Here is a 71877-nt window from a genome sequence, read left to right on the forward strand (position 1 = left end):
ATCTATCCTTGGGTGCAGCAAGTATCAAATCACAACAACGAGTTAGTTCTATATGTGCTTCACTGTTATGCTCTTGTTGTTGTTCAGGAGTAATTATATAAATAAAATGTCACACATACACTTTTGATAAAGCACTGGTAGATGTGGATGCAGGATCAGTAGACGTGACGAATTTCACATGAACTGATGTCATGTGTTGACTCATACTGGAGCTTTTAACCTTAACATAATTTACCAGAGACATGGTTTCCAAAAAAAATGGTTTGTGAAGGTTGTAAACAGATGTGATGCATGTTGTCATTTTTTAAAATGTTTACTGATTTGTTCAGGCTTCCGCAGAGTTCTGAGCATTTATTTAAAGCATGTTGGACCATTTTCTGCTTTACTGTGATGCAGGAAACACCCGGAACAATTCATCCTAGACAGTCAAATACCAAATCGCTTACGACATTTTTCTCAGTGCAAACAAGGACGTTTCTGCTCTTTACTAGCTATTTTCCTCACTGATAATTAAAAGGCAGCCTCAATCTTTCTTCCACCAGTCCTCCTTGATGACGCAATGTTGCTCATACGGAGTTTAACTGGATCAAAACTGAGGAGAATTTCCGTTGTAGGAGTTTATATGTACACGTTTTTTATGAAATTCACTCCAGAAATTGTCAATTAGGTTTTTCACAGGGACTCCCCGGCTCAACGGACTCTGTGAATGATGCACTGCTGACATCCCTGGTGCTGACAGAGAGGGACGACTGCGGGAGGCCGAGGTGCCGTTGAGCCGCGGACGGATAACACAGGGTGAAACGGGGGAGCGGGGAAATGGCTGCCTGCCAGAGCCCGGCGCCAGGTGCAGAATGTAGGGTAGAGAAGTGTCCTTCCTCTGCTCCCCCGTGGAGGGCACCAGCCCATACTGAACCTCCACTGTCCCAGTACCCTCTACCGCTGCTGGTGCCACTTCTCCTCCCCAACCTCAGCTGTTTCTCGATCTCGCCCTCAATTGCTCCCTGTCCCTCTCCCAGTAGAAAACAACTCTGCGCCAAACAGAAGAAGGAGATTGTGTCAAATAAATGGTATGTGCTGCATGCCGCAAATCACACACACATGTTCTGCACTCGCAAGCAAACCCCCTTCTCTCTCTCCTCTTTCCTCTTTCCTCTCTCTCTCTCTCTCTCTCTCTCTCTCTCTCTGTCTCTTTCTCTCTCTATACATTGGACAGAGCCGCAGAGTTTTATGGCTCATGTGTGTTGTGACAGTGTGAAAGGCACAGGAAGGAAAGGCCGTGCTTCCTCTGATGCTCCTGCTGCTGTGGACCAGAGGAGATAAGAACACAGGCACACACATGCACACACACACACACACACACACACACACACACACACACACACACACACACACACACACACACACACACACACACACACACACACAGCCATGAACAAACAAATCACAAAACAGATCCATGCTGCCTGCACTAACACCCCCTCCCTCTCCACCTCCCCTGCAGATCAGCCTCCACGTGGTTTGGCCTTAATCAACCCTCCCCACCCCCTCCACCTCACACATTTTAGTTTGTTCTCGTCGCAACAATTTGCTCTCCCCAGTCCAACTCAAACTATCTGAATTGGTCAGCGCTGGATGAACACTGGAGGCTGTTATTTTCAAATAAGCAAATAATCCATGCTCAAATTAACACTGAACTATTCGGGTTAGTGATAGACAAAGCAATCATCCTGAATGCTCCCTCATTAGAAGCGTCCTCTCTGTCCTGATCGTTTTTTATGCGCATGTTTGGAAATAAAAGCACCTCTTTGACAAATAAGAGCAGAACTTCCTGGAAAGTGTGTATGCTGTGCTTTCTAGGGTGAGACCGCTGCTGAGAGTGTGTGCAAATGTGTATTTTGTGTGTGTGTGTGTGTGTGTGTGTGTGTGCGTGTGTGCCCGCTGACGTAAGCCCCCTCTATCTGATGATGCCCTTCTAATCCCCACAGTGATGTGTCATGAATATGGAGTTTAAGACTCAAATCCCCAGGGATACTCAGGCTATAGATAGCTTGCTCCTTTTCACACATACACATGCACACGGAAAGGCGCACACCTTCAGCAGCGGTCCTGCTCGTGCACACACACACGGCTGACACACCGCCGCTGACCCTCGTGACGTCGGAGGGGCAGAACAGGGAGAAAGCAGAGAGAGGTGATTAAGAGGAAAAGTAACAGAGTCAGAAGAATTTCAGTGCACGGGGGGAAATAACTGAGGAATGCAGAAAATAAAGACTTATGGGGCTGCTGATTGTCTGCGAAACGTCAGTCTTATTTCGTATCTCTGACCATCATTCCTATTGGGAAAAATAACAATTTAGTCGCCATCTTAATAGCTGACAACATATAACACCGATCCAGCTGTGTCCCGAGTTAAGTTGTGACTATTAGAAATGTAATCGCCAAGTGGATTATGTTCTGGAGCAATGTTTTATTGAATGAGTTAAGTGCCATATATCACACTGGAGTCGCAGGGAGGTGAATTGTACAAAGCACTAAGGATTGTGACACCAGATACCAGAGCTTGAATCCAGACTTCCTTCAAGCAAAAATAAAGCACATTGGTTAATGTTTGGGGAAGATCATGGGTTTGGTTAAACCTTAATAAAAAGCATGAACATCATGAACAAATCACTGTGGACTGTTTTGCATCACACTAAGGAATCAATCTTTCCCTAACAAGCAAAAGCAGCAGTTATACTGAAATGAGTTGATCTGATATTTTGGCGTAAAACATACAAAATGAGTAAAGGAACATTTAGCTGATACATCAGTGCGCTCCATGTGTTATGTTAGTGTACACTTAATTTAAAAAAACCTTATCCAGTTTGCATGTGCTTTCTTCAAATGTATCGGTTGTCGTATACATTTTATATTGTCAGACTAGGATATGGAATCAGACAACATTGCCGTCCCATGGGGCAACAAGCATGGGCAGTTGGATAATCATAACACATAACACAAGGCTTTCAAAAAAATCTAAAAGTTTGTAGACACAATGAGCATTCTGCAAAATGTACAGACTGCATTCCATTGTTCTTTGAACAAGGACAGAAGGCCCACAAAAAGTGCAAAGGAATGGTCATCCGAGTAGGAGTTCTGGGTCAGAAACTCAAGGTCCACCAAGCCGGAATTTACCAACATGACCACGCACATCAAAGCAGTGTGGCGGCCACACAGTGAACAATTACCTTTTAACCTTTGCATCACTTTTTACTTCATGTAGTGTTTATTCGCTGCGGGTGTCCATGTTTTCCTGAGCGGACACACTGGGAAGCATTTAGATTGGACATTGGGAATCGACTCCTGACTTGCAGTGGATTGCTTTAGCTTTAGCGACATGTTGGTAGCCAGCAACGTGTCATCGTGGATTTTTTTTAAGGCTGTTGCCACGATTTTGGCATCTGGCATCTACAGCTTACTGAAAGATGAAAATGGGTCTGGATGAAGAGGAAGCTTCCATTCGTCCCCGAATGATGACGAGGCCCCTCTGATGTCACCACAACCCACTTGGAGGCGGTCATACGTGCTTCGACGCGACTCTGGAGATGTTCCATCTTGGGTGCGACTTGGCACGACTTACTGCGTTTAAAGCAGTAATTGAAATACAAATCAACACGGCATGGTCTAAGCCAATGGAAATGCAGGGAACAAATTTTACAGGACAATCCGGATACTTTGTTTATGCTCCCAGAACCCAGCGATTACGTTTGTGACTACAGTCTCACCATAATTGATATAAATTATCGCCGCAACTATGAAAATCAGACTCAAGCTGCAGTAAACCTGAATTACCCTTGAATATCAGCTAGCGTGGCTGCAATGTACCGTCACATCATGTGATTATGCTGCAATCGATTACGTTTGCCTTTAAGTAACAAATGGCTGAAATTACCGGCTTGTGTAAATTTGCTTGTGCGTGCATGTGCATAAATATGTGGCGTGAAATGGTTGGAAGGCTAAGAGGTGTACTGGAAGCTCTTCATGTTTTATTGAAGGCGGTAATCTTGAAGTGTGGTTCCTCAGGTTATTGTGGCCTGGAACACCCACGGATGCGTACCATAGGTGATAAAAGTCATGGTGTCAAGTATAATGACACACTCCTGCCTTATCCTAACACACACACACACACAGACACACACACAGACACAGAAACACACAAATGTATTTCACCACGCCCCAAAAGCTTGCCAACCCATATGGCTTGGGGATAATAAACTGAACAGCCAGCAACACGTCTCCTGCACTCCCGAGCCAGGCAAGCCAAAGGAATGCACATCTCCCCAGTTAACTCCCTCCCTTTATCTGCCTCTTTCCTTTTTCTCTCCCCCCACCCCTCCTCTGTCTGTTTGTCATTCTCTGTCTTTTCCTGCACGACTCGGAGGCATTGAGTGAAGGACCCTCTTTTTAAAGCGTCGGAGTGTATGTTGGCATCCGAGGGGGTGTTTGTGTGTTCGAGGTGTGCCAAAGAAACCAGTCCGACGAGTCTGTGAAGAGTGTGCCCTTGGGATGGAGAGAAGAGGGGAAGAGAGGGGAAGTGGGATGGAAAAAGGGAGGGGGTGTAAGGATGAAATGAAAGGGAATATAAACAGCCATGTGAAGGAGTGAGGGGAAAGGGGGGAGATGATCGGCGAGGAACTTTTGCTTGGTGGAGCAGCATCTTTCTGTGTCCCAAACGCCAACTACGCATGTGACCGAAAACACCCCGCACCTCTCATGTTTCTTCCTCTGTCAGTCCCCCCCCCTTCCCCTTGCTCCTCTCTTCCCAGGCCTCCCACCTCTCTGTCTCTCTGTGGTGCAGTGGGACAGCCAGCGAGGCCTGCGGCAGGAGCGCTAAGCCCGGGCCTGGATTTGGAGCACGGCTGCTCTCGGTTGAGCAGGATCCAGGCCCCCTGAGGGCTGAGGGGTGGGAGCGGAGGGTAGAGGGAGGTGAGGGGGTGGAGGGCGGGAGGTAGGGAGGAGAGGGAGGAGAGCAGAGGCAGCGAGCAGTACAGTTCTGGATCACCTTCAAAGAGCTTCAATCCCAACGGAGAGGCTGGATTCCTCTGCGGAGAGAGGGGGAGAGAAAAGGGGGAGTGTACGAAGGGAGAGAGAGAGAGGGAAAGACATGGGAGACGTGAGACAAGGGGAAAGTGTGAAAAGAGAAAGGAAAGAAGTGGTTTGGGTGATAACTTCTTTCCCACTCTTCCACTGTCTTTCCCCCCTCCCTCTTTTTTCTCTCCCTGCACGGCGTGCATACACTTGCCCTTCATGCAGCAGGCTATACTGAGATGATCTATCTGTGTGCTGGAGCAGGGAGACATGGGAAATCTGGCCCGCACAAAGGCGTCGTTGTGCCTCCCTGGAGCTTCCTTTAGGGCCTGGCATGTGTGTATGTACGCCTGTGTTTGTGTGTGACAAGGATGAGTAGGAGTTTACCTTCTCCGGCCCCCCACCCTTCAGAAGGTTCTCCTAACACAGGCGAACACACACACACACACACACACACACACACCCACACACACACACACACACACACACACACTACCAAATGCACCTCCAAAAAAGCCAAGGACATTGCAGATTGCCACCTAGGTGTCTCGTTCTTGCGCGTGAGGTGGATGACTTTCAAGCTCTGCACCTATAAGCCTCTTATAGAACACACATTAAGTGTTTGACAACTGAGGAAACCTTGGATTTGTTCAGCTGGAGTTGTGTATGTTCGCGTTTTGTGAATTTGGGGCAAATAGTACATTTTATGGTTTGTGTACCAGTGTGTGTTTCTGCGTGTGCATCAGTGACAGACCTTCATCCTGAGTCTGGGTCAGCAGTTTGTTTAGCATCAATTAGAGGCTCTGTGTTCCTCAACGCAAGCGTGAAGGGAGAATTAACGTGCAGTGGCACATTCCCACCAGCGTATTATTACAAACAGCACCTCAGCTGGAACAGTCCTAGAGCATATTTGTGCGTGTGCATGTCTTAATGCGTGTGTGCACGCACAAATGTGTGCATGTGTACATAGGTAAATGGTTCAAATTTTAAAAAGTGCTCAGCTTTTCCAGTTTTTATGCCCCTCTGTCTTCTTCATGCGTTCCTCTCCTCTCTTTCAAGGACTATGGTCTGACCACAGCCATTTCCCCTAGCCTCTCCTTTGCCTAGCAACACATGGCACATAGTTTCCATAGAACATGCATTTAATGGGAGAGAAGATATATAGATACTGGGGAAAGTCTCATGTAAAGGCAACTGGGTCTAAAGATTTCCTGCTCTGCTCACAAACAAAGTCTGAAAAACACATGTTCAGTGACTTTAGCGTAGACTTTCGTCTTAAAGGCAGGTAGTAGAGGACTATACGTGAAATGGAGGCTGAATCGTGGCTAATACTATCCTGACAGCAGCATTGAAGACAGGGTATGGCTGTGATCAATGAAACACCAATGTAATTACTTTGCCTTGTGGCAGTGGGTCATGGTTTTATTGTTATGGTTTTGGTCCGGCCTTTACACAAAGAGTCATCATCGTTCAATAAAATGATTTAGAGTGATCATAATGTGAACCCTCCGCCCTTAAAACACAATTCATGTCAGACACTGCATTGGCTTGAAAGTTTGGCCATAGTCTGACCTGGTCTAATTCAGGCCAGAGCTGAGCCTCGGCCGACAACTACAAAACCTCAGCCGTAAGCTCGAAGCCAAAATTTGAATGTGAAAACTGTTTCTTTCTCTTCTAATGTCAATCGGAAAGTCAGTTCGCTCGTGAGAAACACATGATGAAAAAAACAAAGTTCAGATGTGTTTTCAAGCTCTGCCTTACCCATTAGATTTTTTTTACTATCTTTCCAAAACAGTCGAACTTAGCAAGCGAGTCACAACGTGTTGACTTTCCATGATTCGTAATGCAGAAAGAGAGAAAAAAAGAGAGAGAGAGAGAGAAATGACAAGGACAAAATGATTGTGTTATTAACAACACTGTTAAGAAACAAAGTCGGTGTCCTTCTCCTCAAATCATTTTGAAACATCAACACATCCCGACACGTTAAAGGAGCCTTTGTTTTCTCCGAAAACCGCATCTAAGAAAGATATGCATCATTCATGATCATTCAACATTATTGTGTTAGAAGTGATTAGAACATGCCTAACCCTCTTAGGGATTATTGGATTGAAATCATGCCAGGAAGTGTACCACACGCAGCCAGAATCCTTCAGTTTGGCACCAATTATGTTGCTTTTTTCCTTACTTTGATTACACCCTCTGCATAAATATGGCATATAGTTTCATTTCTTTTGTGTCCTTTTGTGTGGCGGGGGATGGGATGTCAGTGGGCCTCTGCCAGGAGAAAGGTTTCCTTGCTTTGCCAAGGTATGCCCTCCTCCCTCTCTCTCATGTGGAGCGAGGCTCTATACTCGCTTGTAAATAGTGAGATAAGTGTGGTTTACCCGTAGCTAGGGTGTAAGGTGCACTCAGCACCGCCCTGACATGTCTGTGCCAAAGCCCAACAGGGGTGTAATTACCTGAGACTGGGTCAGCACTTTATTCTGGGTAAAAATACCTGCCTAGTTATAGAAGGGGAACGGAGAGGGCAGCGCCATGTAAAGGGAAGCCTGTCTTCACACATCCAGCCAACTGCGACACACTCGTAGTTTCTCCACCGCTCCTTCAGGAGACTCATATTGCATTACTTAACAGTCTGTCGTGGGGACTCCCAGACAAAACCTTTCCATCGCCTTCCTCCTCTTTACATGGCAGCGACTGACTGACCTACAAAACACTTATACACACGTCCAATGTTCCACTCTCCACCTCCGACTGCAGCCGACTTTCAGTCCAGTACCTTTCCACACACTCTGTGTTCCCCTACTCCGCCCCTTTCACACCACATCTGTCTCTCTGCCCTCCGAGTCAAGGACAGAGTGGGCCAAGCAGACGTGCAGAGGACAGCTCCGCACCAATCAGGAGACAGAGAGAGCTTGTGTCAATTAAATGGTATGTGCTTATGCCGCAAATCACAGACACATGTTCTCCTCTCCCCTCCCACCCTGTGGCTGTTGCCTCTCTTCTCCACCACCTAATGCAGCGTAATCATCCTCATTACCTAATGAGACCCTACAGTACACACAAACTCCCTTACACATGCGTATAAAGAACAGCCACATGCAGCTCGCGCTAAACGGTATAGTGATACGCGGCCCACCTGAACCTCCGCGGCGCTGTCAACAGAGTGGCTCTCACTGCCACAACACCGTAAAGCCTCTAATGCCACAGTAATACTATTGTAGTGTGTATTATCAACAGGACAGTGAGCACTGAATTAGGCTGGCAGCTGGGGAGGGGAGAAACCCCTCATTAGCTCCCTTCAATGTATCTACTTCCCCTAATCTGTTACAATAACATAATCTCTTTAAAAGTGCTGCAGCTTAAATCCAATCTGGCTAAAAACCTGACACGTGATTGAGGTCAATCCACAGTAAACCTCCGAACTGTGGGGTCCAAGGAACTCCACACACCACCCCCAACCATTTAAGCTGCAGTACAGTACGTGCTGGTATTGCATTAATATATATATATATATATTCTATTTTTTTCACAGGATACATGAATGTCTTTCCCCGATTGAGACACTTACTTCAGTCAGACGGAGCCCAGGCCTGCCGCCTGCTCGTGCTTCTGATCCCAGTGCAGTTTGTATCCTTTTTCACAGCCTCTGTTCTGTCTTACCCTGGTAGCAGAGCGCTGTTTCTGCTCTTTCTTATTTTTTGATGTTTTTCCATAGTGTCTCTTGCCTCCAAACCACTTACAGATGTTGGCAGCGGAGAACGTTGTGGCAACTCCAAACGAGGAAATCTAAATAGAGATCAGGCAGTAAAATAAAAAAGAAGGCCCGGAGAAAGAGAAAACAAGGGGGGAAAGCGAGAGAGCAAATGCGAGAATGGGGTGAATGGATGAGAGAGCAGTGACTGGGCATTAGTGTAGAATTAGTAGAGAGGGAAAAAAAAACTATGCTTTCTGGGCATGTAAGAGCGGTGATGTGACCTGAGGGCAGCTTTTTTTGATTTGTCGGGAGAACTTGGAGTCAGACGCTGGTGTTTCGCCCCACAATTACATCTTCTGATTTGTTTCCCAAAGAAAAGACGAATATAGGCAGAAATAAATACCGAAAGCTGTCAAGTGTTCTCGAGAAGGAAGATAAAGTTAGCACGAGATTAACATCAGGAACCATACATTTTCATTAAACCTCTGCAGCTTTTCAATGGCTGATAATGAATCCTCGTAAAACTCTATATGGTTCTAAACCACAACTTCGTAGTCGCTCCTGCCGTTACAGCTCCCTTGGCAGGATTTTATATTAAACAGCAGCCTGTAACATACAGGAATAACACCCGCCAACTGGAATTCACCAAGACCTACTGGAAAACAGTTTGGCTGGGTCGAAAAGGTAGACTTGGCCCGGCTCTGTGGCGGTAGCTCCCTGTTGCCTCCCTCCACCTGTTTTACAGGAAGTAGCCCTGTCCCGGTGGATCATAGAGGAAATGTGTTGAAATGCCACATCCTGCTCCGAGCTCAGAGTCAGAGTTCACTACAGCTAAAGCTTATTATGTCCAGACACCTCCTGGGGAGAAAGAGAGCACAGCGAGGGGGAGAGAGAGAGAGAGAGGGAGAGAGGGAGGGAGAGAAGAGGCAGGCGGTGTTTGCAGTCGCGCCACTCCCTGCGCATTGATTGTAAAGATGAGTGACCTGTCCCTCCCATCTCTCCTCTCCCTCCCTCCTCTTCCTCTCTCTCCCCCCCCCCTGCACTTTATTTATTAATGGATCCATTCAATTATTTACTTCACATCTCAGGGCGACAACAGGCCAGAGCGCAGTACACAGGGTGGAGATGATACAGCACACGGACAGCGCTCGTTTAAGGCAGTCCAGGTACTCGGTAGAGCTAACCGACTGTTAGAATATGTGCCGGTGGATAGAAAATGATCTTTAGAGACAATTTAACCAAGATGACTGGATTTGGAATTCACTAATTTGATGGAGGGATTATTATTTTGAATAATCGTTTAGTTTATTAAATGTCAGAAATATTGAAGAGGCTTGTCACAAGCTGTCCGAGCTCAAGGTGATGTCTTCTAATCGTGTCTTTTGTCGGATTAACAGTTTAATGACACAAAGATCTCTGATGTAAAACAGTGAATTGCACTGAAAATCCTCATGTTTGTGGGGCAGGAACAAAGAAAATGAATTGATTATGAAGTCAATTATCTATAAAATGACTAATTGTACCAGCACTAACTGGATCGTACTTTTACTCTGTAGTCCCGAGACGATTCTGCATCATTTCATTTCCTTTGACAGAGGTGGGAAATAACCAAGTACAAATTCTTTGTTAATTCACTTTGTAGATTTACATGTATCAGTACTTTACCTGACTATTTATTTTTCTTTACTTGTCCTCATTTTTTACCTTTACTCCTTACATTTCAACACACAGATCTGTAGTTTCTACTCCTTACATTTTTCCAAACAGAGGCGTTACTTTAGTTTTATTGCATTTGAGGAAAATTATTGATTCTTTTTATTTTGCGTCACTGAATGCTTTATTTCAAACACCGCAATGCTGTTTTCAACCTATCAGCACATGTCACACACGGGAGATGTGGCAGGATGAAAAGGTATTAAAAAAAGACGTAAAGGAAGTGACAGACGGACAAAGACGGAGACTCGAATGGGGAGAAAAGGCATTTTAGTGTGTCGTATTGCCAGAGAACCTGCAGCCCTCTGCCTGGATTTTCTAATTTTCTTAAATTTTGGCTTTTACCAACTCAAAATGTTGGATTTTTACATCCTGGGGAATGCAACTCCATCTATCCATCTCCAACTATCCCTCTGGTGCATCTACGGATAGCTCATGGATTCTACCTTAAAGTTGAATAGTCTTTTACATAAGTAGTACATTGTACATATGAAAGTACATTGAGTACTTTCATATTGTAGTATTGCTGCTCTGAATATAAGATCTGAATGTGTCTTTAACCACAAAATTTAAAAATCAAAAAGAAAGTGAGCCGTACTTAAATAGCAGAAAGTGCTCGACACATGTCCAGATGAAAAACTGTCTGTACACCTTTAAAAGTCTGGCGAGGAGGAGGTGGAGGGGGTCATCATAGTGTCCTGTTTGCATTAGAGGTTGATGGTTCAAACGTATCATTGACCGCTCGGTGTCTGCTCTTATCTTCTCCCCGTGGCCTTATCCCCGCAGCGGCCAGACATGGATCAATCCCACCCGGAATTGGGTTTCACAGCCCGGAAGCGGAGATGTACACATGGGTCACTTTCATCGACTCACTGCGGCCACGGCCATAGGTATCCATCATATAGACCATTGACTGGTTGTGACCATGAAGGTACAAATTCATCACAAAGAGGAGGCTGCGGTGGACGAGGTCAGCGGAAAGCGCCGGCTACTTCTCGTCTGCAACCATGTGGAAATGGAGCCCTTTGAGATATTATCGTTAACGTTGATGTAATTTCAGCGTAGCATGAACGGGCAAGCAGAAAAAGTTTACGGTAAAGCACTGAGCGAGCATTTATTGTAAAGAAAAGAAATATTTCTGCTGGCTAAGATTTACAACACCCAAACACAGCATGCGAGACAAGACTATTAAACCACAAACTTAATTTTTTTTAGTAAAGATCAGTGTGTGTTTTTGTATGCTTGTTTGAGTATGCATCTGTGTGTGTGTGTGTGTGTGTGTGTGTGTGTGTGTGTGTGGTGTAACAGGCAGAAGATAAATAACAGACTCAGCGATGCCGCCTCGATCTGAGCTGCAGACAGCTGCAGCTGAGGACTGAAGGAGCGGAGATGAAGGGAAGGATGAAGAGCGAGATGAGGGAGAGACGAGGAGAAGAAGGTGGTGAGGACTGATTGCCATTGACTCAGGTCCAGTGCACTTAAAAACTGAGGTTTCAACAGCCGGCCTGAAACACAAACACACACACAGACCAATAAGATATGGTGTAGTTTGAAAACATAAGCAGTTATTATCAACACCAAAAGAGTCTAACACTAGAGTAAAACAGACAAAGACTAATAAGAGCAACATATTTCTTTCACATCCTCTGCTCGTTGTGTTTACACTGGGAAGTGAACGCTTACAGGCAAACACACACACACACTCAGTAACTGGTTAATGTTCTCGAGAGTGTGTGTGCATCTCTTGGGAAAGCCTGCTTTAATTCCCTGGGAAATCATTGTGATTTAGAGTAGCAGGGAAGTCACTTCCAATGAAAGTCAATGGACTGCTGGTGTAGCAGTGGGCTGGACCGCTTGTGTGTGTGTGTTTGCGTGTCCATTTGGGTGCGTATATCTCAGCAAAAGTGTGTGTGTGTGTGTGTGTGTGCGCGCGTAATATACCTACGTTGAATTTTATCTAAATTGTAATTAAATCAACATGATAACACAGATGGAGATGAAACCACATAGAAGCTGGTGGTAATTAAAATAACCATATGTGGCACCCTGGATGGAGCAGATACAGTAGAATTAGCACACACACATACACACACACACCTTTGCTGAGATATACGCACACAAAGGGACACCTAAACACACACACACACACACACACAGACACACACACAATTTTATACAAATTACACAATATGCAAATGAATTCATGGTGTTTCAGGCCTGCATGTATGGAGGAGGGAGGGATGAGAGCTTTGAAATACCTGCAGCGGGGCTCAGACTAACACTTGGAGAGGCTCCGGCCTGCTGTAGCCTCCTCCTTAAAAAACCACTGTGGGGTCCAGAGTGATGAACAGAAGCAGGCCGGGGTTTGGGCTCTTCAAAGCTGCCGCTGCTGCTGCTGATGCTGATGCTGATGCAAGGGGCTGGAGGTGGAGGCTGGCAGAGCAGGCTGAATGCAGATAGGATCTCTGTGGGGGGGGCGTGAATGTGTGATCGGAGACTAAAATCATTACAGTACGCCTGGTCACTGTGTCCTTGGCTCTTCCGCTGAGCTGAGCCTGATGCTTTTCTCCCCTCTCTGTCTTTTTCTCCCCTTCCTTCTTTTACCCTCTATTGTAAAAAAACAAACAAACAAACAAAAAACAATTTTCTCACCATCTGTGAAGTTTTGTACGCCATTGTCTCGCAACAAAAAACACATGCAATTCTTCAGAAGAGTTAAAAAAAAAAAAAAAAAAAGCTTCTTGCAGGTAGGGATCTGAGAGGTTGTCCTCGCCCTGTCATCCCGGCAGCGTTTTGACTCAGTAAAAGCAATCAGCGCTAATGCAACAAAACATCACACCAGTGCTCATCAGTGGACCAATTTGTGTGCATTGATTTAAAAATCAGGATTCACTCCCCCCTCCTCAAACGCTCCATCGCGAACCGATTGATTCCAGAGATTTATCATAAAGGAGGTGTAAATATAACCTGAGCGTCCGGCGTGAAACAGTGAACAGCCCGACAGCTTCTGTACGCTTAATCGAAACAACTCACTGCGCGTGTTTGATCGCGTTTCTTGCCCCCTTTTCACTTCTGCGGAGTCCGGCGTGTGTGCTGTCCGGCGCGCGCGCGCACACACACACACACACACACACACACACACACACACACACACACACACACACACACACACACAGCAGCAGCAGCAGCAGCTCCTGTGCACACTCTGGAGAAGAAGAAGAAGAAGGAGAAGAAGGTGAAAAGATCCTCTAGACACCTAAAAAGAGTTGTTTTTGTGAGATTATCATAACTGTAAATATAGGTCTCTCTCTCTCTCTTTCTCTCTCTCTCGGTTCACCACAGCTGCACTCCTGCCCGTCCAGAGAGAGAGAGAGAGAGAGAGAGAGAGAGAGAGAGAGAGAGAGAGAGAGAGAATGTAAACTAGACTGGCCTTCCTTGGGTCTCATTGGTTGATTCTCTGTCTAGCGGTTTTGTCCTTGAGAATGTGCAGACATGGGGCAGATAATGTTCGGACACCAGAAACTCTAGACCGGGACCAGATCAACACTTACTCTCTTCTTCTTCTTCTTCTTCTTCTTCTTCTTCTTCTTCTTCTTCTTCTTCTTCTTCTTCTTCTTCTCCTCCTATTATCACACCATCCAGATGCACCAGATTGCTGACATGGCGCGCGCAAAAGCAAAGATTAGAGGGAATGCGCTCCTCTTTTTTTAAATGATAAAAAAAAAAGATATTGCAAGTGTGTTGACATATGGCAATCATAAAATCTATTAATGGCAGGCCATAAAAATATCACACCCGTAGGCGTTCAAGAGGGATTATTTTGAAGCTGAGGTCTCGCAATGCAGACCCTGCAGAGGATATCATGAATGGATGGATGGATGGATGGTCTGACGCAGCGCATTGGACTTTTTTTTCTTTGCTCAAATCGTCTAACAACCAGTCAGATTGAGCCTTTGAGCGTATTCAAAACCACGGCACGCCGGAAAAAAAAAAAACAACAACCCGCAAACTACTCCTGTACCACTCAATGTAAATGTGAGGTTTTTCATCTCCTTCTCCTCCGGCGTGTTGCAAGGTCAAAGATCTCCTTTTACCGCGCGCTCTGGTGACGGCGGGGTTTCTGCACAAGTCAGCATGCCAGCAGAGGCCAGCAGCACGTATAGGGATCTCCCTGCAGCGCCACATAAACGGCCAGACCCGGTGATCTAATCACAGCAGGTCCAGTGGGCTTTGATCCAACACATCATTCTTAAAGAACATTTAAAAAAAGAGTCTGCAAATACAACAAGAGACCAAGGACGAGTGAGATGGAGGCGGTGGAAATGAGTTCTTTGAAAGATATCAAATAATTCTGCACGAAATGCTGAGTGCTGTGGCGACAATAACGATATTAAAAAAAACATTTTCCTTTCGAGTGTTCTCTGGCGCTTCTGACACTGCAGTGTGTGTGGGATTATTAATTACTGTGCGTGTGTGCGTGTGTTTTATTATTATGACTCAGTCAGCTCACACACATTTTCCTATCAAAGCAGAAAAAAACGTCTGAGAGGGTAATTATTGCCATTTCAATGACTTTAATAAGCAAAATAGGAAACAATTTCTTCCAAAAACAACCAAAAAATAAGACAAAACAGAAACCAGCCTGAATGGAACAGTTCAAATTTAAGTGTTTCTTTTTTTTTTCAACTATTATTTATATAAACAGGATTGAAAATTGATCCCCATCATCGCAAAGTACATGGTATAGGTGAAAACAAAACAACAACCCGCTGCTGCAGTTTCATTTAAGATTTCAACACAGTTGAATCAGTAACAAACCAAACAACAAAACAAAAAAAAGAGAAAAGATTGTTAAATGCATGACTTTTCAACAATAGTTTCAAATGCAAGCACCATGCTTATTCGATATGATCTGACAGTTTGTTAATTTAAATCATTAAAATAAAAACTTTTTTTTAACTATGCATCTGGCCAGCAGAACCAGAATCATCAAATAATAATAAAACAAGACATTAAAAAAATCGTATTACATAACATACACTTGGTTTTCATTTTGAGAAATTTGCACAACCTGAGTCCCCCTTTTTTACTGACCGGCAGGAAAAAAAATCAGGATAAACATAGAAAAATGAAGTGATCAATATTTTATCTAAATATTAACTCTACATGAACCTCCCCCGAGTAAGTAGTTGCACTTCTATTGAAACTTTGTTTACAAAATATATAAATCATTAACATCAGGGCCCAGTGATGATGTGCTACAGGTGGCCGCCAATCGGGAATAAGAGGATCGAGCTTCGAGTTTTGCTTAAGACATCTGAATTGATCTCTAACACACACTGTATGTTAGAAGACACAAAGAAAAGAAAAAAACACTTCCTCGCCTCGGTGCGCAATAACGTCTCCTCTGTGCAAATCTGGGTCCAATAATATCGTGGCCACATGTTTGTCTCTCTCTCCTCCACAGCCCTCTCACACAAACACGTGTCCAAAATATTACACTCACACATTTTTGCACTCCAGGCCCCTCTGCTGCTCGAGAATATCACAATATAGTATAATAGTATGTCTTCCTGGAGGGAGGTGTGCACAAATTTCAAAATGAAAACTTGGAGAGAAGAAAAAAAAATCATCATCCAAAAAAGAAAAAAAAAAAAAGTGCACTTGACACACAGAGTTTGTTGTATTTTTAAATGCAACTGAGAAAAATAAAAATGCACTCCTCTTTCAATCAATAACTCCCCCCCCCCAAAAAAAATGATACAAAAACAAAAATCATACAAAAGAACTGAAATAAACACAACACATAAGAAAGAAAGAAGTTCAAACCAGCCTCCTCGATCTTGTTGTGCAGTTTTTGCGCGTTGCATAATATTTACAAGCCCAGAATAAAACCCCCCACACCCCCCCACCCCACACCATGATGACACCGCACCGGCAGTCCTGCTGTTCTGTCCCCGCTGCATATCTCTTAACCACCCACCCAGCACCCACCCTCCAACAAAAAAAAAAAAAAAAGGAAACCATGGAGAAGCGCAGATCAACAACATGCTCTTAATATACACGAGAAGATGAAAGTACAAAATAGAAATTATTACCGTACATGTCCAGCATGCAGGATTAATATTAATGCAGATTTTTTCGTTTTTTTTTTTCCTTTTTTTTTTTTTTTAAGTTTGTTTCAATATATATTCGAATATAACCAAGCAGGCAATAAATCAATGAGATGTTGCATAAAAATCCCCCCCTTTCCCCCCTCACCTCCCCTCCCGTGCCTCCCCCCCTCCCAGCCTGACGGGGGGGGGGGGGGGGGGGGGGGGGTAAAAGTAGACAGAAGTTCTGAAATTTTGCATAAAAGTTGGAGTCTTTCTGCTTTTTGTGGTGGTGGTGGTGGTGGTGGGGGGAACATGTCTTTTCAGATTATTTTGTTTTTACGAGGCCAGGCCCGCTCGTTGCGTTCGTAAACAGAATTACAAAGACAACACGCCTCGACGCCAATCGACACCCCCCCCCCCCCCCCAAACACCTGCTTTACAGATTATTTCCCAAAAAAAGCTGTAGCCTCAAATGAGAGAGAGAGACAGAGGAAACAAACTAACAAACAAACAAAAAAACAATAAAGAAAAAGTTCATCAGCCGATCCTCTTCTTTGAAGAAGGAGAATAAAAAGAAAAACAGTCTCTTCACTACAAGCAACTAGTCTACAAAGACGCTGCGACTGATCAGACACTCTACTGTTGCTCTTTGTATCTCAAGTTGACACGTGGATGGAGAGATGGTTATATATGAGGATACTATTCGATGGATTATTCTTCTAATATGAATATAGTTGTTACCGTTATTAGTATAATCATAAACAGTATGGGAGGTGTGGGGTTGTTGTCAGCCAGTCTGTCGCTTTTGTGTGGAGAAAAAGGCAAGGTTGGGGATGTGTGTGTTTTGTGTGTGTTGGTGTGTGTCGTGTGTGAGTGTGTGTGTGTGTGTGTGTGTGTGTGTGTGTTGGGTGGGGGTAAAAGTTTTGTTGTGAAAAAGGCTCTTGACAACTCACATGAAAAACTCTGGTGATGAGGGGTTGTCACTGGTCGAGCCAGCCTCGCGGAACCCGTTATTGGCCCCCGACCCCGTCAGTTTCTCGCACTTGAGTTTGTAGGCGTCCCGCTCCCGCGCCAGCCGGCTGATCTCCGCCTTCAGCTGCTCCACCTGGTTGATCAGCTGCGTCTTCTCGTTCTCCAGCACGTGCTTCTGCTGCACCCGCTTGAACCGGCAGGACTGCGCGTAGCCCCGGTTCTTCAGGGTCCGCCTCTTCTGCTTCAGGCGGATGACCTCGTCCTTGGTGAAGCCCCGTAGGTGTCTGTTGAGCTCCCGCACCGACATGGACACCAGCTGGTCGTCGGAGAAGCGGTCCTCCACGTTGAGTCCGCCCCCGGAGCCGTGGGACTGGCTCAGGTGGCCGTGCGGATGGTGGTGGTGATGGTGGCGGTGGTGATGGAGCGGCTGGTGGGACTCCGGGGAGACCGGGGACGGGCTGTCAGGGTCCTGGCTGTGGTGGTGGTGGTGCTGGCTGTGTGGGTGGCTGTGTCCGCCCGGGTGCCCGGACAGCTCCTCGGCGTGGTGCGGGATGCCCCCAGCGTACGGGTGATGGTGCTGCTGGCCGTGGCCGTGGTGGCTGTGGTGGTGGTGCGGGCCCCTGTAGCCCTCGAAAGCGCCCTGCTGCTGCAGCTGCTGCTGGACGTGCGGAGGCGGAGGGTGGCCGTGAGCTGTGGCGCCAATCAGGGCCTCCACCGCGTCCTCTGGGGTCAGGCTTAGCGTCTGCGGGTCTAGCTGCTGGTGGTACCCGCTGTTCGGCATCCAGTACAGCTCCTCTAGGTGGTTTTTCTGCTCTGTGGGGCTGAAGCTGGGCGATGAGGGCACAGAGCTGCACGGTGTGCTGATGGGGGTGGAGGACACGGAGCCCTGGGGTTGGAGACGGTTACACTGGCGCACCCCGTTGCGCTCCAGCCCGGCCAGGCCTTCCTTCTTCACGTCAAACTTCATCAGGTCAAAATCATTGACATATTCCAGAGCCAGAGGGCTGCTGGGTAGCTCCGGGCCCATGCTCAGCTCTGTGCTCATGTTGCTGTCGCGACTCTTTTGCAGATATGCGAGCGTCGCGAAAACTGACTTATTAATCAGCGTCTCTTCTCTCCGTTCTTGTTTCATGCAATAGTTCTTTTGGCTCCTCCACCGCTGTGCACTGACTTGCTGTAGCATGAAACACCGTGTGATTGGTGAGGGGTGAAAAAAAAGAAGAAAAAAAAAGGAAAATGAAAAAAAAAAAAAAAAAGTAGCGGAGGAAAACTTTCAGCAGACTAATGCTCTGCACACGGTTTGCGTCATAGCCTACTTCTGCTGGGATAATCTGGCAGAGAGACCAGACAGGAGGTAGAAAAAGCAATGCGTCTCAGTGCAAAAAGTTAAAAAAAAAAAAAAAACCTCAGTCCCTTCAGTAGAAGTGTTCACAACAAAATAAAAAAAATGAAACAAAAATCTTTTTAAAAATCAGCATAAATTACAATAATAAAGGAAATACCACGACTGTTCGCTGAGACGGGCACCAGTCCTCGTAGCGACTTCTTGGTTGTAAGTCCCTTTTTTTTCTCCAGGAAAATAACAGGAGCGAATAAAGCGAAGAGTAAATAGGGCGTCTGATTTTTCGCTGAGAAGCCGCTTTTCCAGCTCTGCACCGCAGAGATTTTAAAGGCTCGCCTCTCTCACTCTCTCCCACTCTGTGGTATCCAGCAGACTGCGCTTGGAGCCAGCCAGCGCTTTATCCTTATAGCACCGTGACGTCGAGCCGAAAGGGATGGATCCGGAGCGCTCAGCGCTCCAATGGGAGCGAGACTCCGCACTGAAATAGAGGAAGAGAAGGAGGAGGAGAGCGAGCGCGTACAATACAGTCCTGACAGCCTCAGACAGTCAGCTGACCGACTTCCCTAAAAGCAGAAGGTGGGGAGGACAGTGGAGGAGAGAAAATGCCTCCACTTCATGGAGTCCGGTGCAGCGCAGCGCTTGGTGTCTCCTCTGAACGCTGCTTCAGATCTTAATGAGAGGAGTGTGAGTGATTCGCGGGCTGTAATACCGAGAGCCAAATGAGAATCCACTAATAGCACTTTTATGGCACAAAGCTCCGTTTGAAAACGTATTAATTTAACAAAATGTTCAATATTAAAACTGTCAGGGAGCTTTATATGAAGTGGCCACAGATCTTGACAGTTTGTGTCCACATGCACTTTGACTGTTTTTCCAAAATAGCAGTTAATATCTACAACATGTTCCCTTCATGTCGCCATTCATTGATTCAATAATAGTGAAATACATTCATTTAGTGCGCAACTTTTGAATTTTTACACCCAATATACTTTGCCATGCTGTGCTGTGATAAGTTAACCAATCGCAGGTGTCCTCTGAGATTGCCTGCAGATAAAGGTGAAGGCTGATAGCTCACCAGTTTCTAACACTGCTAAAAGTTGGATCTTGACCTTTTCTCGCCAACAAGGACGCACAGCTTTATAACGTTTAATCTTCCAGACACAATCACACTCGTCTCACAGTCAGATTTTGAGGTTTACGTTTATAATAAAGAATCATGATAAACTTTTTCTTCTTAATTGACGCATCTGTGATCTTCTCTTTGGTGACCTTGCTGCACCACTTCACAAACTTCATAGACCTTTTTTTTTTCTTCTTCTTCTTCCATAATTTACCTCTGATTGGACCGCCGCGCTGTTATTTGTGTAACCCCTGTGTTATAATCATTACGGGTGAAGTGCATTTTTCCTGGTAAAAAAGTTAAAGTTGACTTTGTTCACAGCCTGTTATTACTCCCAGCTTTTCCCACATCAGGCTTGTGTTGGCTCGGACGGGTTGTTTTACACCGGGGCAGCCTCACAGCAGAAAACAGGCTCAAGGCTGCCCCTGCGTGGACAACACGTGGACCTGGATCAGCTTGCTATTGCACATTCTCCTTTTTTTATTCTCTGCGCTCGGATTTTTTTTTCTCTCTTCTCCTTTTTTTTTTTATCTCCTTGCTAATTGCTCGTTTTAAAGGTCACATCCTGCAATTATGACTGACAACAATTAATCTCTGTCATTTGAGCCTCATAAACACTCAACTGTCTCGTGTTTAATCATCCGCCCCCGCCGACTCTGTCTTAACAGGTAGTTTTGGCCGAAATAGACTCGGGATCCTGCAAAAAAAAAGGATGTGTGCGTTGATTTGTATCTGGATTTTTAATTGCCCTGCCAAAAAAAAAAAAAAAAAAAAGAAAAGAAAAGAAAAAAAGAGTAGTGTTAGCAAATGTCTCGCTTCCCTGCAAAAAAAGAAAAAAAGAAACCGCTTGTAAATGAGTCAATTTGAAGGATCGATTGGATTATCATTTCGTTTCCACCTCATATGCACGCTTGAGTACAGCCGCGACCAAACAGCGTATTGATCAGGGCTGTTCGGATGTGAGAGGAGGCTGCCAGAGACGAGATCCCGATAATGAAGGAGCTTACTTGTTTGCTTTAAATTCCTCATCAGCTCCAGTTGAGCTGCCGTGATGAACTCTGGAATCCAACACGTCGTAAATCATCAGCGTTTCATTTATTGTATTCTTTTTTAAAAACGCGATTTAAGTCTCATTTTAGGTTATTTCAGGATATTCTGTTTTTTTTATTTCGCTCAGAGTCTGAGTTTTATTTCTGAAGCTATAAAAAAAGATGATGAAATCATAAAATGATGAAAATATCAGATTTTCATGAAGCATTGACGAGAAAGAAGCGGAAACTTTACAGAAACGCTCGAATGATTTATCATTATTATTAATTTGATCAATTGTATTATTATTGTCAGTATTATTATTATAATATTTTTTGAGCCTGCGTCATTACTGTGGACCAATAGTTCATATTAATAATTGGTTATTTTCTAATTTAATTGCACTTCTAAGCGACCCTGGATTGTATTTCTCCCTCATCTGATATTTTAAAATCTTTTATCTTGTATTCTGGACATTCCTCACATTTGAAGCCTTTTCTACACACTCACTACTTTGTTCTGTTTCAGCCTCACATCTTCACAGGCTCGAACACAAACTGAGCCAATTTTACTTTTTTTTTTTTTTTCTAGTGCAGACTCTAAAACGTGCAGGTAGCGTTCATGTTACTGTCTTTTTTTCATTCCCAGCTTTTCTATTCTATCTCCAACTTCAAAAGCGCCCCGAGCGAGTCGTGCCGTGCCGTGCCGAGCCGAGCAGCTCTCAAAAAACCTCTTCCCTGCGAGGCCGACCTGGCGGCAGCCCCATTAGGTTGTAATGCTCTCTAATATAGCCCGAGTCCACCGTCTAATAGATCCAGGCAGGCCTGCCGGCGGCTCTCCCCCCTCGGTAATAACGGGCTGTAATGGAGAGACGAGATGTAAAAAAGCGTCCATGTCAGCAGCACATCGGTGGTTAATGATCTATTAAGTGATCCGTGTGCTTATGGACAGCGAAAAAAAGTGTTGATGCTTGCTTATTCGCCCCTAAGTAGAGTCCCATCCTACGGATTTTAGGAATGAATAACAGAAATAAAATCACCTTTAAAATGTTACATTTAACAGTTGAGGCATGGAGGCTGCAGCGGCTGCAGAGCTTCCCTCAGCTCACATCTCACACCTGCACCGGGCCCGCTCGTTTCACACAGGAGGCCCATGGAGCATCTATAGGAAGAGACACGATTCCCCTCGAAAATATGGATCTGTATTCTGCTCCAGGACCTATCCATGCGTGTGCACCTGCTGTCCGGAGGGCCGGGGCTGCGCTGCGCTGCCAAGACCGGCCGGATCCGCAAAACTTTCGTGTGCATGGAAGGATGCTGTGGCTATGAGGAATACTTTTTACTTTTTACCCTCCTGTTTTTTTTAAAGAGGTAAACTGTTTTATTCGGTTGTCTTTTAGCCGTTTGGTCGTGCGTAATGATTAACTTTAATAGTCCCCCCCCCCACAACCAGTCCTGGAAATGTTGCAGAACAAAACGGAAGGTATCCGCTGTGGAAGGCCCATGACAGGGAGAGTGAGGGATGGAGATGGAGAGACAGGGCTTTTCGGAAGTGCTGCTTTCATGAGGCTTGACGCGGGAGGGAGAGGAGAGAGGCGCAGAGCTGGCGCAGCCCCGGCTCCGGCTTCCAAAAGTTTTTTACGCGTTACAGCTCTCAGTGCGCGGCGACTAACTGAAGTGAGGAATGCGAGTGTGGAGTTCAACGTTCAGACTGTTTTCTCGGGATATTTAGCCGACTTATGTTTATTGTTGTGCTTATTTATGGGTAGGCTTCAGTCGAAACACCTCCTGGTGTCAGTTTTTCCCGCAAATTCGCGTTAAATTACGCACCAAAAGTTTATAATTACAACCTATTTAGAAGCCTTTTAATGAGTGAAACGGCCTCGGACCACAGCATGTAAACAGGTGTCCCCGTTTATTATCTCAATCTGTGTCTAACCATAAAGCAATAAGAACCAGATAAGCTCGAGGAAGCATCCACTTTGTTTTTTATTTTCAAATTTCACTTTGACTCTACATGCGGCGCATCAGTAATCTAACATCTTCCGCTTACAAGGTGAACTTACTCAGGCATTCTTGTTTACCCCCAGACTGATCGATTATCTCTGTGAAAACATGTATTATTAAGACGTGTCGTCTGTGTAAACATGCAGAGGCCAGCCTCTGGAGAAAGCTAACATCACCATCAGGGATAATTGACCGAGGAGTTTAGTTTTTATTTTCTTTCAGGGAAAAACAAGAGGTGAGATAAGTGCAAAAAAAATCTGGCATCTCATTAAAATGAAAAAGGATCGATTTAACAGTGAACCATCAATTGTTTATCTTTAAAAAAAAAAAAGAAGAAGAAGAAATCCCTTTGCATGCTGTCCTCCTCCTGCCCGGGCCTCTGACAGCCATAATTCTTCAGTGTTATCAGCAGTTACACTCTCGCCATTTACCCGCTGAGGAGGTAGTTGCGTTCGCAGGGAAAATTAGAGCTTATTTCTTGTGACAGGGCGCCTCTGGTGGCGCATTGACTCATTGCTAATAGTTTGATGTGTATCATCTGTGACATGCAGTCTTTTTTTTTCTTTCTTTTTGGCACTCACCTCATGCAGAGTGCTCCAACTTCACAACTTCAGTTATTTGGTCCTTTTGTGTGTTGAGAGGATGTAAAAGTATGATGTGGAGGCCGAGGTATAATTGTAGGCCCTTTTCTGAGATTAGATGTCTCTGATTGACGTGTTGTAAATATTACAACAAATAAATGTCAGTACGCACTGTACTGGCTTAATCCCAGAAGAAAAAGAGCAGTAAATCTGCCTTTTGCTGTGGTCATTTCATTAATGTAAATTGCAATGCTATGTACAATAGTTTGGCTCCCGTCCAGCTGGCTCTCTGCTGAGGCTTGTGCGTAACATCGGGTCTTATCATAAACTCAGGGGCCGCGTAACCACAGAATGTAGGCGACACCACAGGAACCGAATATCAAAGTGCAGGCATAACGTAATTAAAGCCCCGTATTCTCTGGTCATGACCACAGTTTACATCTGTGTTTTCTGAGCCATAACAGGCTACCGTAATTCTGCAGAAACGCGCGAGTCACTAAAATCTTATGATGTAGTGAAAGCATGATTTTTACGCACGGCGACACACCTGTTTCTTGTAAAAACTTCTCGCGTCTAGCTGTCTTTTTCCTTTTCGCTTTGCACCAGAATTCTGTCTGTTCGGCTCTAACGTGTCAGCGTTGGGGAGCATCCCTCGCTCATAACCCCTCTCTAATTATCTGCATGTGGAGTTGTCAGACCACATCTCCGGCCTTTATTACATTTCCAGTTCATTTGATATTCTGGAAAATGCACGTCACGTAAAGTAAGCGTGTACAGCAGCAGTGTAAAAAGGCCTCGAATGACTCGACTGAGAGGAGTTTTCCTGTCGTGTGTGTGTGTGTGATGTGTAAATGTTTACGCGAGAGTTTCTTCAGGACACCAGGTTTACCAGAGAGCATCACCAGCCAGCCAGCTAACCCCCAGTGTGTGTGAGTGTGTGTGTGGGTGTGATTGATCTGGTGGTGGGTGGCTGCAGCAGCGGGTGTGTTTTAGGGCTTAGAGATGATACAGCATTTCTTCTTGATTGTCTCTGCCTGAGTCTCCTCTCCTCTCCTCTCCTCTCCTCTCTCCTCCTCTCCTCTCCTCTCCTCTTCTCTCCCCTCCCCTCCTCTCCTCTCCCCTCCTCTCCTCTCCGAACCTGTTGTCATTCACCATGAATCAGAAGACGCTCGCTTTTATCAAACATCTCTACCCTCCCTTTCTTTTTTCCTCCTCCTCTGTCCTCCTCCCTGGCTGGGTGACCTCCTTGCCTCTTGGCTCTCTCACCCCTCTCCTCTGGCCCTGGCCCTAGCTGGCCCTGCCCACCCTGGGTCATTTATCATGGACCAGGAAGGGAGCCCCTGGGCCTGCAGGCCCCTGTCAGCCCCTGCAATCGCCTCTTTGTGGCTCCCAGCAAACAAGTGTCGGATCAGCAAAAGTCTATTAAAGCCTGGTGGGCCTTTCTCAGCCAATTGGGTTCGGGTCACTGAGCTGCTCTCCGTGCTGCTCCGAGAGCTCTTTGTGTCGCCGCCGTTCGCTGACACAGATCCCCACAAGATTAATGATTTTTAGCAGCCATTTGGGTCTCATTCGTAGGGTCCTTCTCTCTTTCTCTCCCTTTGCCCCTTTTCCTCTTTTCTCCACTCATTCTGTCCTCTTTTTTTTTTCCTTTAACCTATTTCTTATCCCACTCTCCCTCCTGATTTCTCGCCGCTCGTTCGCTTTCCCGTTTACTCCTCCTCCCTTCCTTCCTTTCACCGTTAGCCCAATCAATGGTTGGCCGCTCCGTGTCTTCACTTTGTATGCTCATTATCCATGCAAATGTTTTTTTTTTTTTTTTTGTGAACCCTATGTGATAACTGTCTCTGTATTACAATTTTTATGACATAAAGACTTCAAATTGCAGTTGCGAAACGTGTTACTTCACTTGTTTGTACCAGAGTGATTTGCTCCCGTCTGATAAATCCGGCGGATGTTAAGAAACCAAATCAAGCATCCACATTACAGTCCTGGCAGGCTTCCCCGCAGTCGGCCTCCAGAGGTTCGGAGTAATTTGAAATCTTCGAGCCACTTCCACGACTTCCATGTTGCCATGTTCTCAGTGTTGTTTCCAGTAATTACTGCAGGTTAAGTGCACGTCCCGGAGCCCAGTGGAGGCAGCTCTATCCCTCACCTGGGACATGACTCAGCACAGTTCAGGTCATCCGGCCATTTCCCTGACCACTGGACCACACCCCAACCTACTCTAAACCCACAGGACAAGCGCTATTTACGCAGGACTCGTGTTCACTTACATCACGTAATGTAATGGTTGTTTTATTTACTGGCTGGATTTTTTTTTCTTCAGACGCACAGCCTCACACCGACATGTTTAACTATTTAAAGTCCATAAACACACATTTATATTTCTTCTTTATTGTAAAATCTAGCTGTTTTCCTAAACTTAACAAAGAGCCAGAGTTAAATAATGAGTACTTTAAGTGTGCAGACACTTATTTGTCAATGATTTTGCCATTTAAGAACATTCGTAGTTAAATATAAATCGTCTGTCCGGTCTTTGACAACCAGCCCGTTATGACATTTGGACATTTAAGGATAAGTTCACCCAAAAAATGAAAATGTAGTCATTATCTACTCACCATCATCCCAATGGAGAGTCAGGTGAAGTTTTCGGAGTCCAGAGTCATATGTACCGTGAAATAGTTGCTGTAATTGTTCCTGTTCACACTGTCAGTGTAGAGATCCGTCTTTATACATTGTCAGTTCAGTTGACAAAATCCACATTCCTCATTCTGCCCCAAAAATACGTTCTGAAGTCCATCTGAAGCGAATATGAGGCAGTCTGAGTTGAACTAAACAACCTTGGTGTTTTAGTATGACTCTGTTGCAGCTCAGCATGGGAACACTGAGAGGAATGAGCCTGCTGGATTTAACTAATTATCACCTCATTTTAGCTCCAGATGAACTTTTTACTCCCTTTTAGCACAAAAGGAGAGATTTATTCTGGAGGCACGTTAAGAAGGGGTCTCGTCATAATTCAACGGCATAAATAATAATAATAAATTTCAACCTTCTACCACAAGTTTTATGTTGCTGTGTGGTTGGATTAAGGCAACAAAAACACTTGATTCGTTTTAAGAAAGCATGGTTAAACACTGTTAAATAGACCCTTTCACAACATTAAAAACTTTAAAAGGGTTAGGGTTAAGGTTAGTCACTAATCTATGACATGAGAAAAACGTGATTGATCAGTTTCAATGATGTCCCGGAGCAAAATGAATTATGATGTTTGAACACCAACGTAGTGATATGAGATCGTGTGTCCCTTCACAGCCAGTATAGACAACAACTGTTTAACTGTATACATGCTCATGTGAGATATATTCTGATGCCATTCAAGCTCTACTAAACTATTAAAAGACCTGGTCTATAGCTTAAAATTGCTCAATCTTATATCTTAAATATGTATGTACTGTATTTCACAGCCTTCTCTGTCTTTTGATATTTGTGTTACATGCAACAATCTCTTTTATCTCTGGAAAACCTTTCTAGGGTGGAGTGTGTGGGGCAGCAGTGAACAGAAACCGTGTGTGGTCATGTACTGTACGTGTGTATATGTGAAAACATAATATTCCTCCATCCTGTGTGTTAGTGAAGCTGTCAGTGAGGCTGCTGGTCGCTCAGCTCTCCCTGTGTGTTTACAGCGTGTCTGTTTTAGGCCAGAATGGATGAACCCGGCCTGCCGCCATGTCCATCCACCTGCCCTGTTTCCTGTCTGATTAATCTTCTGTGTGTGTGTGTGTGTGCGCGCGCACGTGTGTGCATGGGTGTGTGTTTGTTTGTATGTGCGCCCATGTGTAAATGGTTATAGATGGGGCGACACCACCACACTGGCAGTCTGAATCATTACTCACAAAGATAGGGAGAGACCCGGGGCCGAGGAACCCCTAACATCCTCCTCCTTCCTACAAACACACACACACACATGCACACACACACACACACACACACACCCACACACACACACACATATCCCCAGGTTATTCATTTCTAAGCAGAGTGCCTGGCATTTCACCACATCCACCCCCCTCTGTATTAAGAGACTGAAGCTCCGGGTTCCCTCTCGGAAAAGGGGGAGTGAGGGATGGTTTTCGATTGGGTCTTCTACTCGTTGTTTGCACCCTTCCTCTTTGCCTTCTCGCTCGTCATTTCTCTTAATCTTCCTTTTCCATCTCTTTCTCCCTCTCTCTCTGTCTTGTTCTCTGTTTTTCTCCCTTTTCCTTCCAGGCAAAGTGTCCACTCGCCCCGACAGCTACTTGTTTCACCAAAAGACCAAAGGTAAGGGTGAAAGAAATACCTCTGCTAACTTACAGTTTGTGTTTGTACATTAACTTTTAAATCCATTTACTTTGATTGTCAGCAGCTCATAGCTTCTGGACTAAGCTATCTCAGAATTCACACTGATGATGGAAGGAGCTCCTGGAAGAGCCAATGAGGCCCTTCTTTTTTTACACCTAAACAAACTGAATAAACAAACTCTGAACTGAATAAACAAACTCTGAACTGAATAAACAAACTGACTTATATGTGGCGGACCCTGCCACCTTTCTTGTTTCAAACAGTGTTCTGGGGAGCTTATTTTCATCCCAGAGCAGCTTGTTTATTAAGTTATGTGTGTGTATTATAACCTCATTAACATTGTGAATATTGAAATTCCTCTCCCAAAACTTCATAGTGCCCCTTAAAGTTCTGCTGTTCTATAATTACTAATTATAAGCATTACAGGCAGCTTCGCCAATCAGTGCCACCGTGCTCCCCTCATTCAGTGGAAAGAGTTCAGAGAAGGTGAAACATTCACAAATAAGAGACGGATGTAGAATTTAAGTTCCTGCCACAGTTTCTCTCGGCATATTTGTGATAATCATTAGGGACAAAAAAGCAAATATTTATTTGGTTGTTTGTTTTCTTCTCAGGTTGAAGAAAAAGCCCTTTGTTTTTGTGGAATATATGAGGGCAATTATAACCCCATCATGAAGAGACCGCGGACCTAAACAGAATGGTAAAATGGTGACATCGTTGAATATCCTCATCAAGAGCAACGCAGCACACGGGAGATAACAAATGTGTGTCGTTGTGTGTTCGTACATTTGATTCCAGGCAAAGGTGTGTTTGTGGTCTTCAGCCGCTTGAACGTGTCTGCTGTTTATAGCGCATATGCATGAGTATACGTGTCCACAGCAGTATGTATGCATGTGTTGGAAGGGGGTATGTATGTACGGGAAGAGAGCCTGTAAATAAATCTGTTTGGGGATTGGGGGTGCGGGGATGAAATATGGTCCCAGGGATGTGGAGCAATGTGAAAAACTCGGCAACGCCAGGGAATAACAAATCTCCTGATGTCGCCTCGCCGCAAAATAAATACACTCCCCCGTACAAGTCATCCATCTGGACTATGAGTCGCAACAAAGACGCCCCCAATACATCCCCAACACACATGTCCACACATGCACCCACCACCCCAACCCACACAGCAGCCATATTTATTCACACGTTTATTTATATGTTTGTTTGTTTGTTGAATTAAATGAAAACAGCTCGTGGGAGATTGGAAAGTCTATTTATTTTATGTTTTTTTGTGAATGATTATTCACTCCCTCCTCCTCCGCCGCCACCACCACCACCTCTCCGTAAAACGCTGTCTGTCTTAATGGTTGGTTTGAAGGGGTGCATGGTGGATGGAGGAGGAGGGAGGGGGTTCGTGTACCGGGCGTTTTAACTAATGATCGATCACGGGGGATTTAATAATTAAATTTCAGCCTTGACAATTTAAAAGTCTCCCCACACACGTAAGTCGACTGAATGAGGAAAGAGGCAAAGATGAAAGATTCCGCCTGCAGCAATGTATCAGATGGATTCAACATCTAATACATTATAGGGAGCGTGTGTGTGCGCGCGCGTGTGTGTGTTTGTTAGCATAGAGCTGTACTGGTTTTAGCTCATGTGCATGCACGTACACACACACACACACACACGCACACGGTACTGTCTTTTCCTGACATAAAAGCTGCAGCAAGTACGTTCAACTAACCATGTAGGCCCAGCAGATTCCTCTTTCCTTTCCTTGTCGGGGGCCTAAAGAGACAAAAAACAGCATAAAGGCATTCAAAGTGTTGTTTTTTCTCTCAAATTCAGATCTTCTTTAGTCCAATTAAGGCCCATTCTCCTGGCTTAATTAGGTCATGCTTGTGTGTGTGTGTGTGTGTGTGTGTGTGTGTGTGTGTGTGTGTGAGGGTCACTCCGTGCCTCCCAGGGATGAATATTAGCCCTCGTTGTTTGCAAATAGGTGATGTATGGTGGCCATATCTCTCGGTGCTGGATGTTTTTTAGAAATTTCCTCTCCTTTATCAATTGACTAACAAACCCATGTATCACTGCCACTCTCTCCCACTCCCCACATAAATTAAATAACCATCTCTCTCCTCTCTCCTCTCTCTCTCCCCATGCCTCTCACGTCCTCTCTCGTCTGTTCCTCCGTGCTCCCCGCGTCCCTTTTCATTACTCCTTTAAGCTTTATTCGTTTTATTACGTTTTGTACGTTTTTATATCGGCTTCGCGTGCGCACAGCAGTCGCCGGCGATGCTGTGGGAGTAATAATGATGCAGTTGTAACGTACACCTCGATCACAAATTTCCCTGTAATGTGATGGAGACAATAAAGGTGCTTTTCACTGATTGCCACTCCGCCTCCAGCATGTTATTTGATGTGCTCATCATCAGGTGACGTTTGGCATATTTAAGGACGGATCATCATAAGTGAAAATATGTTTACTCGTTGCTGTTTACGACTGTGATGCCTTCTAAATCTGCTGCCTTTTCAGATGGACGGCGGGTAAAGAGCTACAGGCTAAAGCTGGGCGAGTTCCTCTCCGTCACACGATGATGACAGGAGGCCGATTATGCCGGAGTGCCATATTGTAAACTACTCATCATTAGCGGGCCCATCCAGTCTAACGACCGCACTGGAGATAAACAGGGGCGATGTGGAGAGCCATCTTAATCAGGAGGGCCGTTTAGGAGTGGGGCTCTGTCATTACGCACAGCTGTATCACACCAGGATATGGGAGATGCTGAGCTGTAAAGCGGCACAGCGAAGCCGGCCCAGGCACCAGCCCCGAGCTCCACAGGGGTTCAGTGTTGTTCTGATCGCCCCTTTAAATCCGTAACGATCAAGAATAGAAAGATAAGTGCCTGAAACATCCAGCCAAGTTAAATTATTACCCACCATTGAAGGTCTCTAGTCACAGCCTCCCAGGGACGCTCGCACAAACTTAAGTCAATAGCATGAGAGGGAGGGGGAGGAGGGGATGTGAGATGAGTTCGAATTTGTAGTTTATGCGAATCCCACTCCCTCGCTCCTTCTGTCTCCTCCGCTCTGTTTATACACAGCACTCCCCTCCCTGCTCGTCTCGCCTTCCAAAAAATCATCAGTGTAAAACAAATAGATGTCTAATCATGAGAATGGCACTCCTCTAACACGTGTGTACACACTCAACACGAATAAATAACTCCAAGGAGGATCTGCTTGTCTTTCCAGGTCAGTGAACCTACCGTGTAGACAAATACCTATGGATAGCGTTGCCTTATTTTCCGTCTGCTCCTTCCACTTATTCCCATGCTTTAAGGAACATACTTTCACAAGCAAATGTTTTACAAGTGAAATTGTAGAAGTCTGTGTGGGACTTTTGTCCGAGTATTTGTCAAATATAATTATATCCCATGAACCTGCCATCTTCAACTTGGAGATTGCCCTTGCGTCCAGTTTTTCCCAGTGGTCACTCGCAGTACTGCAGCAAAAGATTTCCCGCGGCCCAAACATTTAAGTGCTGAACGAGGTCGATTATGACTCTCTTTAATATTATCGTAAGCCAAATGGAGCAGGTCCGACCAAATATCGCTGATGAGACTGAGACTGCAGTTACACTGCGAACAGGGGACACCACAGTCTGGCACCAGAGCTCGATTCGGTGACGTAATGACCCTTCATTTTTTTATTTTTAGGTCCCTTGCACATAACCAGGAGGTCAAAAGAGAGAGAACAATTTACATAATGCTCCATCAACCCATCAATCAATTAATTTTATTAAACTACTTCCTCTTTTATTCTCTGTTTGAACACGGCATTTTTCAGATTCTCACACACTCAGATCTCTCTACGCTTCCTCTTTTCTCCCCCTCTTGTGTTGTCGTCATCCGGTGCATCCGGCAATCTCCCTCATCATATCTCCCAGTAACCCCGCTCTCCTGCCCCTCAGATGGACAGGCCTGAGTTGTCTGGACAGGCCGTAGCTCTCCCCACAAACGCTTGAACAATTGGAGGTAAATACGTTGGAGACAGCCCATTTGTTTTGTGCCGGCGGTGATGCATGCTTTTGCAGCAAGCAGCACATTTTTACCACGCAGCCCAAAGCAGCTGTGAGTAATGGACTGCTCTGGCCTGTCCACTCATTCTGCTATTTTTATTATTGTCTCCCTTATAGTTTTCATTTTTCATATTGGGGGGGAGAGAGAGAGAGAGAGAGAGAGCACACAGCATTCCCTTCAAGTATGTTCTTTCCCTAAAAGAGGCGGGAAGTGAGTGGCCCCACATCCCCCCGCTCCTACTCGCTTCATCATCTTCCATCAAGCGTCCCCCTCGCTTTTTTTAGTCGGACTGACAGATTTTGTCGGATGCCAGGAAGAGACAAATAAGGGATTATCAACAGACAGCACAATAATTCAGGTTGGACAGCTTCATAATAATTTTTCATCCATCCATCACCATGCTTCTCTGGCATGCTGTCTGGTTCAGCCTCTGGGGACCTCGGGGTATTCTTGGATCAGGAGACCTGAGAGCCTGTGACGAAACGGGCAAAAAAATAAAAAAAAACAAGCTTGAACTCAAATGAACAGAATATAATAATGTGTGCTTACAGTAGAAGCTGTAACCACAGAGCTGAAAGAGCTCGGCTTTGAAGATGATTCACTTAGTAGCTAAAATTATCTGCTGCCGCCGGCCCCGGGGAAGAAGACTGGTATTTTGCATTGAGGCACTTGTATGGGCACCTATAATGGGTGCCTCTTAATTCCACTGACAGCTTTACAGGACCTGAGTTATGTAGCGTGAGCCGTGCTGCTCGTTAGGCCCTCGCCAGGTTTTGCACTGCGTTACACTAATACACCCACCTCCCCCTCCGCCTCTGCCCTTTCCCCCCTACACACACATAAAATCACACACATGTATGAGGGCTCGCGCTAAGAGCTGCCGGCCCACACAATTCCTCTGCACACCTTTCTCGTATAATGGGGGTTATTTGTTCAAGTTGCTCGGCTGATGTTCGTATCAGATTTATTTCCTTCGCTTCTTGCCCTTCATTTTGTGCTCCTCTCTTCTCCTCCACCTACATTTTCCTCTCCCCTTATCCTCTCTCTCGTCGTGCCCACCGGGCCGACCACCATCTCCCCCTCCTCCATCGCCTCCCCCCCTCTGCTCCCGCACCGACAGTAGCAGGGTCCTGCTGTGTGATCCATCTCTGTCAGCCTGCTAAAATGATAATGCCAATTAAATCAGAGGAGTAATTGCCCTCCGCTGCCTCTGATCCCCTGCAGACCATCAACAGGAGCCGTGGCCCCAAATACGAATGAGACCCGGGGGCCCCCAGAGGCCCTCGTCTGGGCGTGAGCGTGAGGACAGGTGGGGAGGGGGAGAGGGAGAGGGAAGGGGTGGAGAAGCAGGGCAGAGTGGGGGAGGAGGGGTGATTTGTAACTTTTAACCTCCACTGATCACCGATGGCCTTGACAAGGGAGGAGTGTAGGGAAGAGGAAGAGGCACACAAACACACCAGTGGAGATGCTGGTCGTTGTTGCACATGGATGAACACACACACATGTGTTCAAGGTCGCTGTCAAAGGACTTATGGCCCTTGCCACCGCGTGCAGACTCTCAGTGTGAGGAGCCTAATAGGAAGTGAAAGGACTATCTGGCAGCGGACTGTAACACCACTGATCAGAGGTGACACAGCTGCACTCCCAGGTCAGCCAGGCGGCCATTATTACCACCATCCCGCACACAAATTCACTTTTAGGGTTTTTGTCTTCCCTCTGATAACGTGCACAACACACGGTTTGGTCCTCAGTATCTAATCAATGATCTTTATAGCTTTATGTTTCCTCTGTCTTCTGTAGAAGAAGAGAAGGTGACCATACACAGCTTCACTGGCACGCCAACCACACATGAGTTAAGGTATGTTTGTAAATCCTCTTTCTGTTCTAATATTGTTTAATTATGATGAGGTGCAGTGGAGGGCTGCGACTAACTATTATTACTTCCGACAGGGAAGTTCTGTTTTCACCCGTGTCAGATTGTTGGTTGGTTTGTCTGCAGGATTACACAAAAAACTACTGAACTTAACATGCATGGAGGATGGGTCTTGACCCAAAGTAACCCACATTAACTTTCTTTAACATTAGGAGATATGTTGTTTTCAACATTTTGGTTGATTTCTCAGTGGATAATGCACAGATCTTGATTTTAAAAAATCAGGCGTATTTAGGTGACTGGTATCTATGAGTGAGAACACTTTGTTGCAGATCAAAATAAAAATCTAGATCCAGCAGTTTTGAGTAGCGTTCTGAATTTTTATAATGAATTGATCTCTTGATGGTTTTTTGTTCAATTTATCTGTCAGTGGAATGTTAAAATGGTTAAAATGCACATGATTTTCACAGTTTTCAAGTATGTCTTAAAGCATCAGTCAGGTGGAGGGGTAGAGACAAAAAGACGGAATTTTGTACTCAAATGGCTGTAAATGTGTCTATGTCAGATTACTGACGCCTCATTTGGACTATTGTCTTAAGATGGACTTGAAAATCGTGAACGTGTCCTTTAACGTGCCTCCTTCAGATCACTTGTTTAGTTGACCAACATCCAAACAACACCCGGACTCACGATGATATAAAAAACAGTACATTTTCACCTTAATTGACTGTGAAAATTGCAGTTCTCCATCAGTCGATCGATTGATTGACTGCTCGGCTCATCCTCCGGCCATGTCAATTATCAGACACAGCTTCCTGTCAAAGGTGACACCCCGTCATCATGACATAACAAGCACAGGCCTTCCGCCCTCAACTTCACCACCGACCAGGCAGCCATGACAGCCCATGCATCACAGCGTACTTATGGCAGCTCTGCGCTGCATGAGTGTGTGTTCAAGAGTATATTATTACTGCTCAGTTCCAGGACTGTGTGGGTGGAAGGCTGGACGCAGGACGGAGTGTGTAGGTGGCTGTTAACACAGGCTCCGTCACCCATCATGACTGGGTGGTGACCTGTGGCACAGACCAGCGGGAGAGTGCAACAGCGGGGAACGTGACACAGTGTTATAAACAAATAGGGCCTGCCGCTGTATTTGAGCTCTGTGGTGCCTCTCTGTGGGTCTATGAGCATATTTAGGACACATGAGAGACATGTGTGTTGCATAGTGCGGTCGAGGCATTGACAGAAGGGAGATGCTGCTTCCTGAACATCAGGAGAGCAGCTGATGAGCTCCACTATAGAGACCCAATGAGCTCCATCGCAAGAGTAATGACCACCGGAGCCTCATTGTGACAATAATCGCCTCTAACTTCATCAACATAATTTATGCCAGCAGGCCACCAAATGCTTTCAGTATGCTCTGCATTATGATTGTCCTCTCAGCTAAAATCATAGTTAGAGTAACAATAATAAACCACGGAGGCTCCCATTGATTCTGCCGGGCTACTCAATGTGTGTGTCGTAACGCTTTAGCACCACGTCGTGGGCCCGATGCTAACGTTGACTTATTGCTAGGGAGCCTGCCGCCAAATCCATAATTAGACTCCTTTTGTTGCCCCCGTTGTTGTTGAAAATGTAATTATGAAAGATGAAACACAGCCTTCAATGAGATGGCTGTAAAATAGCATAATTAATATGGGCTTTTGCGAGAACAATCCCCGCTTTACGGGAGCCCCGCGTTGGCCGTGAAATTAATTAAGTGTGCCAGGATTTATGGCCTGTGCTCGGAAATGAAGAGAATTAATCGCAGGCCGAAGATGGATGGTTGCAGGAAAATGATGATGCCCAGGACCATGTGGGGGGGAGGCGTCTAACTGCTTTAGGGGGGCGCACTTGGAGGGGAATAGAAGGTTTTGACACAATTACACACCCCCAGACAACAGCTGGGCCAGCGGTGGGATGGAGTACTTTTCGGGCCAGCTTGGAGTTATGAGATTTTTTTACACCTTCAACCCACCTGCACCTTCTCCCTGCACACTGCACGTGGCCCCAAGGTGGTGTTAGCTTTGGCAAAGTGGAGGATTCTTGGAGAGCAGAAGAGTGTGTGTTTGTGTTTTTGTTGGGTGTTTAATCGCGGATGACTAATGTCTCATTCTCCGCGTCCTCCCCTATCCGCTCTCCATTCAGACAGATGAAAAGTAACCATATAATGAACTCAATTATTGCAATTATAGCATAAACACAATTGTTGCCGCAGACAATCTGGAGTTAACAGTATGTGACAAGCAGAAAATTATTGATTATGTGGAGTACTGATTTAATGATAGAACTTTACAGAGCCTGCTCTGCTGAAGGGATACAAAAAACAGCCCTGTGAGCTTTGTTTTGTCATAGGGGCAGTGAATTTGGCATTTTTACACACGTAAACACGGACGTGTTCTGGGGTGTCCATTGGCCTGTTTGTAATCGGATATCTTTATTGGCTACAGCAATGCCAATAGGTGTAGATATTAATCATGATTTTAAAAGTAACTCAGTAGTTTACATGGTGTTATGTCTACATAAGGATGAGCTGAATTACAGTAAAAAAAACAAAACTGTTGAGTACCAGAAAATAAGAGTACAGTAATTGGAGTAGCTGTAATTTGTAACTTCCACCGGGCTTAATAGTAGCCATTATTACTTGCTAAAAAAGTGACACGCTGTCCCAAATCCACCGGCCGACCCAGCTGTTCTGTTAGAAGAAGGCGATGAAAAATGACCAGATCACACGCTTTGTTTCATGGAAACTAGTGATAAAAAAAACAGATTGTTAACTTTGACCTCCAGCAGTGTCCTCAGACCCAAAACAACCTCCCAACCCTCCTACTGCCCCTCCACTCACTTCGAAGCGTGTGTGTGTGTGTGCATGCTTTATATGTGTGTGTGTGTGTGTGTGTAAGTGTGCTGTAATAATGGAAGGCTAATTACCCACCTCCCGTGTCCCTGGACAGCGCCACAATGTCTGGGTTAGGTCTGTGTGTGGGATGGTTCATGCTGGTAATTAGCTTGATACACACACTCACACACACACTTGCAGACAAGATAAATGAAGGCTTGGTGGGTGTCTGTTGTTGGACAGTTGATTGGGCAGGTACTAGGGGAGTGTCTGGGGTCTCCAGAGCATGTCCGCTCTGATAATTACGTGTGTGTGTGTGTGTGTGTGTGTGTGTGTGTGCGCGCTCCGCTGAGAAGGAGCTCTCAGCCCAAATTGCTGTCTCTTGTCTCATTGTCAGAGTGATTATGAAATATTGTTTAATTTACTGGGTGGTAGAGCCTTGTGTGATTTTGATGAATCGGACCTTTTATTTCTTCATTCCCTTTATTGTCTAGTGGTTAGGTGTCGTGTGTTTTGCGCGCTCGAGTGTGTTGAGTGCTGGTACCCATGCGAATTGAAGTACACACGCACAGTGTTGCAAGCACACTGATAGAAGTGTGTGTTTGATGTGTGGAAATGTGAGATACATGGAAGCTCAGAGACAAGGGGCACTGTAAGAGCTAAAACATGAAATATAATTAACATTATCAGCAGATTGTGAGGAAACAACAGAGTTGACGTTGTGTCAAGGTTATTTACTGTGCTGCAGAGGTCTCTACTGAAGTTAGCATGCTAACCAGTCAGCCTGTCTCCGTATACTACCTCTCACCATGAGTTGATCCTCCGATAGCAGCTGTAGTTGCAGCAGTAAGTTTACTTTGTTTCAAAATCTCTCTTAGCTTTTGATTTTGTTTAGCCACATTCACTCTGAAGCTGCTGAATCTGGTTGAGCCGTGGTCGCAGTCCAGACAAACTCTATCGCCACGGGCTCCACGGCTAACTGAGCTCTGTGCTAATTAGCTAACGGTAGCTAACTTCACCTAGCAAAGAGCAGCAGTTGTTGTTTTTGTTTTTCTTCGAAACTGGCAATATTTAACAAATTAACCTTTAAATAGGAGATTTCATGTTATTAAGACATTAACATTTCAAGTTATTTCTTCAGATTAAATCATTCTGTTTTCACAAGAACCTTAAAGAACGTGTTAAAATGAGTAAAAGATCTGTTATTACCTGAGGAGACACTGTAGTCAGTCATATAACATGACATATAAACATCCCAGATAGCCCAGATCTGGCCCACACCAACAAACCATAACTTGCCCAAATCTGGGCCACAGTTCATTTCTAGGACCAGTTGTGATGTAATTGGTTCGCTCTTGGCTGACAAGTGGCCACTGTACGGCCTGCTTGTGGCTCAGATCTGGCAAACAGGAGTGGACTGGCCAAGTGCCATCATTCCATGCAGTGCTAGGGCTGGATATATCTGGTATATCTCATGATTATCTAGATATCGAGACAGGTTGGGATTATAATGGCTGTGAGTTGCTTTCTTTTACAGTTGTGGATCAATCGGCCCATGTCCCAAACATCACATACAACTTCAACCATATTTACAATTAGTCATATAAGCAAACATCTCTAGTTTTTATGTTCAGACCACTTATAACCTCATTTTTCTTTTTTTCATAAGTTTGTTCAACTTGTTTTCTCAAGTTCAGTGAACTTTCCTTCGTGGGCTGAACACATATTTCTACTTATGTCAGATATGATCGCATTTATTTAGGCGGCAGGGACCGTCTAAAACAGTTTTACGGTGAAGATGCAATGATGAGTTATTAAAAACCTCAAACCCTATTTTCTGTCCTACATGAATCTGTGAACGTGCTGATGAGGGAGTTGTCTAGGACATGCAGGACAGGAATAGACATCATTCGAGAGTTTTTAGATACGAGCTAGTGTGTGTGTGTGTGTCTGAGAGAAAGAGAGAGAGAGAGAAAGTGAGAGAGAGAGAGAGAGAGAGAGAGAGGGAGGTCTAGGCCCACTCTAATTGATTATACCGCTATCGACAGGGACCCAGAAAAACAGGCACTCACTTTCCTCTTGATTGAATTAAACACCTTTTATGGGGCAAATCGATGGGACGGAGATGATGGGGGGGCGGTTGACGGGGATAAAGGGAGAGGGGAGACGAGTGTTATGATATGTGGAGGTGAGATCTGTCTTTACTCTCTCTCTCACTCTCTCTCTCTCCCTCACACACATTCACTAACTCACACACATGCACACACACACACGCTCCCACAGACAGGTGAGAGGTCCGATGCCATGTTGTAATTCAGGCAAATCAATGCTTTTAAAGCATTTATCCATGCCGGATGATGAAGTACAGTCAGAATAGGCCTGCCAAGCGATATATTGTGTCCCGGGCCCAAATCAATCATAATTACAAGAGGACCGGGCTGGGACAGTGCAGTGACTGGACAGAGGAATGACTGGACTACATTCAGTCCTTTTTTATAGTTTGATCAAAGATGAATAGTAAAAAAGAGACCTGCATATCAGACACTCACTGAAGAGAAACACAGTCGAGCATCTACTCTGTTCTTACATTTACTCGGGATAGGTTTTACTTATGTTAAAAATAATAAAGGCTCTACTCTATTCAAGTGTCCTAGTAAGTCATGACAGTGTGTTACACCTGTGCTTAAGATAAAAAGTTGATAAATATATATCAGCCTCATTTTTATGTGCAGTTCGGTTTAAAGTGGACAAAGTTTATTCATTCATGAAGTCAATAATAGATTGCCAGTCATTCTTCATTTTCCCAGGAGACTGGCAGACACAAATGCATATTGAAAGCAGTTTATAAGGAGCCAATCTAACATCCCAGTCACCAGGTTAAAATCTTGGCATTGAACTGATATGTCCACATTTCTATATGTCACAGGCTACGTACCGTATTGACATTTCTCCAACACGTGTCATATCACGTTCACATCGCATGTTTATGATCTGAATATCGTAGCAGGGGTGGAGGGGATGATGGCGGACTTACAGGCGAGAAGACTTGCCAAACCAGTGACTGCGCTTTGGTTTTGACGAGGGACCACGGCATTTCAACATTTGTAAGCGTCACACCACTTGGTGTTTTTAATGAGACCTCGGAATAATTTCAAGCTGTGTTTGTGGCGACCAAACAGGTCATTTAAACCAAAACACGATCATTCCCTAACCCTAACCAAGTGTTTTTTGTGCCTTAACCTAACCCGATCATAAACACAATATTGTCAAACAAATAGGAAAGAAAACTGAACCTAAAGTCATGTAAAGTTTTGACATATTCCTGGTTTGCAGAAGCATACGTTGCTGATGGTGTCATTATTCTAGCGCCACTATATTGTACAATCAACATTTACCCCATAAAGATATGTTGATGCAAAATTGGCTATTGCCAGTTTAATGCTTTTTTGTGACTCCTCAACATTCTGGGGAAAATACCTCCTTGAACATTTGTTTTTATCGGGTTCACTCCCTCGTCAGTCGAACCACACAGTTTTCCAAAGTTACAGAGATTTCCAGGAGGATTACTCTCTCAGTCTGCTTTCAGTCAGACTTAAAGACATTTGGGATGACTCCTGTTAAACCAAATATTTTGCAAATAGGTTGGAAGACCATGCTCTTTCCCTCAACTGACAAGATTCTTGCCAGGGTCCTGTGTTTCCTTAATGTCTATGAAGGATGTGGTGAGAGAAATGCATTACCAATGGTCGTAATGGAGAAAAATACTAGGATAACAAGCCAGGATGACAAATGCTCGATTGTGTCTTTAAAAGACAACTTCATAGATTAAAGTCTATGCAGGAGAAACAGATATATTGTCTTTTTTAAAACATTCACTTTATTGTCTTGTCGAAACACCCGCATGAGCCACGCTGCAATGTGACTGCTGACAGGTTGAGTAGGAGATTTGAGTGCGTTATTCTAGTATTGGCTATGCTCAAACCGAGATGAGGAGTGAGCTACAGACTTCTGGTAGCATCACTTCTTCCTAACTCACCCCCCCCTCCAGATTTTTTTATGCAGCTCCCTCTAGAGCCACAAAAAACGTTATAACACTTTCTCACATATGTAGCAGTGCTCCTCATAACCTGTAAACAGAGTTCGATGTGTGAAATCTTTGGAGTTCCCCTTTAACTTTGCTCTACGAGCCACAAGGGATTGTGCTGATGTCAGAAAGCAGCAGCACCGCACCTCTCCGAAACAGACATGGCAACAGATCCGGGCAAAGTGACATCATCCCCACAAGCCTGCTGTGATCAATACAAAACATTTGGCTGATCATTTTAAAACTCTGCTGTTGTCTGATTAGAACTCATTGACTCGCTCCTCCCGGACCTGATTTTAATAGACCTCACTTGTTAGGACAGTATGACCTCATGTTGCCAGTGGGAGACCCACCCCCTACTCCCACCACCCATCCTAATCAGCTCCTCAGCCCGGACTCTTGGTCCACCATGACTACATTAGTCACCGACAGCACCCTGCCGCTGACCCCCACAAACCACCACGCTAACTCCGTCGTCTGGCTCGGCCAATCAACACTGCTGTCAACATCGGCCAAACCAATTAAAGTGTCTAATGAGCGTCTTGTATAACACTAACACGGCCATTAAAGAGCGTTTAAAGAGAGTACGGGGGTATCGGGTGGAGGGCTGCGGGTTATGGTGTCATGGCTTATTAGTATTCAAGCAGCGTTTGGTTTCCATTAAGGACGCGTTCACGAGCACCTCAGGTGTCTCAGAGGATCCGAAAACGCCGGCGACTCGATGATTCACGCATCCAGGACTTTATAAACAGCTCTCACACCGATGAGAACAATCTCCCCTCGTAAAGAGCACTTTTTTCGATTTCATTTGCGAATATTGAGATACGGGAGAAAAAAATAAATAAATAAATAAAGCGTGTGCGGAATGTGTTTGAGAAAACAGTGACTTGACAGTATTACACAGGCACTCAGTTTAATACCCAGCCATAATATTGCTGAGGGAACAGGCCCAAGGCGCTACTCTCTTTTATTAGTCATTCACTGGGATTATGGACACATTGCTTCCATTACCTAAGAGAGAGGAGCAGAAGCCTTGTCCCCCTGGGGATGGCCAAATAACTCTCTCCCTCTCTCTCGCTATCTCTCTCTCTCTCTCTGTCTCCCACACACACACACACACACACATTAACATATTACACTCTGTGGCTTAAATAGATTTGAGCTTCTGTGCGCAGACGTACACACAAAATGCGCTCCATCATTAAGATGAACACGGGCTTCTATGAGCCCCTTTTTACCAGCAGGGTAATAGAATCAATACTGCATGTAAATAAATGGCAACTAAATAGATCCATAATAAAGTTGCTGAGAGACATTATATCACAAAATCGGAGTGGATTACCTTTCTACCTTCAATCTGCATTTATGTTCTCGGTTATTTCTGTGTCTGAGTTGATCTGCTCTAAGATATCTGCGTCTCGTGCAGACAGAGGTGGAGGTTACGCATGAGAGCGCGCACACACGCACTTACACGCACGTTGGTTTTGTCAGCAGTGATGCGATGAGGTTGATGGATGGCGGCAGAGAGAGAAAGGATGGACAGATGAATTTGATTTGTCTTAATGCAGGCGAGGTGGCGGGGCCCTACATCACTGCGTTACTACTACAGCCGCGGATGTATGTATCAGAGTAAATCAATTACAGATCGATAAGATTCTCCAATTTGCATAAATCAGACCGTTCTGACCAGCAAGGCTTTCTCCTTCCTCCCTCTGGCTCCCTCAGAGAATGCTCTTCACCTTCATCGCCACTCTTTCATCCCTCCATCTCCCCACGCGAGCTCCCCCCGACTTTGATGTGACATTGCTTACAAAAGAATAAGACGTGCTCTGGGGACGGAGAGATCTGCAACCGTCCGCCGCGTTATTCTGCATATTTAATTCTTCACAAGTTGAAATAAACATGCCTCCGATGGCTCTTTTCCAGGCGGATTTAAAAAGCGGAAGCAAAAGATAAATAACTTTAATTGCTAGATCATCAGACTTAGAATAAACAAATAGTTCCTTTTCAGAATTCCCAAGACTGTACAGCAGTGGGTTCTTACCTTGGGGCCGAGACCTCCCAAAGGGACGTTAGATAAATCCAAGGGGATATGAGATGATTAACACGATATTGTCAATTAAAACACGCTTTCTCTTGCTTTTTCTCCTAACTTTGCATTGTTATTATGGAATGCTGCGTAACTTTAGCACCTCCTGGCCACCGTCTAAGAAGGGAACATCACTTCTTTGGTTGAACTCGTAGATTTTTGCAACCTGTGACCCGCGGATGCTGCTTCACCTAAAAGGGTCACATCTATTGAAAAGATGAGGTGAGAGAGGGGTTTCTGTTCCTGCAAACCACTTTTATGTTTCACTATTAACTAATACATTTTCATGTTTTGAAGTGGAGGGGCTGATATGTGGTAACAAAAAACGTATATGCGGCCGTGTTTCTGAAGATGAAACTGGTTGTTCTTAACAAAACTTCGGGAGATCTCCAGCTGTCTTTGTGGTTCCAGAAGCAGGTGTTTTTTGTGAGACTTCATGACATCTCCAGCTGGTTTGTGGTGACCTGGTATGTTACGCCAAAAACGTAATCTTTTCCTTACGCTAACCAAGTGTTTTTTTGTTGCCTGAACCTGCCCAGGCCACAAGCACAGCACTCATCTGATAGAATGTATACATGCACAAGTAATGCGACTATCAATCGAATAATCTAGGTGTTTTAATCTGATTATGAGAAATTCGATCCGGTCCGACTTTAGTCAGACTAAGGTGTATACATGCATCTTAAAAATCCGATCATAGTCGGACTAACCAAGTAATTCGGTTTTCTCAAGTGTCATGTAAACGCACTGACTGTCACAAGGTAAAATTGGGGGAAATTGAACACAAAGAAATACACGGTTTCAACATATTTGGGGTTTTACAGAAGCACACATCGCCAATGTTCATTCTGGCAGTGGGGTTGGGTTCAATATGACCGTAACCTGTACGGTTTGAGAAAAACTTCACTTCACTTCACTTCACTTCACAAGTAAGTGTAAGCAAATTCTAGAGCTCATGTCATCAGCAGTTCATAGATTCATAATCCCTCTCCCCCAAAGTAAAAATTCCATCACATCCCTGAAGACAGAAAGGAAACGCTCTGTCTTTTTTCGATGGCCAAATTAAATCATGAGCTGAAATTCATGTTCAAACATTTGTCATTTAATAGAGTCGAGATGCATGAGCAAGAAAACACAAGCGGGGGAAAGTAGCTGCCTGTTGACATCAATTCAGAGAATTAATGTGCCCCAACAAATCTTGTTGTTTTATTTCCGCCAGGGCCTCCATTATGCGCTTTTAGTCATTAGGGCTGATACTTAATGATTGACACCCAGTTAAAGTGCACCTTCAGTGCATCGCTTATCATGACCTGCTCTCGTGCACTGCGCAGGCATGCACACACACCCACACATATTAATATTTACTCTCTTAAACACACAAACACACACCGCCATGCACCCACTCTCCTAAACCCCAGCGTGGGCATAAATTTCTCCAGCTGTGACTTAAAAGACAAATAGCCAATAAAAGTGCCAGGGGTGTTCACACATGCGTTTCTGGCACAATCAAATCAATTTCCTCTAAGTAGCCATAAACATGTTCTCTTTTAAAAGGTGTGTGAGGGGTCCCATTATCCCCGGGCCCCCTGGCCTGCTCCTCCACCCCCAGAGGCCTCTCCATAGGGGTCAGCATCAAGGCCTAATCTGTCTCAGTCCGCCAGATCCATCTGTAGCTCTCAGACACACAGAGATCAGGACCTCGGCCACGTCCAAGCCTTCTGATCACAAGACGACGTCCATTAATCAGTAGCAGGCAGCACAGCGACAAAGAGATTGCCTGGTAGGGGGTTAGAGTCCAGGGAGCTACGCCGGTCCTGCTGCAGGGCCCAGACTGGGCTGCGGGCCTGTGGAGGGACCAGACAAGAGGCTGTGTTGTGGTCGATGTATTAATCATCAGTCGATCAGTCGTTGTGACTGAATGGTGATGTCTTGATTAATCAGAAGTCTAAAATCCCTAAGATCTTTGGTCCTGTTAACTTTTGTGCTCACCAGTGTTGGGCTCCATTGTGATGCAGTTACTGTAGAAGCTTCACGGGGGGTACTGAGACTACAATTACCCTGGTTGTCCTTCCCATGGTGAATGATTGTAATTGTAATTGACTATAACCACTTTTTGCATATAAACCCCATGTAAAACACTCATCCCCCACCTTGCAAATGCTATGGTCCCCCCTCAGTCTCCTCTACCCGCTAAACCTTGGGCCTCCAGCTTACACTCATGGGAGTTGACACTCAGCTCCTACAAATCCAGTTAATATTCAGTGGCTCATTAAAGATTGATTGCGAGCAGTAAAGGGGGAAATCACACAGATAGAGGGACACAGAATCCTGGCTTTTAGCTTGTAATTGTGCTTTATGGAGGAGCTTTGGTCCGGATGTTCCCCTGATCCTTGTCAGTGAAGGTTAGGGATGTATAGACTTGCAGTGGTGGGGAACCTCGGCCTGGCCCAGGTCGACCCGCATCTACACAGGCTGTAAACGCCAGACCAGGGCAATCAGGTGCAGGATTGCCCCCCTGAGAGAGCAGTTCATTTCTGCTGCTGAAATATTTAGGAGTCTGAGCATGCCCTAAGAGACTTGAAGTAGCAAATCTTTAGATGCTGGGAGATGTAATCCCTGCGCATCCTGGTCCAGGTGAGCTGTGTTGACGTTAAAACAAATTACTGCAAGTTTTATGGCACATGTATGTCTTGGAATGATTTAATGTGAGATTTGTTAGTTTTATCTAATTACTATTTTTTAAAGCTAGTTTGGTAATTTAGTTGTTCCGGTAAAGTTTTCTGAGGCTTTAATCCGATTCTTTTGTTTATTCTGTCTCAGTTTTTCTCCCTCTTTCCCTCTCTCTTTCAACCTGACCCCCGTGACCCCCCTCAGTTTCCCCCCGGAGTCCATGGCCTAGGCAACGGCACAAACACAATTTCCGTAATGTCATTTGCAGCGCGGATGAAGGGGAGAAAGTCCTGGCTGTCAAAACTACCTTGGCGCTGCGGCGAAGAAAACGCGACCCGACACATGACAGATTCTTAGGTTTGTACAAATGGACAGCTCCCCAACTCTCCCCTCCTTCTCACTTCAAACCTCTCACCTCTCCTCTCTGCCCGGCAGCACCTTATTCCTCTTTTTTTTTTTTTAAACCATCCATCCCCATCCCCACCTCCCCCTCGCCCCCACTCAACCACTCTCCAAATGTCTCGCCCTCACCCCTAAGAGTGTCACTCCCTCGCTCTCACGATGTCAAATGGGCCGAAATTACTGCATTATTAAGTGTGTGCGGAGGGCCGAGCCTCATCAAGTCTAATGAAATCAGGCTGTCACACGAGTCTGGATGCACAAATACGGAGTCTTAAATGACTGAGAAAAAGGCTAACCTATTTCTGCCTCCTTGTTTTTTATATTATCACTCCATAACTGTTAATGTGCCACTCTATGTATAAAAAATGCACATAACAGTATTTTTTTTCTGTATTTGTCATTTATCCCCGTTCCTCAGGCTTCACCTCCTCCCGCTGGCATCGTAAAGAAAAGGTAGGACCCTCTCAATCATCGGCTCAATCAATGAAGATGATTGGACCAGTGAACAGGAACACATTGGGTTAACACCTCCAACCTGCTCCGCACCTGATGTGACCCACAGCCACCCGAAGTGTGCTCCCATCCCATTTGTCACCGCCGTTTTTTTTTCCTGGAACAGGGGGATAAGATTGAATGGGCCGCCATGGAAATATGATTTTCAGTACGCATTGTTAACTCACCGGGGAGAGGCTTTTGCCAAATTCTATCAAAGTGTGCAACTGTGTATTAAATGACTATCAAAAGGCCAGCCATCATTTTTCATGCCGTAACCATGGTGTGCCCCAGGACCTACCTCTCTACAATCACAAAGGAGGCTATTGCTATTGATCTGCGGCAAAAATGTGTCGACACCAGGATGTGACAGTGCCACAGTGACAGTTTTTGGATATGAAGTCATGGTTAGTATATCAGGCGCGTGCAGAGGGCTGGGTTAATATAGCCACTTGCTCTGTGTACAGATGGAGAGGGGACCTTGGAGTCACTTTCTTCCCACGCTATGGCCCAAAGTTTGGCGCTCCACCGCAGTGATCCATATGGAAGCAGGTGGGCGCGGGGCCATGAGTGGGTGAGTGGGGGTCCCAGTGGGCGGCGGGTCATGGATCCTGGGTTGATGAAACATCAGAGTCTCCCACAACAGAGAATGGTAGCTGAATGTGCTCTTCAGTGTGTAGGAAGAGAGCTGGTTAAAGTTTAACCAGCCCCATCCTGTTCTCCGCAGCCCTCCATCAGCCAGCCAGGGCTGAGCCCAGCCCCATGGCCTCCACCCCCACTGACCCCCACCCTGTTAGGGACAGAAGTGATGGATCGCCCCTGTCATTGTGCCCTATGAGGGGACCGCTGCAAAGAGGGACCCTGGACTCCTTGTTAATCTGACCCTCTAAGCCAGAGTGGACAACGCAACACATTATGACAACCTCCCCCCTCCTTCCAAAAAGCCAAAAAGAGAACACATGGCATGTAACAAAACTCACCCGCCTACATATGAGCCGCGGCACTCTCCTCTTTTTCCTTTTTATTCAGCCTATTTTTGCCCCCAGACCACATCAGCCATGACAGGAATGCCTTAGAAGCCGGGGCACGTTTGGTGAGAAGTATAAAAAGAACAGAGAAAGTTGGGCAGAAAGAGAAAAATGAGAGATGGAGGAGTGAGACGGCGAGCAGCTGTGTGGAGTGACAGGACGCAGTGCAGATGACTAATGGCGCCTCGTGAACCCGTGATATTGACGAGTGATCAGTCATGTACTGATGCCATCTCTGCCCCAAACCATGTGTTAACGTATACAGGGTGTTGTAATGTTGCTGCTGTTTTTTTTTTCCTGTCTTGATTATAAGAAAAAGATATATCAAACTGATGTCATGTAGCAAATCATTTGTTATTAATTATAAAGGGTCTTGAAGAGGAAATAAAACAGTTCGACTTCAGCTAAAGAGAAGAAAGAAATGTTTGCATTCGATGTAGTTGGTTTATATTAATTCATTTTAATTATTTGAGTTTTCACCTCAGCAGGTCTGGTGAGGCTTTCCAAGCAGAGACAGATATTTACTACCGTAAGTATTTTTTTTTTATTAACTGACATCATCATTAACAAAAGCGGCTAACATTCAGCATTTGGATCTTAACACAAAATGTATGTCTACAAAGCAAAAAAAGTATAGTTTTTTTGAATAAAAGTAAATGAAAAACAGATAATGTCTTTAATATCTGAAGTGTGAAATGTCAAAAACTGCTCAGAAAAGGACAAAAGAAAGAAAATGATGCTAATTTGTAGTGGCCCTCCCCTCGATTATTATATGTATCCCTTGGGGTGAGCTGGCAAAGTTAATTTTACTGGTTTGTTAGGGAAACATGTTGTCAAGTCTCACAAGGAAATGTTATGGCCCCCGTGCGAAGGACATGGGTCAAGTTTACCATTTGCAGGAGAAAAGAAAAATCTTGAATGTGTTTTCCTTCGGCCTGTGACAGTGGGGTCAGAGCTCCACCCATCTGGCTCTAAACTGGAGACACTGGGTGTCAGTAGGTGACGGAAAAGGGGGCACCATTCTGCCCGAGTGTGGGGACTGGATCACGGATGGACGTGTGTGTGCGCATGTGTGTGTGTGGGCAGGGGTTGACACGCACACGTGCTGCACCTCTCTCAGCTGACTCTGAGAATATGTTTGCGTGGGACAAGTCCACCAAGACCCATCCATCAACCGGGACCAAATTCGCCCTGCGCCACTGTTGACACGGGGTTAACAACTTGACACTGACGGAGGTGGGTGAGGCCCGTGGCAGAATGGAGACTGAGACATAGAGAGAGATGGATTGGACTGTGATCGACATTCAATTTGAATTATTGCAAATATTTCCATTTAGCAGAAAATTGAGTGCATTATGAAGCGTGCGGGCTGAGACTGATTTGTCAGTGTCGTACACGAAAAACGGTTAGATCAAAACTGTTTCTAAACAAGCTGTATCCATGCAGCAGCAGAAGTAAAAAAAACAAGCGGCCATGTCGGCATATCTCCTCATGACCTTTTCCTTCAGAGCAACGCTTTAGGACTAAATAGACAAGCTTGTCAAACGTGGGCCGCCAGAGATGAGTTACGTTAAAATTGTTCGCGAAGACATTAAACTTCCTTCCTCTCAGTAATCACCGTGCATTATTACACATTAAACATGCACTAATGTACAAGTCATCAATTCTGTGGTAAGACAACAAACAGAAAGTGATTAAAAACTTTTAGGGGGCATTGATTTAAAAACTACTTTGCGGGCTACATGGAAAAAAAAAAAAAGAAAAACAGGAGCCGAACATAAAGTTGTAAATCAGGGATGACGAGCAGGTCAGGATGCCGGGAAAGTTCCCTGTCCAATGGAGGCCGAGAGTGTAAAGTAAATCTCTGAGTGGCTGTAGCAGGGATGCAGGTGGAGGAAAGCGCAGGGGAAATGTAGCGTAATCTCAGCCTCAGCCACGTTATCGGCTGGGCTTTTTAACACAGGGGCCAATTTAATTGCACTTAAAGCAGAATGGCAGAACATCAATCTTGATGAGTGGATCTGCATCACAGTTCTCCCAGGCCAATCTATCACTATCTATGCCTCTGGGTAGGCCCCCCCCAACACTAACACACTCATACAGGCCCATACCCCCTCGCCGTCCCATCTGCATGTTCCCATCATGATTTTTTTCTTTCTTTTTTTTTTTTTTTTTACAAAACCACACATTTCTGTATCTATTGGTTCAATGCTGTAGCATGCAGAAGCAATCCATCATGATCAAAACAGCGTTTCCACATTAGAGCAGTTTTGTTCTCAAGTCTTGTAATATTTTGTACATCTGTTATTTTCAACAAAACCCATGACAATACTGTAAACAATTCATTTGTTACTACTGTAATAGTTACTTATAGTAATAGTTGTAACACTTCTCTTTGACTGCTATCTGTTGTACTTGGCCCTAAGGCCATTGGCTACTACTGAGGATAAACACAAATATAAACCTATATTCATCGTTTTATCATTCATAATTGATAAATGTATACTTAATTAAACTTAAGTTAATAGTGACTTCAACTGTAAATGATTTCATGCTTTATGAACAATTTAATATGCATTTGTAAAGCTCTATAAACATCAGTTGCAACTTTACAATAAACAATTCCTTAAAAATAGTTTCTAGAGCATTTCATTGTTTGTTATCAGTGAAATAAATATTAACTAAAGTTAATTATCTAACTGTATATCTATATCTATATCGTTTATACTTTTTATTTTTTTTTTCAGTGGTGGAATTGCTGAACAAGTGAGTATCTACAGCACCTGGACGTGAATGTTGGAATGACTCAAAATCAAACAACAGGGCCCATGTTCATTGTTATGAAGTGTCACCCTCTCAACACATTCTCATACCTAAACAGATGCATACTGTAGGATGATTCATCACCGTTCACAAAACAACATGACTGTTGCAGCGCAGCGACACCGTTTCCACCTTCATCCTACGGTAGCAGTTCGATTAGGTTTAGGCAAGAAAACTACTTGGTTAGGTTTAGGAAGACATTGCGGTTTGGGTTAAAATCACTGCGATGCTACTTTATCTTCCTTTACAAACTTACGCTATTTACGTAACTTCCGTTAAAAGTTTCACACTGGACATAACCTGACCGTCCTTCCCCGACCTCTTCACAATACTACCTTTTCACTGTTTATACTACTTGTTATTATTTTTCAAGTTGCTAGACGTCCCTGCCTAACCAAAAACGTAAATAGGGGTGGTAATAAGCTGCTTTCATTTTGACTCATGTGGTCTTTATTCTGATGAGGACAGGCTTCACCCTGCACAACAGTTTTAGTGTTTTTGTTTTTTTTAAATCTGAACAAGGATACTGAGACTGGGATCAATTCATTGTTGGTTCTGGCGTTTTGACCAAATTGTTGACAGTAGAAAAAAAAAACTGAACATCACTTTGAATACAGGAAATAGATCGGTTGTCACATGCAGCTTTGTAATGTTTAGCATAACATAAAAAGCTGCCAAGTGATCTAGAAGCTCTGCCAGACAGTTTGCAGTTTGCCGCAAAGGCTGATCGGCACACAACGCCGAAATTAACCAACTCAGACGTTTATTTAATTTCTTTTACGTGTTCTTACTAGATTGGCACAGCATGCCGTTAGCATACAGCACTAAACAATATCAATTAAAAGCCGCCACATTTTCACAATTACTGGTGGAGTAAATGCAGCGGAAATAGAGGCATGCATTAGGGCTTAAGCCAATAGTTCTGTGGTTAGAGAACGGTAACTACCTCCTGTGCCAAAAGTATCTTTAAAACCTTAGTGGCTACAGAACACTTAAATACAGAGAGCACTGGCTTCATCAAGGCCGTAAAACATAAAGAGGACGTATCTAACGCTGAAAGCTAGGGACAGAGCCTATAGAGGAGTAATGATCCCTTAATGTGGTGGCCTCTCTCTCTCAACCCCTCGCACTCTTTCTGTCTCCCGTCCCTCCTCCCACTCCACAACTGCTACATTAGCAGTGGATAATAAATGAGACTCCGGCATCACAAGCATAAACTTTTTATGACCCACCTAACCAGCCTTATCAAATGTGGATGTGATTACTCTGCCAGGTGACAGACGGAGAGATGGATGGACGGAAGTGAGGGAAGGGGTGGAATTAATGCAGATGCATTTCTCGTGGAAAATAAATAATTATTTAATATATTTTGTATACGGAGGAATGATGAGTGTGGAAAAGCAGGAGGTGTGGAAGTGTTAAAATAAAAAGATGAGGAATAAGAAATGAGACTTGAATGAGGGAGGTGAGGAGTGGGAGGATGGGGAGTGTCTTGAGTGCTGCTCTCAATGGGCTGGTAAGATGGAGTGGACAGGCTGTATGGGCCCGGTGAAAGGCACCTTTCTCCTCTACATGAAAACTTTGATCCCCCCTGTTTCCACACACCAGTCAGCAATATTGTTAAGCAGCAGTTGGTTAATACTTTAACCGAGCCTCCTGGTTTGGAGACGAAGGGAGGGTGTACTCCCATTCCCCCTCCTCCTCTCCTCTCTGGCTGTAGTGTATCCTGATACCTCTACAACTTCCTCTTTCTGTTTACGATTCGCTGTGAAAATCATTTAGGTTTAAGAGTTCAAGGAGGCTGAATTGGTGTTGTCTGAAACTGCAGTTACAACTCCAATCAGAAGCCACAAAAATTATATCAAATATAAACCTACTGAATATAAATTGGTGCATTAGAAAGCCTTTAAATATAAGGAAAAAGGAAGGAAGGGAAAGATGAACCTCTATTAGTCCAACAAGGGGGATTTGCATTGTTGCAGCAGCAAAGGGGATACAAAAGTAGAGTAAATGATAATGATAATGATAATGAGTAAAAAAGAATGATGTGAACAGGACGAAGGTAGAACAGCAAGAAACAAATTTTCAATATTCCAAATAGGAATATTGAAAATGATGAGAAATAGAGAAATAGAGTTGTAGATATAAATCCAGTTACTTTTATCCCATGCAGTATCATAACTCATAATCAGAAATGAGAATATGCATTTTCTAGCTTTGTTTTGTACTTTACAAGTTTGAATCCTGAAGGCAGTATATATATATATGTATTATTTCTCACCATAATATTTCTAAGAATCATTATAACATGATAATATTAAATGTCACACCTTTGAACTCTGCTTTTAAAGCGTTGATCACACGAGAAAATGTTATTTAATCCTCCACACCTTCCTGCACTCTTACTGGATTCAAGGCTTTTCCTCCCAGTACCTGCTCTGCCACATTAGCCGTATGACGGATAGCGTGGATGCATGCTAAACATGTTTGACATGTAGTTTTTGTTCTGCCTCATTAACGAACGGCCCGCGTATGAAGAGATCAGATTAAAGGTAATTAAAATGACAAAAACACACCATCATTCCTAATGCAGCTGTAATGACGGCCTAAATGTAGCTGAATGCCAACTCCCCCTCCACCTCTTTTACCTCTCTGTTCCTCCCTCTTGCTCATCCCTCTCTCCAGCTCAGCTGTGGCTACAGAATCATTAACCTGGCTCTGTGAGGAGGATGTGCTGACGGAACACTCTGCCATTGTGCTTCCTGTCATCTTCAGGAAATCGGGGCTTCCCCCTGCTGTCGAGGTAAAGCACCGCCGGGTGATGAGCGATGCCAATCTTTCTCTCCGTTCCTCCTTTCATTTTGTCCTTCTGTTTCTATGTTTATCTCATTCTCTTTACCTCTCTTTATGTCCCTCAGAAGAAAAAAAAATGCTTACACACAAGAAACTGTCCAGGAGCTCAGACTCAGGGGAGCAATTCAGCCACATTTAAATGCTAAAATAATGATTAAAATTAGAGCAAATTCTAACATAAAAAAAGGAATTTTGTATGTATTTCACGCATGCAGAAGGTGGGACAAAATAGCAGGAACACACATGAGAAATAATTCTACACGTCTCTAACAGTCTCAATAGAGACTGACAATCAATCTTTACAGCAAGCAGGACTATTACACTGGATTGCATGGTATTGTCTGCCGTTCCCGTTATTTTGACCACCCCTGTGTGCATGCATGTGTGTGTGTGCACGTGCCTCGATCTCAGTGATGGAGTGGGTATGCTCTGTCACGAGCAGCGCAGAGTTGACGCTTCCTTTACATGGCAGCTGCAAGGCTCCGGTGATGTATCAGAGTCAGCAGAAGCATTGATCAGAACCGGAGTTAATCATTGCACCGGGTACCCAGAGGAGAGAGAGGCTGCCTGGGGAGAAGTAAGCCAAGGAGAGTGGGCGGCTTCACCACAGGAGGCCTGCAGCGCTACAGTAAAGGAATGCTGGCAGGGAGACATAACCACTTGTCCAACAATCAGCTGCTCGTGATAACAAACTGCACAGGTTCATACGCACGGACGTGAGCGTGGTTGAGTATGCGCCGCACGGCTGGGGGCTGATGGGACCGGCAATGTAATCCCCTTAAATGGACGGACTTCCGAAATGTGGGCAATGTGAAGCCGGATCTGCGCTGTGTCTACTCAGCAGTACCCATTCACTCCCCTGAGCTGGGGAGTTAATAATTCAAAAGAGAGATGGGGAAAGAGGCCATAGGGCCTGAGTGACAACACAGAGAGCGAGAGGGAGATGCAGACCAGTGAGAGTATGGAAAAAGAGACCGCAGAGGGAAGGAAGAACGGAGAAGAAAGATTCCAGAGGCTGACTTTATCATGTTGGAGACAACTTAACATGAACGTTAAGCTGCTACACCAGCAGAGGCCTTTCCCTCAATTCAGCTTCCTCCTCCTCCTCTCCATCCTCTCCTCTCCTCTGGGATGACTCTTTTCCCTGTGACCCGCCGTCACCACCATCACTGTTGCCAACATCAAAGTTCAGGATGCTCCCTCTCCGAGAAACAACCACGAGGATGTTAAGGAAACACACGCAGACCTGCATATAAGTTGCTGCACAGATAAACACACACTCGCACAGATGCACAGATACTTGAAGGAATGTCAGAAATGCCAGCAGGAAGGATGAGGGGCAATAGGACTACAAAGAGGTCCATCTCCTCAGAGGGGAGGAAAAACAGGGCAATAAAACCGTCACATCAAGCCAAGAATCTGCTGATGGCACACATACATATACACAAGTTCAGAGAGACAAAGGAGAATCTGTCAGGCAGATAAAGCCATCACTTCTCCTTTTCATCCCTGGTTTTGTCCGGAGGCGTCCCCCTTTCACCTCTCCTCTGCCCTGCCAACACTTGTCAGCCGAGAGAGTCATTAATGTTTAGCTGGGCAGTGATGGCAGCGCTGACAGGACTCATCTGTCTAAGAAGACAAGATGAGGGAGAGGGACAGCCCATCAAAGGATGCCACTTAAGAGGGTGAGAAGGAGAAATGAGGGGGGGGGGGGGGGGGGGGGGGGACGTCAGGGCTGGACAGACAGGGAAGAAACCCATCTTTCTTTGCAAAGTTAAAGGTTACATCACCAAGGTGGGCTATGAAATGATGCTATTGTCATCACCATCCTCCCCTCTCTTTCTGTCTTTCGATCCACCTACACAGCCTCCATCCCCCCCACCACCACCACCCATCTCCCCCACCCCTCATCGTGCTTGTCAGCAGTTTGATTCAGTACCTGCAGGTTAGTTACTCATTGAGCTGAGGAGGGACTGGAGCCGGTGGAGGTGTATGGACGGATGTCTATGGGGCAGTCACCGGTGGTTGGGGGCTGCCGTTTGATTGACAGATCTGCCTGCGTCGTCCTTTCCCTCCTGTAAAGACATAAGAGACAAAGCACAGGAAGTGGAGGGAGGTAAACAGCTCTGAATATGAATGGCACACTGCAGGGGCGGTTAATAATTGGGAAGTGTTGGACTATTAATCCGGGAGACAAGAGACCAAACCGTACGGCCGGATTTACAGTTACTTTCGGATGAGCTTTTCACAGTGATATCACAACCAAAATGAAGGTTCGCAGGACTTCAAAGGGACAAACTGTAGTTTCAAACTCAACATCTTAATTTAAACTATATTAATTAGGTAATTATACAAACTTATTAAAAATAATTTTTTCCATAACTGAATAACAAGCTGTTCTCAGAGGTAAATGAGGTCCCCAGAACACAGTTTGAAGCTGGAAAGGTGGCAGGGTCCGCCACATATAAACAAACAAACACAGGAGGAAATCGTGCTGTCCCCTTAACGTCAGTTAGTTTATTCAGCTTATTCAGTCATGAAAACTAAGAGAGTTTGTTCATTCAGTTTGTTTAGGCATGAAGATCTTTCTCATCTGATTAAAATGTCTCCCCAAAACTACACATTCCTTAAATGACGCTTTTAAGCTATTATTCAGTTTCGAGCTCGGGTGGGCCTCTAACGCAACACTGAGGCCATAAATCAAAACTTCTCAGAACAAGCTGTCTCAAGTTTCTCATCACTTCCACTTGCTGTTAAACATTGACAAGTTTATACTATTTAGTTGATTGTTTTTACAACCGGTGATTACTGAAAACATAAACTATCTGAAAGTGTATCTATGAGCGCAGTGCAATAACTGAGTGTTTCCCTCCGTCTCTCCAGATGTGTCAGAAGTTAATGGAGAAGGTGCTTTTGACTGCCGTGACAAGTTAAGTAGAGGGGGCCCGACCATTGTCTTCCAAATCAGCTGTCAGTGTGTTTCTGCTGTCAGCAGTTTGACTCACTACCTGCCTGGTTAATCATCGAGCCGCTCCGAGCTGCTGGAGGTGTATGGCCCACCACCGCCGTCACGGACCCCCATCATCGCCACAACAGGACAACGTGTGACTGACAGATTAGCAAGCACTGGCGCTTTTTCAAAGAAAGACGCAGGGGGAAAACAGGGCGGAGAGTGGTGATTGGAATTGAAGGGGCCTGGACGAGAAAGTGTGAGGCAGAGAGGAGGTAGGTGTGTGTTTGCGTGGGTAGGCGGAGGTAGGTGGAGGAAAAAAGGTGAACAGGTCTTCTCGACTGAGGAAATTATCGTCCTGAATGTGAAAGTTTTGCAGGGGAATGTGGAAGAGTGAGTTTGTTATTTTTTAAAGGCCTGTACAGATACAAGTTTACTGTGTATGTTTCTGTGTCTGTAGCTGGGCAAAGGTGGGACGTAAACCCAGTACGAATACTTTGTTACTGCACTTGAGTAGATTTTTCAGGAATCTGTACTTGAGTGTTTATTTTCCTGACAAGGTTTTACTTTTACTCCCTACACTTAAACACACATCTGTACTCTGGACACCTTGCATTTCCAAAACAGACTTGTTACGTTACATTTGCATACATTTGCATTTGAGGTGAATCATCGATTATTTTAAATTTTTGCATTACTGCATGTAACATCACAGTTCATACATGCACGGCAGACGCAGTGAGACCCTGCAGCTCTCTGCCTTGATTTTCTTATGTTCCCAATTTTTTTTGCTGTGCTCCGGACACTTTACCAACCCGAAATGTTTGTATTTGACATCCTGGGAATGAGACTCAATAATCAACTATCTCTCTGGTGTGTTTATGAACAGCTTAGACAAACTGTACTGATTCTTCCTTTAAGTAACAGAACTGTTCTTCCGAGTGAAACTTCCTTCTTTTATATTTGAGTACATTTCAGAGCCTGTACTTTCTTTATTTTACTTGAGTAAAGAAGTTGGATCAGTACTTCTACTTTTAACAGTTTTTCTTTTTTTTGTACTTCTACTTGAGTCAAAGCAGAAAATGTGACTGTCCTCATCTTTAATCGTAAACAATAAAACAATCAAACAATGTCCAGCAAGAAAGGAGAAGGGAGAGTTTAATGAGGAGTCCTGTGAAAGTGAAATTGCCTCCCCTATTGGACATTAATGCTGCTACAACCAACATTTGCCCCCCCTTCCTTCCCAAACCCCGATGAGGTTATCCCCACTCTGGTCCTCTCCCCCCACCTCATGATTCCCTCATGCACGCCCGCTGAGGTTTGATTTCAAATGGAAAAATTAATGGGAGAATAATAGCCTTGGGCTTCGCTCCCTCCACACACACACACACACACACACACACACACACACACACACACACACATCTTAGTTGGTCTACAGGGGTACACAGAGGGGGGAGCAAAATTTAGATCCATTCTCCTCACTTGGCTTGCTGTTCCATTGTGACACACACATACATGAGCACACATACACCACCAGGGACCTCGCCCCTCCCTCCGTTTACACCTTAGAGGGCTTAACTTTCAAATATTAGTACAGTGGCTGTGCAGATTTCAAATAAATAAATAAATGTGGAAGCAATGATTAGCAATTCTCCTGATAGTTCTATCAATGTGTTTCATATTCATTTTCACTTCCAGGAGAATATTTCTGCCGAAACAGTGATTCTGACAACTTTCCAAGCTTTTGGAGGGGCTAAAAAACTGGTGTGAGGAGTTTTTTATTTAATTATTTATTTGCAGAAACAGGAACCCTTGCTTGGATTTACACAAAGCAGATTAAACAGTGAGTCTTTCGCCTCCAATATATTGTATTTACAGCAACAAAGTACACATGATTCTTTTAGAGACAGGAGTGAGGATGAACCGTGTAACCCGTGCAGTTCTGAGTACCTCTGGCTCCGTGATGGCAGGAGTCGGGTTTAAGAGAGGGCACGGAAATAGATGCATGCACACACAAGATGTGCAAGTTTCACTTCAGCTGATGCAGGGCCAAGTTGGTTGCAGGCATAATTAAATCAAAGTTAAGCCTTGTTGCTTTTAGGCTGTGTGTGTGTGTGTGTGTGTGTGTGTGTGTGTGTGTGTGTGTGTGTCTGGCTGAGGTAGGGGGTCGGTTGTTAAAGAGTTTAAAAGCGGAAGCGGAGTTGGTGTAGAACCAGTATTGATGTCGGGGAAGCCCACTGGCACTTTGTGTTCAAACATTCGAGAGGACCGACCTGCCCGAGCTGCAGTGCCCGGGTGGCAGGATTCCCGCTCTTCCTGTTTCTCCTGACTTTGAGGAATTTTACGGTGAACAAACTCCCAGCGCTCTCCTCGCATGGCCCACACCTCATCACGGATACCTGCCTCAGCAAAACTAGAAATAGATGAACCGAGAGATAGAGAGAGACAGAGAGAGAGAGAGAGAGAACTTTCCAGGCATTTGAGGAGTTCCTATCTCTTGTCACCCTATCTGTGTGTCACGCAACTATTTTTAATATCACAGATACGCTCTCTCTCTGGTTAGATACTCTTCCACTTAAAGCACCAGGTGATGGATACGAGTTAGTCCTGATTCCTGCCTGACTCTTTCTCTCTGACCAAATAATATAAAGCAGAATGTGCTATGTGATGAGAGTAGAGTAAAATAGCTTAATACAGGGAGAAAAAAAAAACATTTCTTTGGATTGGATGTGAAAGAAATTATTGTCAGATTGCTGCCAAATAGTCAGAGAGGCATCTTTTCTTTTCTGAGGGTGTTGGGACGCACAGGACCATGACTCATGACTCAAAAATGTGTACCTTCAACAGTAAAAAAGCCCAATACTGACTGGACTTATGGTGCGTTCACCTGCGACTGTTCAGATGTTTTCGGTGAGAACAGCTCAGACAGCCACAGAGGAGCATAAACCTACAAGTTCGCAGATGCCTGATGTCAGGCAGGTGAAGGAGGAGGTTTATGACACATTTAAACAAAAGGCTGGCGGAAGGGTGTCTAGGGCAGAGTGATGGTGCGACACACTTCTAAAACAAGCCACCGTCCCCACACTTCTCGCAGTGCGCCCCTGGGCACATGTAGCGTTAATTGCTGCCTCCACAGAGCCTGCAGACTGCGCACACTATCTATTGCTCGCATCAAAGAAACCACATGCTGAACTTTATGAAATTTTTATTCAATGTGTTCACTTCTCTTCCCCTTTTTCCTCTCTTTCTTCCTTTTCCTATTCCCCACCTTGGCCCCCCTCTCCCTTTTTAGCTCCGCCACCAAACAGACAAGAAAGACTTCTCCCTGCCATGTTTTTCGGCTCGACTTCCTTCCTGCCCAGAAGCGCTTGAGTATCTCGTTAGTTCTCTCACAGCTAACATCTCCCCTCGATCTGCCAGGAGCAAAAACCTGGTCGGGGAAGGGAGGGGGGGAATGAAATAAAAAAAGAAAAAGAAAAGAAAGGGGGGTCTACATCAAGAAGTTTGGTGGGTGAGATTCTCTGTAGAGGTAGGTGAGAAACTGTAATATCATTTAGCTACAGTAATTACAGATACAAAAGGCACACAGAGGAAAGAATAGAGATGAGAGGGTTTCTCTCCCTGTGGACAATGTACACCGAAGGGCCTAAGTTTCATCAGAAACTTAACACAGAGGCAATACAAAGCGGAAAAACACAGTGCAAGATCACTGTTGGTGTGACGTGGTGGGACTGCCCCGACATCTAATATATGAACAAAGGTTTGTAGAAAGGTTGGCTTATTTAAATGAATCCCACAATAACTTCTTATTCCCCTCCCTGATTATGACAACTGAGCAAATCCTGAGTTTGGATTGATGCACCCTGCCTTACCATCCTTTTAACTGCACTCCCTCACACACACACACACACACACACACACACACACACACACACACACACACACACACACACCACACCGCTCACTGTGGTCATCCATCAAAGCAGCGAGTGTTGTTTCTTCCCCCACACGTCTCATACACACAGGTATAAATCACTTCGCCTGATTTCTGGGGCCAGGGTTTAAATAATTAAAGAGCTTTAATTTATCAGGATTTAGCACCCACTAACAGCAGGGCTGACAAAGGAGAATGAGAGATATATTGAGAAAGGAAAAAAAAAAAAAAAGAAAAAAAAGGTCATTATACATGAGATACATATACAAAATTATTACACATTTTTATTGGAGAGAAAAGACGAACATCTAGGGCTAAGTGGCACCAAAGACTATGTGAAAAGGCATTAAGGTTCTGCTCTAGAGCTACTTGATCTGGGTGTATTAAGTTTATTTACCTGTTGGTAGAAGACAAATGCAATGATGCAACTGTGTGCGAAGTCTTGCACTAATGTGATGTGTTTGATTTCTGACAATTACAAGTCCATGGAAAAAACAACACAGATGTAAAATAAGAGACACAATTCACATTTGAAGAATTAAAATAAAAACATCCAGTATAAATCGAGCAAAGTCAAACTGAATTTTTTCTCCACATGCTTTCAGTTATGGAAGCATACAAATTATAACTAACTGACTTTTTTTCCAGAACTGTTGGCAGTGACGTTACCAAAAATATGAAAGCCAGCAAAACAAAGTGGATTTTTTTTTTTGTGTCTTTTGTGATGAAGCATCCGAGACACTGGTCATGAAATATACACAGTACAGTACGTTACATTGAAAATCTTAAGTCCTGTTCGTCGTCAGCCATCTAAAAGCAAAGCTGTGGTTTTATTCTGTTAAAACTACAACAAATAACCCCAATAAAACCTTGGTTTCTAAAGATCAGTGACATTTTTCTGTGCTGCATTTGAACAACGCATGGAGTAAAGCACATTTATAGAATGAAATCTGTGTTGAATTATGTCTTGCAACAGAGCCAGGAGGATGGTGAGGGCCGATCATGGATCGCCAGAGAAAGGTGGAACTCTACTGCCCCCTTATGGCTGTGAACATGCAAAGAAATTCTCACCAAAATGAAAAAGAAACAAAAACACCCGCACACAAAAAAAACAATCCCACAGAACTGACCGATTTATGACACACTGATGGTCTCCTACTTGCATCTTTTGGTTCACTGGATGAACTATTAGCCCTATGAGTTTTGGAAGTCAGGAAACAAGATCTACCAGCAGGCACAAAGACATAAGGGAGAAACATTACAATAAAGCAAACAGCCCTCTCTGGCTTTGTTCGACCCTCATATTATTTATTCGTTCCAGTAGATCTCTGAAAACAGAATGAACACACACGCTCTCTCACACAAACTTTTCCCAGAAATAGCATTAAAAAAGACAAACCTTCCATCTGCTAATAAACTTAAACATAAAACCAAAAAAAAAAATCTACCTCTCCTCTGTTGAGAGAGAACATGCAGAGTCACTCTTGAATAGATTACTATATATTATTGTTCAGATTACTTGACGACGTCACCGAGTGAAGCTTGTCGTCTGCTGGCAATAGTTAGCCACCTAGTGGTCGAACCCTCTTATAACATCAAGTATTGACAACAGGGGAATTTAATTACAACTTTGGAAGTTTTTGGCTATATGACACCATGTCATTAATGAACAAACTGCTTTAACAAACATAGTTTAATAGATAATCAACAAGCTATCAAGTCTACAGACTCAAGTGGGGGAAGATAAGAGATTATCACACCAGAAACACAGAATCACTCCTAAATCAGACGGTACAATATGATTCTTTTTAACCATATTGCGTGATTTAATTTTCGGAATAAGAAATCTATAGATTTATAGCAACAAGACCAATTCCCTGTGAAAGTGATTACCCTTAGTTATACAGTATCACCATGAATGTTGATACAGTGTGTTGTTCTGTCTTCTCAAGACTTCGCATCACCATCTCCCCTTCACTTCACTAGATTCCTCTTCCTGGTGGATTGTTCCTCACACTTCAGTTGTCCAACAGAGAGCGCTGTAGAGCCTCCTGGATCATCGTGTGCTCATCTGTGGAGTAATCCTGCAAAGACATGAGTGAGGACAGAACTAGTAAATCCACCAGTCGTTAACATCACAATTAAAAACTCCAGATGGTGTCGAGGGCCTCAACTCACAACAAAGGTATCGTATGAGAAAGTGTGTCTGATCTTCAGGTGCTGGAAAAAGTCGGCACTCCTGTAGTTAGGGTCCCCCCAGGGCATTGAGGCACAGATGGGGCACACCTGCACATAAAAAAAGAGTGAGATTAATAAAAGGATCAATGAACAAATAAACTATAGCTTAATCCAAACAATGTGTGGAACCGTATTTTTAAGGAGCGACTCTTGAGTCACAGTGTAGTGCGAGGATTTCCTACCACTTGGCGTGTGTCTCGAGCATGATGGGAAGTGCAATGTTCAACGAGGCCGTCCTGATCGAGGTTCTGGCAGTTACAGTACGGGCAGGTGAAGGTGTAGCGATTTGGCACCGGACTGTGGGACAGAAACAATGATACAAATGTATGTCACACCACTGATTCTGCATTTGCACATTTGTTTTTCAACAAAGAGTTTGTTTCTCAGCGACAAGAATCTTGCAATGTGGGTAACAAGGTTTTGTTTTGATATTAATGTACAAAGTGACCTTCATCTACACTGAAATTTCATTTAAGATAATAGATGACTCTTTTTAGTTTTTAGAAAGCCTCCTTACCGCAAATAGATGCCATTTTCTGATTGAATTCAACTATTCTTACTTGGTGAAATTAATTATAAAAAGGCTACCACCTGCTCAATCATCATTTCCACATTACAAGTGACTGTTTTTCAAACTTCTTCTGGCTTGTTTTCAGCTAAAGAAAGAGCATGTAGTCATCCAAATAATGAAACATCGTCACAATATAAAAAGCAATTCTACTTCTCACACCTTGAATCTCAATGTTGTAGTTTTTAACAATTAAACTACAGGTACATCACTTTACATGTAATTGTGTGTTTTCTGTTGTGAACATTTCCAGTTATTTCATTGATGAGGTGAAAATAGAACAGCAATTATTTTGTTTACAAGGGGAAGTGGGATTTGGTGAGACAACTGGAGAGTAAAACCCAGTGAGCAGTCATGCAGATGGTTTACACTGAGCATATAAAGTTGCTGTTAACAGGATTAAGGTTCGTGTTTCCTGGGCTACATTAGATTAGATTGTAAAAGTATTTCCAGGAGGCCGCTCTCATCCATAACCTATATGGTGATGTTAGTGAAAAGAACATTATGCTGTCCCATACATATTATAGATAAACCATAAAAGTAAACCCGTGTTGGTACATGCTAGAAATGTCCTTTAAGATATTCTGTCAAACTTGTTTTTGTAATCTCATCACTAAATCAAAAGTCGAAGAGAACAGTGAAGTCCTGAGTTGTGACTAGAATGAGAATAGTGACTGCTTTTGCAAATCGATTCAATTCCGATTTACAAGGTCGCAATTCAATGCAATCTCAGATTTATTTTATTCCATTCATTATCCATTCAGTTAGTTATATTTCAAATGTTGCATTGATGTGAAATAGATTCTCAAATATGCTGTAGTCAAAGGCTAAGAATGCACTGACAGATGTAGGGCTAAGTGTTTCAACAAAGGAAAAGAAAGTGAAACCATTTCTGTCTGTCCCTGTTTTAAACAACTTTTGTGCAACTTGGATTTCAGAGTTTGTGAAGTGCACTTGAATGCAACATGAGGTCCATGTCCCTGTGCCTGTGTGTGTGTGTGTGTGTGTGTGTGTGTGTGTGTGTGTGTGATACTCTGACACAGACAGTCGAGTAAACAAGTGCATCCATAAATGACACCAAAACATGGTAGAAAGTAATAGTATAGTTGTTTTTTTTTAATACTATGACTGTTTTGATAGTGTAGCGGATCACGTTTAATTATTTACTAGCTAAATGAAAACTCTACCTACATATGGTGCTTGGCAAGTGTTAACATCCAGGCCGTGTGAAACTTACCAGGAAAAAAGGCAGATAATTCAAATGAAGATATATTTGAATGGGAAATTCTATTTTTCGAACCCAGAGCCCTACATGTGACAGACATCACTCCCCATTTCCTACCTAGTGCACTACACGGTGTTAACTTTCTGTTCATTTCTTTCTTTAGTGATTTTAAGTATAAATATGTGTGCACTACACAAAGAACACACAGTAAAGTGCCCTCAGAAATTCACCTCTACTTTGTGTCCGTATTACTATTATTCAACTCTACATATGTTAGTGAAGGCACAGTCTCACTTTACTGCTCAGTATGGTATAAACTATTGAAGGTTTATAACATTAATGACAGGGAATGATTGAATGAGGGAGTTCACCTGATGATGGTAGGCTGGCTCTGGGCAGTGGTCCTCACTCCCTCCTCAATGTACTCCTGGTATTTTGAACAAGCAGCTGTGTGGCTTCTCATCTGGGAAAGGCCAACCTGAACAGTGAGGAAATAAACATCTTTAACTGCAGTGCACAAATACAATGATGTAGAGTAATTTCTCTCAAATATTTGCTTTTAAAGTCTGCTACTGTCCGAATATAAAGAATGAAGATTAGACTTAGAATCAGATTATGTATATTTAGTTACTATATGTTTAGTCTCAGTGATTGTCTTCGTCCAAACTAGTGACGAAAATCTAATTCAGAACATACCAGCAAAAGTCATTCAGACAGATTGAAGTAAGCGGTTCACACTGTCATAAAACATACCTGAGCTCCACATCCCTTACAAGATGCCGCAGATGACTGGATAACAGCTTCAAGATCAGCAGCTTTAGTCCAGTGGCCAAGCCCAGCCCGACACACAGCGCAAACAGGCTTCTGTGGACGCAAACACTCCTGCAAACAACTCTGGCAGAACCTGAAAAGTCACAGGTATAAAATGTGATGAACAACAAATACAGTTATAAATAAGCTGCAACCATTAGTTAATACATCACTAGATCAAAAGTAAACCAAAAGGCCTATGTGTAGGATTTATTGGCATCCAACAGTGGGGTTTTAGATTTCCACTAACTGAACACCCCTCTACTGTGTTGGCACTAAAAATGGGAAAGGCTCTGCAGCCTGTGTTTGGTTGATCCATTCTGGGCTACTGGAAACATGACAGTGCAACATGGTGGTCTAGGTCCGCTCCCTCTATAGATACAAAACACTCACACAACAATTCCTAGTTTCAGTGAATAATGAAAACAAAAGCATTAATGTTATATTCCATTCCTGCCAACATATGTCCAAATCCTACACTTTGCACCTTTGATTGCCCACTATTTTGATGACTGATTGATAGAACTTCATGCTTTTCTTTGTCACTTATGATGGTAAATAAAGGGTGTTTGGGTTCTGGACTTTTTGTTTGACAAAAGCAAGATTTAATACTGAGCTCTAAGAAACATTAATGGGCACTTCACACATTTTATAAACAAAGAGATTAATCGATTAATCATGAGACCAGTTTGCAGATAAATCGATGATGAAATAATTGTTAGCTGCAGCCATTAAATGAAAAATGTAGGGGAACAAGCCTCTGAAAACACTATCAGATTTTAAATTTAGCCTCTGGTGATATGAAGCAAAAGTATCACTACTATTTATAGGCTGACATTAAAGCACAATATAAGGAAACAGATCCTGTCATTTTCTCAAAGGTCCATTTAAAGCTCCTGTAGTCAGCTTCCTGTAAATCCGACGGAAAGTCCCCACCTCAAGAGGGCGCAGGGACTTGTAGTCCTTTAAGTAGCTTGACGAGTCCGCGCAATAGACGTCTAAACTACAACTCCCAGGTGAGGCCTCCTCTTTGATGTAAACAAAACTGAAAGTGATTTAGCAAGCTGGCATCGCTTCTGCGAAATATTGAAGTGAAAACACACAATTAAAAGGTCACAACGAATGCAGGCACCTGCACGGTCGATGCCCCGCTGCCCTGGCGGTTACGACATGTTTAGAAACAAGCATTCACTTGTGTTATTTTTGCCTCCTGCTATTGAATCGCTGGTGGCAGACGTGGGTTGAGGGGAGGACGATCGACAAAACAGGCAAAATACTCACGTATGGCCGCATTGTGTTGTTACGGGACTCTCGAAGATTTCGAGACAGACTGGACAGACGAATTCTGACACGTCGCCGCTACCCTCGGAGAGATTTTTCTTGTGCTGTGCTGCGCTAAATCCTCCGAGCATCGCCATTTCTTTTCTTCACTGAGTCGTCAGTCCCCCACCAACCGTTCCTGGAACGACGTCACCAGGTCTGTTTTTTTATGCGCGAGGGCGGAGTTATGGCTCCAAGTACAACACGAGAAGTTTGTAAGAGGTCAAACAAATGATTTAGGGCCGCAACTACTTATTATACTTTTTTTTTATTTATGTTTATCTATTTTACTTATTGTTCTTCTTTTCTCACGTTATCTGTAAAATATTTTGTCTGTAAACGTATAAAAAAAGTCTGAATGCCCGGATACCTACCCTGAGCCCAGGGTAATAAATTAATTGAAATATCCTCTGTCTGACAGTCCAAGCAAACATGTATGACAAATGACATACACTTAATCCTATATTAAAAAAGTGGTCATTAGCAGTAATTGTATTTTTTTTTTTTTAATGTAAACGTAATTTCAAAATCAAACGGGTGGATAAGCATTTACTTATTGCAAAAGAAAAAAAATAAAATCTAAAAAGGTTTATTGGGATTTTGTCTCTTTGTGTATTAAACTATATTGAAATATATTCTGTGCGCTTATTCTTAGACTTATGTTTTCTGAAAAATACTGTGTATTACACTAAATTACTTTAGTCCAATTAAATGTATTGTCAAAACACTGAATGATAATTCAGATATCTCACAGAATAAACAATAGCATGAAATACTAAAATATCCCAAAACCACAGACTAATTTTGAGTAGAGTTCATTAAACTATATTGTATATTGACAAATAGACAAATAGTTTTCTCTGCAATCATTTGTTTTTACTTCTGTTTTCAGAAAAATAGTGTATACTAGCCTACTACTCTATTTAGTTGGGGATATCGGGTATGGATGCATGTATGCATGTGCATGGATATGCAATAAAAGTCAAACATGTGTTGCAGTATTTTAGTGGACAAAAAAAATATTCCGAAAACACCAGATGGAAATTCAGATACGCCACAACACTAAACTATCCCAGTACCCCCTACTACTTTTGAGTTGTGTATATTAAACTATATTGTTTAACTTAAGTATAGACAAATGATTTTATTTGTGCTCATTCTTGGACTTAGTTTTCTGAAATAAACAAACAAAAGAAAACCCTGTATATAAATGAAACTCACACTGAACCGTGGTGCTGATGTAGTCGCTGGGCTCTGCATCCCTTCCTGCCCCGCTCCTTCTTTCCACGTGGGCTCCTGATGCTGATGAACTGTCAGAACCGAGCGCATGCGCGTTGTGATTATGGGAATTTCCAACAGCTGAGGAGGCGTAGCTAGCCACGGCTAGCACTTGTTTTAAGGTAAGGTGTGCGGGTGGTGGTGTTTCTGGTCAGAAAACGGCGTGGTCTGTAAGATGAAGCAGAATTAGACTTTGCCGCAAAAGAGTCGAGCTACAATTTCTCTATATGTGTAGATAGTTGACTGTAAAATAGCCAGTGATTCCTATCTAGCGATGGACCGCCCTGCTAGCTACAGCAATTGTTAGCTAGCCAGCTGCGCTGAAATGGGCGTTCACTGCTTAGCTTGTACTGAGTCGAGGGGCCATGCCAGTGACAACATCGGGTTTTGTCGGCTTTGAGATTGATAAAAAAAATATCGTAGTCTACAAGCAGTCCTTAGAGCGTTTCTCGTTATCAACATTGGTCGTGACGGACTGCCTCTGTTGCAGCTGATGCGCAATAGTAAGGCATGGTGATGTTGTTAGCTAAGGCATGTTTCTTGCTAGCTCGCTAAACGGATGCTCGCTAAGATTGATATGGGAGGTAACTGGAGTAGCTGTGAACAAGGAGCAGAGACCCTCAAAAAGCCTCATATCAGATTTAGCCTCACATGTATTCATAACCATATCCGTATGTTTAATATTGCCTTTTTAATTTAAGGGATCTTAAGCTAAGTGCATGCTAACATGGTTCCCACGCATGTAGAATCGCAAGATCACATTTTGATTGGCGTAAACACTCCGCTCGACAAAAGGAGAAATGTCTGTCAATAGTAAATTCTGATCCTGAATTTGTACGATGTAATTCCCCAGAGTCTTCTCTTGGTATGGTGTATCGTGCAAATAATCTAATCAGTCCAACGCATTGGCTCTAAGACTGATATAAAATAGCCCACACTGTGGATCCACACATCATCCCACTCATGTTTCTCAAATAGTGATGCTTGTACATCATCTCTCATAACTGAGCCATAGGAATTATGTAAAAAATAAAATGTTCATAATGATGATTCTTACAAATGCCTTTCTTTTGGGTTGTATTAACGCTGAGTCAGTTGAAAGAAACTATAATCCAAGATTCCCTCTTTATTTATGTGTGCCATAATGACACATTTCAGTTTTTTATATAGCTATCTGGTTTCATTACAGCTTGGAGACAACTCAGAAGACTGCACGATCAAGAACGCGTCTTCAAGATGAGTGACCTTGAACTCAGCAAACGTTGAAAAGGAATGGCATAGATACAACCCAGCACTAACAGAGTGTGAAGAAAAGGCTCCTTCTGACCTCATCTTGCACGACATAGACGTATTTGTCTTGAAACAAGTAAGGCTTTGAGCCAATACCAGAAATGCCTGTAAGGAGGCATCCCTACAGGCTGCAGCCTAGCTACGCCAATTGAAAGCACCAGACAACTGCGTCTCTTGTTTAAGGGATGTGCTGCTGATTGGACACAAAGTCTCATCTCTCTGCCACCTCTCCAAAACGTTATTAACGTTGAGTGTGTGCCAGCGTGTACAGTGAATTATGGTGACCAAAAATGGTGCTTGAATGTGGCATGTTGGTGCAGGGTATGCTAAAAGGGGTGAGGCTCTCTCAGAAAAGTATAACAGCTGACTGATAGTCCGCTGCCGATAATGGATGCCAAGTTAAAAGAGGACCTATTTCGGAGGTACGTGACGGCACTGGAGAGGCGACTGGAGGAGGAATACGCATGGATTGGAACTGCACCAGAGGGGGACAAAGGGAGACACAAGGACAGCGAGGCCCTGCTCTCCACAGCCACAGCTCTGCTCGGGGCCTACCAGCCAGATCCGGGACAGCGTTTCCGGATGGTGCGCTTTTATGAAGTGGTGGAGAACTCTCTCCGCTGCCAGAGAGGGGGGAACATCAAGAGCCTGGAGAGAGCCTTCCACACACTGGAAACCATCTGCACCAACCTCTTGCTTTTCCCCTGGAAGAAGGAGTTCAGATGTATAAAGGTGAATGAGTCTACTCTAAGGGCTGTCACATTATTCTACTCGAAACTGCCATAAAGCAAATATTTAGTTATTAAAATGTTGGTAAAACAGCCATATATTTACCATAAACGTTTCTCAATCTCTCTATAAATGATTTCAAAATGACTAGGTAAATAATTACCTACAGTGACATGAGAAGGACATTTTGTTGATTTATTTTAATTTATATTAAGCTTTAGTACATGTTTTAGATCTGAAAAATGAACATGACATGCACAGACAAAAACATCTAGATTATGTTAATTCTCAATTCAGAGGTCCTCCAGCTGTTTTCTATTGTAGTTTTTTGAGATACTACACCAAAAACATCATTTACAACCTCTAGGTGGAAGTAAGAGCTTTTTGCACATCTTCACTAAGTGCCTCCATTGTAGTAGCTGTGCATATACATAACATATACAAATATTCCTTATAAGAAGTGTCTAGTTTAGTGCATAGTGTGATTATTTATTGTCTAACACCACACAATGTAAAAATATATAAACGAGTTGTCCAACCACTATAAATCTGTCTGTTTTTTTTATTCTTCAGACAACAGCTGTATGTGATGTAATATTTTCCAACACTGTTTTACAAGTTTTACATCTGTAATGTTGTTAAACACAGTTGGAAAAACAAACCTATATTTATATACTATACTATATATACTTATATATATGATACTAAATCAATAGCATGCAATTAAGTTTTTAGGCAAAAAATCTAGTGTCTTTCTATGTCAAACTCTTTTAAATGACTGACACTAATGCTGATTAACCCATTTCTCTTCTAGACCTTCACTGGCCCGTACGTGTACCATCTGCAGTCTGCCATATCTGATGCTGAACTCCGGTCTCTGATGCGCACCATTGGCTACGCTTGTGACCATGACTCGCAGTTCCACTTGCAGGAGCACCCAGGAGGCGTAAATCATCTCCGTCAGTTGGCATTCGAGCTCTTCCTGGCCCAGGCGGAGTGTCGTCTTCTGGGAGAGGTAGTGGCTCTGGCCCGTGGTTCAGCCTCAGAGCTGGAGGCCCTGGAACTCCGCAGAGGTTGCAGAGATGATGCAGCTGGCTGTGCCGAGGCACTCCGCAGACGCGACAGCCTTGGGGCAGATATGGCTCGGCTGTCTGTGCGGCCGCTGGATATTGAGAGGCCTCATGCCCACCACCTGAGGCGAGGTAGCCGACCGTCTAAGTCTGTGGATGTTACAGATGGAGCCGGTCACTGGCACGCGGCAGTTAGCAAGCCTGTCTTGAAGGCCTCATTGAGTCTGAGGAAGGAGCCTCTGTTTGTGGATGCTGAGGAGGATATGAAGGATGAGATAATCAGGCCCAGCACCTCAGCATCTCTCTTCTCCGTGGCAGCTCCACCTTCCTATAGTCCTATTGCGGATTTCTTCCCGATTCAGTCACCTCCCCCAGCTGATGCTTATACATCCTACCACCTGTCCTCTTTGGATGAGATTGACTTGTACACGGAGAGGGGTGGTGCGGGGACAGGAGGAAGGCAGACCCCCTCTCGACCTCCATCCAGAGAGCCTCGGGATGCGAGGGATGGGTGGCTGCTCAAAGGCCATGGTAGTGTGAAGTGTCAGGGGTGTGGGCTGGGCTGTTCCTCAATGGCCTCCTGCCAGAGGTGTGACATGATCCTCTGTTCTGCCTGTCATGATGTGGACCCCTCCCCTTGCTGTGGCCTCCAGGACTACCACCCCAAATCCCCACGTCCCCTCGATGGATACATACCTGTGAAGGAAAAGCTCTCCGTCTACTCTAACACTCACTCCCACTCCCATCTCCATCCGCACCCCCTCACACTGACCCATTCACACTCTCACCCCCACCCTCACCCCCAGATGGCGGAGAAACCCCTCATGTCCACTAAGCTGTTTCCAAGCAAGTCTGTTGCCTTGACAACGCCAAAGGGAGGCAGCAGCGAGCGATTAAGCCTGGGGGGATCGCGATGTGGGTTTTGCAACAAGCCAGGTGCATCACACACCTGTGTGAACTGCTCTAAGGTGTCATGTGACTCGTGCATGGGCTTGTACGCAAAGGATATATGCACGCGAAAGAATCCCCAGCACAGCTTCGTGCCCAACCATCAGCTCAACTTCAAATCTGGCACCATATCTCACCTGGTGTACCGATGAATCAGGCAGACAGAATATTTGTTTCTTCCTTCTAGTCCCCTCCCTTGACCCGCTGCGTAGTCTTGCACTATTGCTTTAGCTCTGTTCCCGTTTTAAACAACACATTCACTATCGCCCCCTTTATCTGATGGTCTTTGCGCTCTCTCGAA

At 44.2% G+C, this 71877-nt stretch overlaps 3 protein-coding genes and 2 long non-coding RNA genes across 6 annotated transcripts in view; 2 read left to right on the forward strand and 3 right to left on the reverse strand.

The window, feature by feature from the left end:
• Window positions 1–11565: 11565 nt before the first annotated feature.
• Window positions 11566–13689, reverse strand: LOC115585231 (uncharacterized). 2 transcript variants are annotated; one of them, XR_003984673.1, is made up of 3 exons: window positions 13511–13689; window positions 12736–13084; window positions 11566–11982 (listed from the first exon to the last, which is right to left on the reverse strand). It is a non-coding gene; the product is annotated as an uncharacterized LOC115585231 (long non-coding RNA). The 2 variants fall into 2 exon arrangements; XR_003984672.1 differs by lacking the exon at window positions 13511–13689 and having other exon boundaries at window positions 12736–13217.
• Window positions 13690–17207: 3518 nt separating this feature from the next.
• On the reverse strand, window positions 17208–19340 carry mafba (MAF bZIP transcription factor Ba). Its single transcript, XM_030423458.1, has one exon. It carries the CDS (start codon window positions 18725–18727, stop codon window positions 17522–17524), a length of 1206 nt encoding a protein of 401 aa, XP_030279318.1. The 5' UTR covers window positions 18728–19340; the 3' UTR covers window positions 17208–17521.
• A 2825-nt stretch (window positions 19341–22165) lies between these two features.
• LOC115585232 (uncharacterized) lies at window positions 22166–30155 on the forward strand. The gene is made up of 3 exons (XR_003984674.1): window positions 22166–22405; window positions 27889–27939; window positions 28575–30155. It is a non-coding gene; the product is annotated as an uncharacterized LOC115585232 (long non-coding RNA).
• Window positions 30156–60226: 30071 nt separating this feature from the next.
• On the reverse strand, window positions 60227–66420 carry rnf114 (ring finger protein 114). Its single transcript, XM_030424009.1, has 6 exons — window positions 66223–66420; window positions 64885–65035; window positions 64503–64609; window positions 62521–62635; window positions 62279–62386; window positions 60227–62184 (listed from the first exon to the last, which is right to left on the reverse strand). Exons 1-6 carry the CDS (start codon window positions 66357–66359, stop codon window positions 62119–62121), a joined length of 684 nt encoding a protein of 227 aa, XP_030279869.1. The 5' UTR covers window positions 66360–66420; the 3' UTR covers window positions 60227–62118.
• A 1121-nt stretch (window positions 66421–67541) lies between these two features.
• The window catches only part of spata2 (spermatogenesis associated 2), a 4974-nt gene continuing 638 nt past the window's right edge, over window positions 67542–71877 (forward strand). Inside the window, exons 1-3 of the mRNA XM_030423278.1 lie at window positions 67542–67661; window positions 68729–69561; window positions 70373–71877. The exon at window positions 70373–71877 is cut by the window's right edge and continues 638 nt beyond it. Coding sequence (XP_030279138.1) covers window positions 69217–69561; window positions 70373–71728 — 1701 coding nt within the window. The 5' untranslated portion in view covers window positions 67542–67661; window positions 68729–69216 and the 3' untranslated portion in view covers window positions 71729–71877. The remainder of the gene's footprint in view (window positions 67662–68728; window positions 69562–70372) is intronic.

The sequence above is a fragment of the Sparus aurata genome, chromosome 7, assembly GCF_900880675.1.
Source record: "Sparus aurata chromosome 7, fSpaAur1.1, whole genome shotgun sequence".
In the NCBI taxonomy this organism is placed as follows: Eukaryota; Metazoa; Chordata; class Actinopteri; order Spariformes; family Sparidae; genus Sparus; species Sparus aurata.

Coding starts and splice junctions, on each gene's coding strand:
- mafba (XM_030423458.1), bottom strand. CDS start 18,727: ATGCTACAGCAAGTCAGTGCACAGCGGTGGAGGAGCCAAAAGAACTAT.
- rnf114 (XM_030424009.1), bottom strand. CDS start 66,359: ATGGCGATGCTCGGAGGATTTAGCGCAGCACAGCACAAGAAAAATCTC. Junction 62,387..62,520: donor CTCGAGACACACGCCAAGTG/GTAGGAAATCCT, acceptor TTTTATGTGCAG/GTGTGCCCCATCTGTGCCTC. Junction 62,185..62,278: donor TCTCATACGATACCTTTGTT/GTGAGTTGAGGC, acceptor ATGTCTTTGCAG/GATTACTCCACAGATGAGCA.